The sequence below is a fragment of the Danio aesculapii genome, chromosome 2 (assembly GCF_903798145.1).
Source record: "Danio aesculapii chromosome 2, fDanAes4.1, whole genome shotgun sequence".
NCBI lineage: Eukaryota > Metazoa > Chordata > Actinopteri > Cypriniformes > Danionidae > Danio > Danio aesculapii.
In genome coordinates, this window is record NC_079436.1 from 35,201,308 (window position 1) to 35,273,396 (window position 72,089).

At 34.6% G+C, this 72,089-nt stretch overlaps 5 protein-coding genes across 7 annotated transcripts in view; 3 read left to right on the forward strand and 2 right to left on the reverse strand.

Annotated features, from left to right (window-relative positions):
* Positions 1-7,820, reverse strand: part of tnn (tenascin N) — a 58,174-nt gene extending 50,354 nt beyond the window's left edge. The window contains exon 1 of one of the 2 annotated variants that reach the window (XM_056478032.1): positions 7,660-7,820. The gene's annotated coding sequence lies outside the window, so the exon portion shown is untranslated. The remainder of the gene's footprint in view (positions 1-7,659) is intronic. The other variant, XM_056478037.1, reaches the window with a different exon arrangement.
* A 26,268-nt stretch (positions 7,821-34,088) lies between these two features.
* mrps14 (mitochondrial ribosomal protein S14) lies at positions 34,089-36,216 on the forward strand. The gene is made up of 3 exons (XM_056467248.1): positions 34,089-34,176; positions 35,398-35,562; positions 35,755-36,216. Exons 1-3 carry the CDS (start codon positions 34,108-34,110, stop codon positions 35,935-35,937), a joined length of 417 nt encoding a protein of 138 aa, XP_056323223.1. The 5' UTR covers positions 34,089-34,107; the 3' UTR covers positions 35,938-36,216.
* A 1,497-nt stretch (positions 36,217-37,713) lies between these two features.
* On the forward strand, positions 37,714-44,411 carry cacybp (calcyclin binding protein). Its single transcript, XM_056467259.1, has 6 exons — positions 37,714-37,857; positions 39,468-39,681; positions 41,314-41,410; positions 41,664-41,763; positions 41,872-41,966; positions 43,992-44,411. Exons 1-6 carry the CDS (start codon positions 37,840-37,842, stop codon positions 44,149-44,151), a joined length of 684 nt encoding a protein of 227 aa, XP_056323234.1. The 5' UTR covers positions 37,714-37,839; the 3' UTR covers positions 44,152-44,411.
* Positions 44,412-46,017: 1,606 nt separating this feature from the next.
* plk3 (polo-like kinase 3 (Drosophila)) lies at positions 46,018-54,289 on the forward strand. The gene is made up of 15 exons (XM_056478056.1): positions 46,018-46,298; positions 47,589-47,696; positions 47,781-47,897; positions 47,977-48,106; positions 48,202-48,289; positions 48,379-48,474; positions 49,392-49,590; positions 49,731-49,857; positions 50,500-50,612; positions 51,005-51,122; positions 51,583-51,666; positions 51,772-51,934; positions 52,097-52,226; positions 52,676-52,789; positions 52,894-54,289. Exons 1-15 carry the CDS (start codon positions 46,098-46,100, stop codon positions 53,089-53,091), a joined length of 1,986 nt encoding a protein of 661 aa, XP_056334031.1. The 5' UTR covers positions 46,018-46,097; the 3' UTR covers positions 53,092-54,289.
* Positions 54,290-55,784: 1,495 nt separating this feature from the next.
* Positions 55,785-58,839, reverse strand: LOC130236542 (dynein light chain Tctex-type 5). Of its 2 annotated transcripts, XM_056467278.1 has the most exons (2): positions 58,732-58,839; positions 55,785-56,510 (listed from the first exon to the last, which is right to left on the reverse strand). In XM_056467278.1, the coding sequence occupies exon 2, from the start codon at positions 56,497-56,499 to the stop codon at positions 55,807-55,809; it is 693 nt and encodes a 230-aa protein (XP_056323253.1). In that variant the 5' UTR covers positions 56,500-56,510; positions 58,732-58,839; the 3' UTR covers positions 55,785-55,806. The 2 variants fall into 2 exon arrangements, with proteins under 2 accessions (XP_056323253.1, XP_056323245.1); XM_056467270.1 differs by lacking the exon at positions 58,732-58,839 and having other exon boundaries at positions 55,785-56,526.
* Positions 58,840-72,089: the final 13,250 nt, after the last annotated feature.

Sequence of the window (72,089 nt, forward strand, 5' to 3'; positions counted from 1 at the left end):
CAAAAAAGTGAATGATATTCTTTAATGTTCCTTAGTTCTAAGAAGAGACTAACAATTGGGAACATGCCTATGGATGAATAAAGCTTCATTAAGTATTTACTGCTCGCCAAAAAAAGTTCAAACATATTTGCATAGACACCTGACAAATAGTGAAAACGTACAGTAAATTGCTTCTCTAGCTGCTATTGGATTTGTATAATGTGTTTAATTTATTTACTTTCACAATGACAGGACAGTTTACATTAATCAACAATCCTGAAGAATGTCAATGTACCCAAATTAGCCCAAAGGCTAGTTTTCATTGGTAGTCCCTTTGCCAGATATTATAAACTTATAAACCAACAAAAATACAGTTTTAAATTATAAGCAAGACTCAAATAGAGGGCTCTATTTTAACAGTCTAGGTGCTAAATCTAAAGCAAATGGCGCAAAAGTATTAAGGGTGTGTCCGAATCCACTATTGCTAATTGAAAATTATGATTCGCGCCTAGCGCATGGTCTAACAGGGTTTTGCTTATTCTCTTAATGAGTTATGGGCATGTTTTGAAAATAACGCGCATTAAACCAGAGACTCATCTCCCATTCTCTTTAAGGGTCAGTTGCGTCACACCATGGCACATTTGCTATTAACATGGCGGACTTTGTAAAAGGAAAAACTGAATGCTTCACGTCATACGCCTTATTGCGCCCGGGTGTATGATAGGGCCCATAGTGTTGTACTTGTGATGCAACTTGTTTTGAGTCCGGTGAAGCACGGTTCCACAAAAGAGATTAAAGCAATGTAAAATCAAGGTAAAACTATGTGACTACATGCATTTTTCTCTTACATTTGCTTTTAAAAACACTATTGGTTGGGTTTATGGAAGAGTTTAGGTCAGTGGTTTGTCTACGAGATCTGAATAACATGCTCCGCCTACTCAAGGCTGTGTATCTGAAACAAAACATAGCTGCATATCAGATTCGCAGAACTGCAGACAGCGCCCTCTAGTGGATTTGTCATCTGAAACTTGCAAAGAAATGTGCCGGGAACAACATATTATACATTTAGCAAAAATAGAGGCTGAGGCTCATATTTCCAAAAAATTACAAAATGATAACCGAAAGCTGTACAGTGTGGCATTTTTGCTTTCTTGAGTTTTATTACGGTAAAAATCTGAAACAGTCAGCACCGGTAGATAACAGAGTACAACCATTGATATCTTGCACTGTGCAACTAAAATAATGGCACCCCATAGTCCAAAATTAATGTTGATGTAAATTTTATGTTTTTTTATGGATACTACATATTACAGCTGCACGATTAATCAAAAAAGACAATCTTAATCCAGCATTTCTACAATTCTGCCAATCATATTTTTAAGTTCAGGAGAGAAGCAAAGGCTCAGCAGTGTTGACACCTCCAAATGGTGTTGAAAGAGTCACATGCTGTATTTATAAGGTATAATTTACCCAAAAAATATCATTTCTGACTTCATGTAATGATGTATTCACGGCCGCGAAATCACACGTGACGTGAGCTGACCGTGAGCTGTTACCACAGAGAGGGCGGGCGCGTGCCTGTGAATGATGTCTACTTTAGTGAACAGAACTTGCATAGGCTGTCAATAACAGGTAATAAAGTTATAAATAACATTCAGTTTGCAGCACAGAGCGATCGTTTAGGAGCCGCGCGGGAAGTATGAACAGCACTGAGCAGTGAAAGTGAAACCGAACGCGCCAACATCATTTAAATAATCATATCGCATTTTAGAGTTATGATTGCGGCAAGCATTTAATGTTTTTCTTTCATAGCGAACACAGGGTGTTGTGCATGAGAACAAATGTTTAACAGTGTCAGTATATAAGCCTATATAATGTTGAATATTATGCAAGAGGGAATCTGATAATGACAAATGTCTGATTTTACCAGTAGAAAAAAATGGTCTAATAATGTTGTCAATGACAGATTGCAAGCATATGTCTCAAACACAATAATTCAACATTAGAATTATGAATCGCTGTATTCTGATGTCATCACTTTACTGTGCATTAATGACAAGGACAAATTTAAAGTCTGTTCAAGTCCACCATTCAAAGTCTATACAAAATTGAGCATTTTAACCAACAGTAGAGCTACACATAATATTATTATTGTTCTTTTACCATATGTTTGAGATATAACAATAATAATAGCCTACTCATATTAACCTTTATTTTACATCTATAGAATCGTGAGAAAATCGTGATCTTGATTTTAAGCAAAAAAATCGCGATTCTCATTTTAGCCAGAATCATGCAGCCCTACTTCATATTTCAGTAAAATATATCTACATAACATATCTAAAACATATCTAGCATACATTGAAACACACAAGTGTTAATAGCAGGGGTTCCTTTAGAACAATCAAGAACTTTCTCAATGACCTCACAGGCTCCCTAATGCTAATTAGACTGGATGGTGTAGTATTGAGGCATTGAGTGGTGAGGTCCACCGACCGTCCTGCTGTAGCCCACATCACAGACCCAGACACCACACACATGCTGGAGCTGCAAGGCCCTTTGAGGGTCTCGTTTATTGCTTTCTGTCAGAGGCTTTTATTTCATGTTCACCTTTCCTTTTTGCTTTTTTATTTATCTTGGAGAAGGCGCTGGAGAAACCTGCCAACTTTCTTTTTCTACCACTACTGAGGTGTTGTTTGAACCTGATTGGACAAATATATTGTACATGCAACAAAGCAGATGCTCTTTTTCGATTATAGCAATAATAATAGTGGAAATTTTTAAAATCCACAAAGTAAGGCTTAACCACATTTGGTATGTACGCGTCAAAAGCATGACATCAATAACAAGAATTGCTTGTGAAAGATATTGCAACTTAAATTATCCTGTTTTAGTCTCATGATTCTTACCAAATTGAATACAATATAAAAAGCATCATAAATGTAAAATATATATAAAAAAATTGTTTTACAGTAACTAAAGCTCATTTTATAAAAACGTTTTAATCTTTTTTTCCCTGAAAATGTCTTCAAAATTGAACAACTTCATGAATGATTTACAGGCCTGTGTATGTTGTAGGTTCAGTTCCAATATGTACTGCAATATTGTTTACAGTTGTGCACAGCTCTACCCAAAGGAAGTTTATGTTTGTTGTAAATAAGGGTGTATTTATTCTTGTGCACAATGCTGTGAATAAATTAGAATTGCAAAGAGCATATTCAGTAAAAATGTGAAGCATACATATTCAGTGTCTTGTACTCAGATACCTCACTGAATGCAGTGATGTCTATAGTTTACTATAGTTTTCAAATGGCTGTGCAAATAGTATGTAGTGCCGTCTTGAGTTTTTTTATGAAGTGCCACCCTAATCTGACTTTTTTGCATGGGAAAACTATTAAACTGTCATAATGAAAACATGACAAAGCCATTTGACTGTCTTGTTCATAAACAACGGGGTCAGGACTTTTCATCTTGATGACACTGACACTTTCATTGGCATGAATACTTGCTTTTGATGAATGAGCTATCCATTTTGAGCAAGTGACAGGCTTTTGCAGGTTATCAACTAGGTTTTGCAGTTTGTACTAATTGTAATTAGGCAAGTTATTGTATAACAATGGTTTGTTCTGTAGACTATTAAAAATATATAGCTTGAAGGGGCTAATAATTTTGACCTTAAATGGTTTTTGAAAAATTTAAAACCGCTTTAATTCTAGCCAAAATAAAACAAATAAGACTTTCTCTAGAAGAAAAAAATATTATCAGACATACTGTGAAAATTTACTTGCTCTGTTAAACATCATTTGGGAAATATTTAAAAATTTTAAAAATAAAATAAAAGAGGAGCTAATAATTCTGACTTCAACTGTATATTTACAGGCTAATATATCGGTTATTGGCCTCCAAATCTAAAGAGTTATCGGTATCGGCCCAAAATCGGTGCATCCCTAATAAAAAGCACTGTACTTGTTCACTTTTCTGAATAATATTATAATTATTAATCTTTGCAAAATATCCTCAAATAAATGACTAAAATCAAAATATTAATATAAAAATAGACCAGAGATTGTTGTTTTCTAAAATGATAAATTTGAATCAATGTAAGTAGTTTTTTCCCAGTGATGGGTTGCAGATGGAAGGGCATCCACTGTGTAAAACATATGCTGGATAATTTGGTGGTTCATTCCGCTGTGGCGACCCCAGATTAATAAAGGGACTAAGCCAAAAAGAAAATTAATAAATGAATGTAAGTAGTTTGTTTATTTATTAAAAAAATATATAATTTTAGCTATGACTATCAAACATTTAGCACTCATAAAAGTGCTAAAAAGATTTTCAAAGATAACATAAAAGATTTTAAAAATCCAAATAATTAGATTGCACAAACCTAGTACAGACGGACAGACGGATGGATGGATGGATGGATGGATGGATGGATGGATAGATAAATTAGTTTTTTAACTCAAATGGTTTGTAGCAATCTGTTTCCTCAAACGGTTTGAGTTGCTTTAACTTATTGGGTTTTACAGTGCTCAGTTGGTTTGAGTTCTCTTCATTTATTGGATTTTACTGTGCTCAAATTGCTTCGTTTACTCAAGTGAAGTAAGTTCACAGTACTCATTAGGATTAGTTTTTGAACTGAAATAGTTTGCTGCAATCGGTTTTCTCAAATGCTTTGAGTTACCTTAACTTTTTGGGTTTTACAGTGTAGATGGATGGATGGATGGATGGATGGATGAGCGGGTGGATTGACGGATGGATGGATCACATTTTTATAATATATTTTTAGAATTTATTAAATTTATTTTTATGTCAACTTTAAATTGTGTTTGTCAACATTTCAATATTTTAACAAATTTAAAAATATATTTATTTAATAATAATGTTTTATATGTACTTTTATCTTATGTTATTTTTTATTTTTTTGAATGGTAGACCATCTAAGAATACCTTATAGTTTTACAAGATGACTGCAATTTTGATATAGTGATGTTTGAAAATGTCTCCTCCACACCCAGTTAGCGTTTGATTTCACCAAGCCGTGCCTATAGAAATCCCTGCAGCATGAAGTATTAGAAAGGATAGAGAGGGTATGAGAGAGAAAATGCAGGCTGCTAAGTGGCTAACTTTTTTTTTTGTTTTATTTTTTTGGATCTCAAAACACAAGCTTTCAGCACTGTGACTGGGACTCATTCATGGCTTTTAGGAACTACAAGGGCAAAGACCTACAAGCAATAAGGCTTACAAACAGACTGTGAACAGTATAAATCACATTCTGAGAGGGGAATAAATTGAGTGAGGTTGAAAACAGAAAGCTAGTCTGTGCCTTCACCTCTCCTGAGACACATTAAAAAGAAGACAAAGACAGTCTGTTCCTCCGCATCTGAAGCGGAGCCCTGGCTGCACCATTAGGAAGGGGATTCTGGGTTTACGGATGCACGTAGAGAAGAGGAACAGAGGTGAGGAGTGCAGTCTGTGAGCCGCAAACATGCAGGACTAGTGATTTTTCCCCTCCGCTCTTCAGCTGATGAGAGCTGAAAGCAATTAAGCTTAAGTCTAGGTAGAGACTCATTTCCTCTTCACGATATGTACCACTGGGGAAAGAAACCACAGCAGCCTTAGAGGATCTTTCAGATGCCGAAAATCAACTCTGTTAGTAATGTGCAGTGTGCAGGCAGCATATAGTAAACCTCCAGTGGGCTGAATGCAACATCTGCTGTTCATCTGATCTGGGCTTCTGATAGTACCTGAAGCCAAAACAGTAGCCTTTGCTGCTAATCTGACAGGCGACGAGGATGAAGCTTAGATCTTATATGAAAGCGGGGTCCGAGCAGGTTAAGTAGTATGCATATGGCTTGGGGAAAAATGCATGGAGAAGGAATGAGTAAGAAATAGAGAGACAGAGACTTGACAAGCTCATTTTCCACTCATATTACATATTATAAACAGCAGATTTACTATTTTTAGATGTTTTTAGACTAGATTTACTAATATATTCTGTATGTACTATGGTATATACAGTGCTCAGCATAATTGAGTACACCCCGTTTTGAAAATTAATATTTGTATCCATTTCTCATTGATTATGGACAATGTATTTTGGTGCATTTAAACAAAACAGATTTATTAAACAGATATATTTATTAACATAATATTTTAGTCACCAAATATATTTAGAAATTAAAAGATAATACAGTTAAATTCAAGCAAAATTTTGAAAAAAAATGTTCAAGCTATAAAATTTCAATTGGTTTTGCTTCTCTTGATTTTTTTCTCTTTTTAAAATTAGTATTTAATATTTTTCTATAATGTATAAGTTTGGCTGTACAAGTTTTTGGACCGTTATCGTAAGTTATTTTGTTAGATAAGCTCCAGATTTGGCTTCAGTACTGACTAATCTAATGTATATGCACAAATAAAATATTGTATAGCTTCCTATTAAAAATTTGAAATTAAAAGATAGATTTGTGAGGGGTGTACTTGTATATGCTGAGCATTGTATACTGTGTGTGTGTGTGTGTGTGTGTGTGTATATATATATATATATATATAATAATATCTTAATATGCTAATTTGCTAGAAGAAATCCATAAGCATACATAAAGTATTACAAAATTATTATTTTGTTCATTAACATACAGTGTACTTTTTATATATTTATTTATTTACTTTTTAATCAATAATATTAAACCACCATGAACAAAAATTTTTTTTTTTAATTTTTAAATCATGCTGCCCACAATAATGCATTGTCCATGCCTTTAACTACACCACCAAGAGAAAAACAATTGGATTGCATTTCTTAACTCCTAATGTCCCATAATTTCTAAAATATCAACCTCTACCAAATGGTTGATATATTGGTTGATGGTAAAAGTACCGGAATTAATACAAGACCTATTTATTTAAAAACATAATCAAAATAAAATATTTTTGGATAGTAAATCATCTTTATTTTTTGAAGTATGCCATAAAATATTTCAGATTTTCATTTAACATGTTTTCTTGTTTTTATTTTACAATAAAACTAAAATCAAGTGGATTAGTGCTTTAAAACATCCTTTAAATGACTTTAACAGTCATTATTTAAAACAGTAAAAACATGGACAACCATTTGGTGGAGCGGGCAGTCAAAGGGATATTGTCAAGCTTGGGACACCCATTGGTGTGCAAAATATATAAATCATAAGTAATTTTAATATATTCACTGAACAGTATTAACTAACATGAAGTCGATTGTCCTTTCAAATCAGAGAATACACCAAATAACACATCTAATTCACTCTCAATGCTTCTTAAACTTTTAAACTTTGATTCAAACAAGAATAAACTTTGATTTGCAGCATATTAGTGCACAATATTTTCCTAATCTGCCTTTTAATAACAAATTACGTTAAATTGATTAAAACATTAAATAATTTTTTTTACTTAAATAAATCTTCTTCACTCACAAAAGGTGTTTGACATTGCCTTTTATAGCAAATTAAAAATGCATAGTTAGCAAGAGTTGGCAAAGTATAGGAAAAACAACACACCAATTAATTATTCATAAAATAAAAGTTTTTACTTTATCTTTACAAACATTATAATGTGACTCAAACTGATTTAAACAACTTGTTTAAGGCTGTAAAAAGTGAAAAGGCTCATGCACAGGCTATAATGAATCTGCAGATGCCTTACCCCAGAATATTCCCAGCCACAGTAATTTTCCTGCTCACTGCCTGACGTCTATTACTGCAAGCACCTGTTTACAAGCTCAGACTGGGCATTCAGGGCCCTCCTGACCAGCAATGTCCCGAGTCCTCCAGCTCTCTGCCTTCAAACACTTTAAATGTCCTCATTGCAGCCCTGAGCCAATGGCCAGCCTGGGTGTGGCTTCAGAGACTCCCAAAAAACGACTGAGGGAGGTAATGAGACACTTCTCTGCTGGACATTGTCTGGAACTTATTTCATTAAACACAAACTTAATAAGACTAGACTGTGCTTATAACTGCCAGCTCTCACAGGTAGATTTTAATGAACATGCCATTTTTATTTCAGAGCTTTTCTTACAGCAGCACTGCAAATCAATGTTTTCCAGGAATTGTGATATATAGCTACTGACAGGCTTGTAGAGCCAAAGTCAACATAGTCCAGAACTTAAAGCGTCGAACTACATGGTCGTAGGAGTGATGTTTTTATGTGTCCTTTTCATAAATTTCCATCTTGATTTGAAAAGTGGAATAAGTGTACAAATGGAAATTAATGCATTATTTATTTTACACCTTTTTGGCTTCGTGCTGCTTAAAATGATGTTGTGCTGAACTTGCAGTTGAACATTAGGAAAATATATGAAAATGCAGGCATATGGTCAAATGAATAAAATGTAAGCATATCAGAAATACACTTTTTTCCACATTTTTTTGTTACAGCCTTTTTCCAAAATGGATTAAATTAATTTATTTCCTCAAGATTCTACACACAATACCCCATAATGACAATGTGAAAAAAGATTTCTTGAAATTGTTATAAATTTTATTAAAAATGGAAAAACCTGAAAAATCACATGTACAGAAGTATTCACAGCCTTTGCCATGAAGCTCTAAATTGAGCTCAGGTACATTCTGTTTCCACTGATCATTCTTGAGATGTTTCAGCAGCTTAATTGGAGTTCACCTGTGGTAAATTCAGTTGATTGGACATGATTTGCAAAGGCTTACACCTGTCTATATAAGGTCCCAGGGTTGATAGTGCATGTCAAAGCACAAACCAAGCATGAAGACAAAGGAATAGTCTGTAGACCTCCGAGACAGGATTGTCTCGAGGCACAAGGCTGGAGAAGGTTACAGAAAACTTTCTGCTGCATTGAAAGTTCCAATGAGCACAGTGGCCTCCATCATCTGTAAGTGGAAGATGTTTGGAACCACCAGGACTCTTCCTAGAGCTGACCGGCCATCTAAGCTGAGTGATCGGGGGAGAAGGGCCTTAGTCAGGGAGGTGATCAATAACCCGAGGGTCACTCTGTCTGAGCTCCAGCGTTCTTCTGTGGAGAGAGGAGAACCTTACAGAAGGACAACCATCTGTGCAGCAATGCACCAATCAGGCCTGTATGGTAGAGTGGCCAGACGGAAGCCACTCCCCACCTGGAATTTGCCAAAAGGCATCTGAAGGACTCTCAGACCATAAGAAACGAACTTCTCTGGTCTGATGAGACTAAAATTGTACTTATGTGAGTGAATGCCAGGTGTTACGTTTGGAAAAAACCAGGCACCGCTCATCACCCGGCTAATACCATCCCTACAGTGAGTCATGGTGGTGGCAGCATCATGCTGTGGGGATGTTTTTCAGCAGCAGAAACTGGAAGACTAGTCAGGAAAGAGGGAAAGATGAATGCAGCAATGTACAGAGATATCCTGAATGAAAACCTGCTTCAGAGTGCTCTTGACATCAGACTGGGGCGACGGTTCATCTTCCAGCAGGACAATGACCCAAAGCACGCCACCAAAATATCAATGGAATGACTTCACAACAACTAGGTGAATGTCCTTGAGTGGTCCAACCAGAGCCCAGACCTAAATCCTATTGAACATCTCTGGAAAGATCTGAAAATGGCTGTCCACTGTAGCTTCCCATCCAACCTGATAGAGCTTGAGAGGTACTGCAAAGAGGAATGGGCAAAGATTCCCAAAGACAGGTGTGCCAAGCTTGTGGCATCATATTAAAATAGACTTGAGTCTGTATTTGCTGCCAAAGGTGCATCAACAAAGTATTGAGCAAAGGCTGTAAATACTTCTGTAAATGTGATTTTTCAGGTTTTTTATTTGTGATAAATTTGCAACAATTTCAAAAAAATCTTTTTTCACATTGTCATTATGGGGTATTGTGTGTAGAATTTTGAGGAAATAAATGAATTTAATCCATTTTGGAAAAAAGCTGTAACATAAAAAAATGTGGAAAAAGTGAAGCGCTATAAAATCTTTCTGGATGCACTGTATATTAGGCAATATAAACATCTGTATTCTTTTTCCAAAACATTTTTAAAAACGTATTCTAATTTCCTGTTTTAAATTGTAATCCTGACACATAATCAAATTAATAATAATTTATTACTATGGCTTTATTAAATTAGGATGACTTTTTTCTTAAATTTCAAGCATTTTTTTTTTACTAAAATTAAAATATGGAGGAAAAACTGTGGCATTTATTTTTAATAATCATATTTAATTATTATTTATTTGATTATGATTATTTAATTACTTACTAATTTAATCTATTTAATTAGTTCAGGGTATCCGTGGGGTCTTAAAACGTCTTAAAATCATGTTTGTATCTATCTAACTGGTCTTAATTTTTCTTTGTTCATGTATACCTACTCAATCTGGGAATTAACACCCATACAATCACCAACAATCCGTCTCAATAAAACTTTAAACTTTTTATTTAAAAATAGCATTTAATTACTTTCCTTACAGTAACATTTGCTTTAAAGTTCTCCATTTATTTACTGCTGAAGATACTGACCTATATTTTTTTATTATTAAGCTATTATTATTATTGTAGACTGAAGTAATTGACCACTATGTTTTGTTCTATTCTTGGTAAGGGCTATATGGTTTGTGAATGAATATAATTAATTTAAAAAAATGTAATAAAAAAAAAATAAAACAATTATTATTATTGCATTATTAAATGTATCAATTAATTTTTATCATTTTTCATAGGGCAAGTAAAAATCTTTTCTAACTGAAATATTAGAAAACAAAAATCATTTAGCCTTGTATTAGTCTAAAATATCCTTTATAATGGTCTTAAAAATGTCTTAAATTAAACTTGGTGAAACCTGCAGAAACCCAAAGTGACTTGCTCACAACTTAATAATTTATATTATGATTATTTTAATATTAACAGTTTTTTCATATATATTATATTTCATTCATTCATTCATTTTCTTTTTGGCTTAGTCCCTTAATTAATCTGGGGTCGCCACAGCGAAAACTTATCCAGCATATGTTTTACGCAGCGGATGCCCTTTCAGCCACAAACCATCACTGGGAAACGTCCATTACCCAATTCATCTCACCACATATCTTTGGACTTGTGCGGGAAACTGGAGCACCCAGAGGAAACCCACATGAACACGGGGAGAAGATGCAAACTCCACACAGAAATGCCAACTGACCCAGCCGAGGCTCGAACCAGTGTCATTCTTGCTGTGAGGCGAACGTGCTACCCACTGCGCCACCGCGTCGCGTTTATACGATATGTAATATATAATAATAATTAACAACAGTAAAATTGAGATATTCAAACCATTTCAAATAAGTTTTAAATTTTATTATAACCATAAATTAAATGTAAATTATTAATATTTGTTTATCATTTATATTTGTATATTTATTTCATTTTATTATTTATGATATTTGATATTTACTAAAGTAATTTATTTCACTTACATTCAGCATTTTAAAGAATAAATAAATAAATAGATGGAAAGATAATACAATTAAATTCATGCAAAATATTGCAAAAAAAATCACAAACTACAACATTTCAACAAATGTTTTGAGTGGGCAAGTTAAAATCTTTTCTAACTGGGATATTTGAAAAAAAAAATCCTTAGCATTTAGCCCTGTATAAGTCTAAATTTTCATTCATAATGGTCTTAAAAAGTCTTTAATTTAACTTGGTGACACCTGCAAAAACCCAGTTAGTTAGTTAGTTAGTTAGTTAGTTAGTTAGTTAGTTAGTTAGTTAGTTAGTTAGTCTACAGAAATGTAAGGCAGAAAACTTTACTATTCTTACTAACTGTGAATACATGACATGACACATTTTTCTCAAATAAAAGAGCAGTATTGAAGTTTGTGTGTTGATGTCCTGTGACAATAGGTGCTGAAAAAGTTTACAAAAACAAACCATGGCATCAATTCAACTCCACATACAACACTTGCAGAATTTAAATAATCTTTTTTGCTGTTTAATATTGATAGACTCTTCTCTACATCACAATTCGATTATACGACACTACATTTGATTTATTCATCAAAATGTTTCAGTTTCAGCATTGTAATCCATTTTTAATGTCGGATTCTGCAGCTCCATCCGCGATCATGGAAATCACAGGGTCCAAACGTATCTATCATTCATAAATATTACAAATTACACAACAATGCATAGTAAAAGAAAACAGATTTGGACCAAATTATTTGTTTCCACACCAACTCCACATATATTTCTGTCAGCCTATAATCAAAATCGTACGTGCAACAGAAGACCAATTATCAAAGTCATCACTGAGCTTGTTTGGCTATAATTTCCCAGGCATCTGTTGGGTGTTGTGTTACACAGAGGTGAAATACTTGGACTGAAACTGGAGAGCAGGCCAGGTGTAATGTTTTTTAAAGGAAAGCAGGGGTCCAGCTTTATACATAATGTGACCATATATTCTTTCTCGAACAGATAGAAACGGCAGCAGCTTCCTCTTGGAGCACTTTCAAAGAATGTCGTCACTGAGCAAAATCACAATTACAGGCCTCAACCATCCCTTCAGTCCCACAGCAGCTCTGACATACTCAATGTTTCATTTGTTATGGGCTAAAAGTAGACCCTGAACACTATAAAAAAAAGTCTTTGGCACACCTGATCGTCTCCATAAATATTTGGATACTTTTACATGTGGTTGGAATATGTAGGGAATAAGAACAGGGAGAAACTGTTCTGCAGTCAGCAAATGTCAAGCTATATGAAACAAAGGCATGCTAGTTTACAGTAGCTCTCGTTCTGCAGGGATTTTCTGGGTAAGTGATTGCGTGTGGGTCTGTGTCTTTAATTATAATTTATAGCAGAGCAAGCGCTGTCACTACCGGTTTTAATTACATGCCGCTTTGCTTTTTAACTGCAACACTATGGTTTGAACACTGAAGGAACTGACAGGCTAAAAGAAGGTACGGTTTAAATCTGAATTTAGAAAAGGCATGAAGTCTAGTGCATATCAGCTGTGAATGCTCCGTAATATACACAAAACATTTTGAGACTAATAATATTAACAATAAAATCAATTTTATCATTATTTGAGGGTGTGATTGGGAAATAAAGTTGACATTATAAAATGTTGAGAATAAATATGTAGATCTGTTTCCAAATGGGAAGATATTTTTGGGGAATTTCTGCTAATGGCATTGGAAAATGTCTTTCAAAGTTCTGTGCTTTTGTTCTGTAAAACATTAAGAGTACCTCTGTGTTGCTTTAACTGTAAAAATGAATGGTGACCAGAGACTGACACGCTCCATAAAGAACAAAAGGCACACTAAAGCATAAATATTATTTGCTGTATTCCAAGCCTTCTGAAACTCAAATTACAACTGTGTGGGAGGCCAATGAAGTAGGGTTAGGGTTAAATTTAGGGTTAGGGTTTGAGAATGGTCACTATTCACTTTCATTAAAAGAGCAGCTTTTTTTAAACATTCAGTTTAAAATAATTAAGTCATGCAAGTCATTGTTATTATTATTATTATTATTATTATTATTATTATTATTATTATTATTATTATTATCATCATCATTATTATTGTTATTATTATTATTATAGATTTATTTAAGAAAGTCTGTTATTAGTCTATTATGACAAATTAAACATTTACTTAGTCAAAAATGCAACATTAACAACAGTAATATTGAGATTGCACAGTAATATTGTAAAATTTGAGAAATTTACTAAATTATGAATATTTTGTGCATCTTTTATATTTTCATATATATTTCATTTTATTATTTCTGATAATCTTTAAATGATTTACTAAAGTAACATTTCACTGACAGTCATGATTATATATATATATATATATATATGTGTATGTGTATGTGTGTGTGTGTGTGTGTGTGTGTGTGTGTGTGTGTGTGTGTGTGTGTGTGTGTGTGTGTACAGTTGAAGTCAGAATTATTAGCCCCCCTTTTTTCTATTTTCAATATTTCCCAAATGATGTTAAACAGAGCCAGGAAATTTTCACAGTACACAGAAAAAATGTATGTCTGCAAAACCGTTGCAAACAATTAGTTTGTGTTGAATTTAAACAAACAAATTAAATGTAATAATATGTAAAAAAAATTTTGTTTAAATTCAACCCAAATTAATTGTTTACAACCACTTAACATAAAAAAAATTGTATCCAAGGAATCATCTTTGAATAATCTTTTTCAGTGTATGTCTGATAATGTTTTTACTTCAGGAGAAAGTCTTATTTGTTTTATTTCGGCTAGAATAAAAGCAGTTTAACATTTTTTTTTTTTAAACATTTTAAGGTCAAAATTATTAGCCCCTTTAAGCTATACATTTTTCGATAGTCTACATAACAAACCGTCGTTATACAATAACTTGCCTAGTTACCCTAACCTGCCTAGTTAACATAATATATATAGTGCTCAGCATAAATGAGTACACCCCATTTTGAAAATGAATATTTTTATACATTTCTCAGTGAATATGTATGGATGTATGTATGTATGTGTATGTATGTATGTATGTATGTATGTATGTATGTATGTATGTATGTATGTATGTATGTATGTATGTATGTATGTATATATATATAATATATATATATATATATATATATATATATATATATATATATATATATATATATATATATATATATATATATTAGTTGAAGTCTGAATTATTAGCCCCCCGGTTAATTTTTTTTCCCCAATTTTTGTTTATTAGAGAGAAGATTTTTAACAATGGTTTGTTCTGTAAACTATCGGAAAAAATATAGCTTAAAGGGGTTAATAATTTTGACCTAAAATGGTTATTAAAGAAATTTCAAACTGTTTTATTCTAGCTGAAATAAAACAAATAAGACTTTTAATATTTTAAAAAAATATTATCAGACATACTATGAAAATTTCCTGAATCTGTTAATCATTGTGGAAATATAAAAAAAAAAATAAAAAAATTCAAGAGGGGGCTAATATTTCTGACTTTAACTGTGTGTGTGTGTGTGTGTGTGTGTGTGCGTGCGTGCGTGCGTGCGTGCGTGCGTGCGTGCGTGCGTGCGTGCGTGCGTGCGTGCGTGCATGTGATTTTCCCCTGAAAATCTTACTGACCCCAAACATTTGATTAAAAATGTAATGTGGCCTTATTAATTAAATACCCCCATTCCCGTGAACTGCATTAGAATGAAATACTCGTTTTGAAGTCAAGATCTGGATGCCGCATGTTTTCGATTTTCCAGAAAGCTTTAAATCATTTACTCTTTGAGAGGTACACATGTTGGAGGTCCCGCCTGACACATCCTCAAATATATCAAACCCGTTTCCCTTTTGAATTATTGAATTGTTTTGCAGTTTTTCAACTCTCCTATTGAGACGATACCCGCAAAAGAAATACGACTTTCATCCGTCACTCTTTTTTGCCCCAACAACCCTTTCTCTGTCTCTCTCTCCGTTTATTTGAAAAGAGGATCTGTGTACACTGATTAATGTGTTTGGCCGCCAGTGTTTGTGTACAAGAATGCAGCAGAAATGTGGCATAGCGTGAAGCAGACTTATGGCTTTCACCATGATTTTTATGAGGCGGTGTCTCAGCAAGAGTTTGTGTATTAAGGAAACAGGGATATATTTCAGCAAAGACTACGTGAGAGGTCTGGAGGATAAAAAAAAATCGAAGGGATAAGGAGAAGGAAAAAATGCTCATTGCTACGCTGGAGGTTTATGATGATCACAATTACTTAGTAATAAGCTGTAGCTATAAAAACATAAATGCCATTTATAAGCAGACCTCGTGTTTACACTCTGAGGTGTAATATAGCTGCATGGCCCATCTTTCTTCTGCTGGAAGTTAAACTTATTAGAGCGTGTTTGTTTTAAAGTCTACCAGGAGCGCAGAGACCTAAGGCTACAAAGACAAGCCGCAAGGAAATCTATCAAAGAAAATTAAATCTCTGCACTTTAACATATTTAGATGGAATGCTTCTGGGGTTTATTAGGCTGGTTTTGAAGGTCAACCCCACCATAACAGAACCGAGAAGGAAAACGAAATTTAAATCGAAGCCATAAGGTCTCGAGCTCTGCAAATAAACCTTCGACAAAATCACACACGTGTGAGACACACATCCCATATTCTAGATCACACTGTCAACAGCAGGTTTCGAGATATGTTATCCATTCATCTATCTGTCGATCTCCATTGCAGGGATCATAATACACATTTTCCAAAGCATTGGTGGAGAAACCGAATGGGATGTCCTCCAACATTGTCATGCAATCCTCTATTCATTGAACCAAGACATATTTAGCATTAACGATCTGAGAAAATGCGATCCTACTATTAACAATTTGCTCTTCGTTAAGCTGACTGATGGCCTTAATTGAACAAACAGATTTAAGTAAAATTGCTGTTGTAACTCAGCGCAGGAATATGTATGGCAATAAACATGCCAGCATGCAGGTGACCTTTAAGTTCAGCACAAAAAGCTTTCTTCACATCTGTGCCATCTCATTGAATCAGACTTCTGTGAAGCTGATGTCTTTTAAATCCATTGCAGGACTCTTTCAAACAGCATGCTGTAAACCTGAAAAAAAGTCATTGATATTTCTTTATCAAGGCTGTCATCAGTCTTTCTCTTTGTGAAACTAATACAGAAGTTAAATGGACAGTTCACCCAAATCTGAAAATTCTGTCATTGTTTACTCATCATTCAGTTGTCACAAACATTCCCTGATCTGATGAGGAAACATAAGTAATTTATATATTGTCCGAAAAGTAACAAATTTGTATGAATTCTATGATTTCATTTGTATGAAAACATACGGTTTTAATTGGAGATGTACCCCCAATCCCCTCCTTTAAACCAGCCCCTCATTGGGAGATGAGCAAATTGTACTAAAATATAAGAGTGAGATTATTCAAATTATGAATTAGCCGCTGTTACCGCTCACTGGCGTTTTCGATTTTCACCCAAAATTTTCTATTTACTCACTTTTTACGCACCCTCAAATGGTTCCAAACTTTGCTTTTTGCACAAAATAAGTTATTTAAATTAACATTTCTGTGAATCATATTATAACGCTATGGGGCAGTATGATGCCGTTCTTTTTCGCGCTTACTAGCTGACCGCTTACCTCTGTGTGGACAGCTTTCCTGCTGTTGCCAGTTTGTCCAGTTGCATCGGTGGACTTGAGATGCAGAGACGACCCTGATGACAGGATTCGAGTGCGGCGAGAAATGGTTCCAGAAAGCAGAAAAAAAACAAAAACAGAAGCCGAAAAATAAAATAAACAAGTAAAAAGGTGAGAATGTGGCAAAATCTGAAAATGTGGTAAAAATCAGGCGAGGGCTTTTCTTTTTCTGGATTGCTTTTTAAAACACTACGGTTGGGTTTTGGGAAGGGGGGAGGGGTTAATCGGTGCTTTTAAAAACACTATTGGTTGGGTTTAGGGAAGGAGGAGGGTGAGTCAGTCGATCCATCATTCAGTCAGTCAGTCAGTCGACAGCGGCCGCTGGTGGATTTACTTGAGAACAGCAGGCATGGGTGGCACTCGCAGGAGAAATTTGAGATCTCGAAAACTGTACACAGCAGCCTCTGGTGGAGTCACGAAAACAAAAACTGCAAAAAACTTCCCTCCTGAGATGCATTTGGCGCTCTCCAGAAATGTTTATAGCGGTACATTTTCAGAATAAGGCTGGGTTGTGTTTTTAACACTTTTTAAAAGGACTTCTTTTGTGTTTGGGACAACTTTTAGGTTGAGTAAATAGTGATGTTCTATGCATAAACAGACATCTACTTCCAAAGATGGTGTACTTGCAAAAAATAAATAAATCTAATTATGTGAAACAAAATATAAATAAATATTTCTACATGGATGTAATTTTTTAAAGTAACCAACAATGGTTTCGAAACAGTTTCTTGTGTTAATGCAATTGAGCTTAGAGCCTCTAAACGTATTGAAGACGTATTGAACGTATTGATTGCATTTCCACTGTAGGATAAGGTAAGATGAGCTCAGAGAGGCTAAACCAATAAAAGTAAAAGTTTTAATTGGTTAGGGGAAAATGAAACTTCATTTCAAGCTTATAAGATCCTGGGGCTCCCTCCCTTTTGCAGGACAAGAGGGAAGTTTGAGCTTAGGTAGATCTCGAGAACTCTACTGCTGTTTATAGCTAATGACCAAATAAGGAATTGGTATGAAGTGATATACTGCTGACTAGGAGCAGATCTATGGTGCCAATTTGGATTAGTCAATTCATTTTTGTCACATGTCTTTGGATGTTGGGGGGAACCCAGGGGAAACCGTGAGCACATAGAGAACATGTAAACTTCACACAGAAACTTCGACTGACCGGGTAAGGACTTGAACCAGGGACATTCTTTCTGTGAGGCCACAGTGCTAACCACTGGGCCGCCGTGCCATCCCATTTAGGAAAAGGGGGAGGAGTAGGGGTGGAAGGGGGTATTCTTCAAAAGAAAGAAAACTGGTATGGTCATTTATGGTGAATTAGGAATCATTTGATTGGTAAATCATAAAGCTTATACGGGACTAGCTGTGGTCAATCATAAGCACGTTATCCTCTTGAAATTAGCTTATAAATAAACTTTACTTGAACACTGCTGACTCAAAGCAATATAAATCTCTTAGTTATGCAGGATCTGCACAGACTCTGGGTCTGCATGTAAAAAAATTGAATGGTGAATGAAATTCTAGGTGGGAAATTTGAACTGATTGTAAGTAATGAACTAATTTGATGTGCATAAATGTCTAAATGTTTCATGTCACATTAAAGTACAGGGATTACGGTACACAAATGAAGTAATATAATATAATATAATTACAAAACTGTTCATTTTTTCATTTGAACAGGAATAAAATAATTAATTATTATTAATTATAGTAATTATTATGTATTTTTACCCATTAAAATTGTGTCCAAAACACAGATGAAGAAAACAAAACAGCATAAGAATGCATACCAGAAAAATAGAAATGGGAGAAGAGGAGAAAGAAAAATAATACAGAATTCAAAATGTTTCATATGGCCCTAACCATCTTAATGGCAAAGGGCCTCAAAATGTCACGTAATAACCTGATAAAAGTATTTCTGCAGTACAAAAAGAGCTCACCTCCCTCCAAGAGTTCAACGCATGTCTTCTCTCACCTGTTTCTCGTTGGCCACTGTGTTTTTTTTTACCTTCTCAGATATAATGTGATCTGGACACTTGACTAGAAGCATGCTGTTTCTGCCGCACTGCATGCCGCAAAAAAATGCATTCTTTCTTTATAGCTATAGCAGAGGTCAAATCTCTGAAAAGAAGTGTCCCACATGGCCTAAGAAGCTGACAATCCAACAGCACTGGCTCTTTTCATCGTTTGTGAATCACTCAGATTTTCTTTGTTAGCATGTTCCTTTTCAGTGACTCTTGATGAAGGCCATACAATTACACCAGCATAAGTGTCTGATTGAAGCATTGAATTATTCACTGAATCAGTTTGTTCACGCATTCAATCCAAAACAAACAAATGTATTTGTGTAGAAGTTAGCTATTGAATTGTTCACTCAAATATGTAGTTCAAACTACTAATTGGTTCAAAAATCAAATCTCAGTCATTACCCGTTCAAAAATCATACAGATAAAATGACTTTTTAAAAATCAGCTTAAATAGGTTTGAATAAGAGTAAATAGTATTTTCCAATTTATTACCATAGAAATGGAAAAATACACTTTATTTGGTACACCATACTAGTACTGTATTGGACCCGCTTTTTCCTTCAGAACTACTTTAATTCTTCGTGGCATAGGTTCAACAAGGTACTGGAAATAGATTTTTTTGAACAGAGATTTTTATTTATATTGACTTGGTCCAGATTTGACGGCTGCACATCCATGATGCGAATCTCCCATTCCACCACATGCCAAAGGTGCTCTATTGGATTGAGATCTGGTGACTGTGGAGGACATTTAAATAAAGTGAACTCATTGTCATATTTAAGAAACCAGCCTGAGATGATTCACTTTTTATGACATGGTGCATTATCCAGCTGGAAGTAACCATCAGAAGATGGGTACACTGTTCATAAAGGGATGGATATGGTCAGCAATAATACAGCAACATTTTTCCAATCTTCCATTGTCCAATTCTGGTTAGCCTGTGCGAATTGTAGCCTCAGTTTCCTGTTTTTAGATGACAGGAGTGATATCCGGTGTGGTCTTCTGCTGCTGTAGCCCATCCGCCTCAAGGTCTGACGTGTTGTGTGTTCAGAGATGCTCTTCTGCATGCCTCAGTTGTAACGAGTGGTTATTTGAGTTACTGTTGCCTTTTTTTTCAGCTCAAGTCAGTCTGGCCATTCTCCTCTGACCTCTGGCATCAACAATGCATTTGCGTCCACAGAACTGCAGCTCACTGGATATTTTCTCTTATTCTGACCATTCTCTGTAAACCCTAGAGATGGTTTTGCATGAAAATCCTAGTAGATCAGCAGTTTCTGAAATACTCAGACCAGCCCGCCTGGCACCAACTACCATGCCACGTTCAAAGTCACTTAAATCACCTTTCTTCCCCAATCTGATGCTTGGTCTGAACTGCAGCAGATTGTCTTGACCATGTCTACATGCCTAAATGCATTGAGTAGGAGGTGTACCTAATAAAGTGGCCGATTAGCGTATCTTACAATATTACTTGTTTTTCTTTTTTGTATGTTTGATCAAATAAAATAGATAGTGAGTATATGGGCGTCATTTAAAACATTGAATAATGTAAATGAACTTGATTTATTCGTTTATTTAATTATTTATTCATTCATGCAATCATTTATTTATTTATTATTTGAATAAATAAAATATATAAATACTGTATAAATATAAATACATTTTAGAATAAATTTTACGAAATGGTTAGGATTGTCCATATTTAACTCAGATTAATTTCAAGTGCAAGTAGGCCTATATGAACAGTTTAAATGTTTCTTGTTTTTACATAATAAAATGCCTCATACTGCAACTAAAAGTGCATTTAAAAACATTGTATCCAGAAGACAGATCATGCAAGATCATGTGTGAAATGTTTCCAGTAGTCTTATCAAATGAACTAAAGTACTTCACCATTCGCATTCTCCATGTTAAATCAGATATCCCCACACCAATGCACTCAGGTGGGTGCAGAAATACAAAACTTAAGCTGTCCACAACTCCATACAGCCACAAAATATAGATGTACTGTTGAAAAATAATGCACCGCAGCATGAAGAAATCAGTCAAGCAATCTGGCCCAATGGCAGCTCCCCCAAAACATCTACAGATTAAATTTGCCAACCAAGTTAAATGGTTAAAACAGGTCAGAAACACACGCCGACCTGCAGATTTTTTCTTTCTTTCTGCAGACTATTCTCAATTACCAGAGTCAATAAAAGAAGATTTTGTGAGGTTTACTCCACAGTATTGTGTTGGGTTTCTCTGCTCCACTGAGGTTTCCTGAGAACACGCTTCCTGTTAACCTTGGTGGTCCCTTTGAACGAATTCACAGATGGTCATACAAAAAAAAAAACACTAAAGAGGCCTAATGTCCCAGTTATCATTTTATATTTCATTTTGGATTCTACTCATCATAAAAGTCCTTGTGCTGTGATTGATGGGATTAACAGTTAGGTTTGGAAAGCGGGATCGCTCTGATTGTGATGGTTGGCCGTGCAAGGTTCATTCCCTCTGATGTCTCTATTTCTTAATCTAATGCCATAAGCAGACATTCGTCGGGGACAAAACATTAATCAAATACTTGTCGTGCTTCTTTGCGGAGATTGGAGGTTGAACGTTAATAACTCATTCTAAGGAGCCCTTGTTTGTTTACTGAAGTAGACACTCTACTTAAATGTGACTTCGGGATGGATGTTCTCACTTTTTTTTTCTATTCATCAGCTACAGCATCTGTTGAACAGAAGGACCGGAGTGCAAAACACAGATAAAAACATGCACTGACCCATGGAGACGCAGAGGAACGGTGGCTTCCGTCGAAATATGGACTCGTTCAGCGAGGGGTAGGCATCAGTCCCCTGCTACTTGATTGACACCATCCTGAGGGAGCAATGCAGCACATTCCAGCATTGAGGAAAACCTTGACCTCGAGTCCAAAAGGGGCTTCACCTCATAGCTGGAGGGCTGAATGAAACAAAAGTAAGTGCGGTGGAAAGTTAGCAAAGCTACGTTGATCAAAAAAGTCAATAATGAGTTTGTCAAAAATGCTGGTCGCCGTAACACAATTCCGACAGCCAACTTTAGGAAGTAATTTGATAACGTACATACTGTATCAATCATTTCTCTTTACTAGTGGTCTGTCTTCTTTATGTTAATAGTCCTTTAACAGACAAGTAATAATACAGGAAATACAAATAATTCAATAAGTGATCACAAGGCTTATAGTCTTTGTGAAAGAAAACAATGTTAATAATTATCGATTGATAATTATTCTGTGCATATTAATCCACCAAAAAAAGGTTTGATGACCAAGTCTGACCGATTGAATCTTGAGGCTTTAAACTTTCTTTAATAAAAATATCTTTAATAAAGTAGTGTGATCATTAAAAACAACGTGCATATTTTCTTTAATTGTTAAAAAAGGATATGTTGTCCTCTATTGTTGGTCTATTTGTATAAAAAGGAGAAAGACCTCATTGCAAAGTTTACAATGTAAGTGTCTTAAACCGTTTTAGATATTTATGTTTTTTTAGAAAACTGCACTTTATATTTTGATATTTTTTACAAAAACAGCTCATGCACTACTTTGTTGAATGCATTAAAATCATCGTTATGGTTTGTTTTCATGAACCTGTTTCTTTTTTACACTATAGTGTCACTAATGTAAATAGAATACATTTTGGAAACATCCTGTTCATTTTTAGTCAAACTATACTTGGGTTTATGTTATAATCTCAGTCAGCACAGTCCACTCAATCATTTTGGAGAGTTGGAAGAGGTATATAGAACTGGTTTATTTACTGATGTCTTTGAATTATAGACTCTTGTCAAGAAACCTTAAACAAATGAAAATTATAACTGCAAAATTGCATAATAATAAATGTAATGTTTGGTTTGCAGTGCGATGATGCGCAGAAATTTGCTGTCTGCCAGAGGGACGATCATGAGAACTTCAGCATTGTATTGGAGGATGAGCAAGTCATGGCTGGCTTGGAAAATCTGGTTAGTACGTGCACATTTTTTCTTGGATTCACGAATGCTCTAAACCTCACCAATACCCAAAACAACAAAGACACACCTTTGAGGCCTTAGCAGCTCTTATTTGAACTGGATGTAAACTTACCACAACTAATTTTCCACAAATTAAAATCACTTAAAAACAAACGAATGTTGAGTTTCCAACCTGATCTCACGAGGAAACATAACTATTTTACGTTTTGTCAATTTAGTGGCTAATTCGTACGAATGAGTTCAGTTGTATGAAAATGTTTGATTTTAAAAAGGAGGCGTGGCACCCATTCCCCCTCCTAAACCCAACTGTCATTGGGGGATAAGCAAATCATACTAAATTGTACGAATGAGATTATACGAATTCATACAAATTAGCCACTAAATAAAAAAGTTACGAATTGCCGTGAGATCGTGTTGGAGTTTCATATAAAAATCCATTGCTACAATGTTTTGATGAAAATGCACTACATTTATTGATTTATTGATTGATTGATTGATTGATTGATTGATTGATTGATTGATTGTGGTTGTTGATATTTTGAGATACAATTTCAATCGATTTACTAGTTTAATGTCACGCAATATACAAGTCAGATTTTGTCTAAAATGTGACTATACCCTCAAAACAAAGTTTGTGTATGAACAGAGTTAAAAATGACATGGATAAAGCAGTGTTTTACATAACTTTTTCAGAGCTTAAAACAGCTTTTGATTTGATTGACAATCAAAATGGATTGTGTATTAGTTTCATTATTAAATATATTTTTATAAAAAAATTTATATATTTTATAAATAAGTCATTTATGCTAGGAAATATAAATAAATTGTGGTTTGATCTATGACCTTAAAATAAGCAGCACGGTGGGACTGTGGGTAGAGCTGTTGCCTCACAGCAAGAAGGTCGCTGGTTCGAGCCTCGGCTGGGTCAGTTGGCATTTCTGTGTGGAGTTTGCATGATCTCCCCGTGTATGTGTGGGTTTCTTCCGGGTTCTCCGGTTTCCCCCACAGTCCAAAGACATGCGCTATAGGTGAATTGAATAAGCTAAATTGGCCGTAGTGTATGTGTGAGTGTGAATGCAAGAGTGTAGGGGTGTTTCCCCATGCTGGGAGGACATCCATTATGTAAACAATATGCTGGAGAAGTTGGCAGTTCATTCCGCTGTGGCGACCCCTGATTAATAAAGGGACTAAGCCGAAAAGAAAATGAATGAATGAATGACATTAAAATAATGTACAGTAGTTATGTTGACGTTATTTATTCAAGTAGTTTTTGCTACTTAAAGTCAAATCTTTACAGCGCACACCTCTGTACAAGTTCCAGTTCACACTGACATTAATATTGTAAAAAGCAATTAGTTGATTTTGACCATTGATTTTAAAAAATGAGTGGACTTTAATTTAATAGTTTTAAGGCAACAGGTTTTCTTGCTGTTTTAAGTAAATGATCCATGTGCATTTTCTAAGTCAATGGTCACTTTTTACAGTGTACCAAATATAGTTTTTTATTATATGTAAAAAAAAAAATCATGTGCCAGACCTTTCTGAATCCAATGTGCTTGTTGTGAAAAAAAGCAAGAAAAGAAGTCACTTAGTACTCAGTGCTCTTTAGGGTTTTAAGTACCTTAGGATAAAGTATGTAGTAAAAACCATTAGATATTTGTCATTATTGTGGGACAATTAGCAAAAGAAACCTCATGTAGCATGCAATACATCTTTTAGCCCTCTTATATAAAAAAAAACATGAAATCATGTCAAAATAAAAAAAGAAATTATAAAAAAAGTTAATGAACATGGTGAACAAACGGGAACAAGTCTGTGCGGTGTGTGTTCTTTTTAAACTGATGTCAGCATGAAAAGATGTACAGTATTTAAGTTTAATCAAGGAAAGAAAGAAAGAAAGAAAGAAAGAAAGAAAGAAAGAAAGAAAGAAAGAAAGAAAGAAAGAAAGAAAGAAAGAAAGAAAGAAAGAAAGAAAGAAAGAAAGAAAGAAAAGAAAGAAAGAAAGAGAAAAAGAAAGAAAGACAAACAAAAGTATTTCTTCAAATGACTTTAGTTGCTTGTTGATTGAATATTTTAGTGTTTCAAATGACAATTTATTGCACTAAAAATTATGTTTAATGTTAGCTTACTTGTTTAACAACTTATTTAACAACTTAATGTTAACAACTTATTTAAAATGAGTTGAAACAACACAATTCTTGAGGTTTTTAACATATTTTTTTGTTCAATCCACTTACATTTGTAAAAACTAACAAGTTAATTTAATTTCTTCAGTATTTTTTACATTGTGTGTTTTATTTTATATTTCTTGCACCACTAATTAGTGATTTGCAACGAAACACAATTTCTTGTATTTATGCAAGTCTCTGATTTCACTATGAATATCTTTACAAGTACATCCATTTTTTCTACTCCCCCTAACATATAGTCGAGTAATGCTGTGAATAGTTTTTTAAATTGCTCTAAGTTATAGTCAACATACTTTCTAAAGGGAACCATCAAAATAAAGTTTTTGCACAAAAGAGCTATAGAGCAGATATGAATGACTTCTCTGTTGTTAAGAATCAAAACAAACGTTAAAAGCCACTGGTCCAGAAAGCTAGACTGATGTGGAAAATAAACAATCTTGAGGTTACATATGCAAATCACCTGTTACGACATATGGTAAAGAGCTCAGAGCATGCATGTCCACATGTGTGCAGTGTCTGAATTTCTTTTAAGTGAAATTTGTGGGAACTTTCTGAAATATGCCTTCAAGTGCACCTGGGAAACTTGTGCTTTAAGACAGGCTTTTGTTATTGAGACATGTCACACATATGGACACTGCCTATAAGCAAACAAACAAAATTTTTTGCTGATCAATTAAAATACCAACATCTGATTTAAAAATGTAAAAATAACACAGAATTAAAGCGATGCAGCAATTGTTTCTTTCTTAATGTTTTTTGGATCGGCGACGCAGTGGCGCAGTAGGCAGTGCAGTCGCCTCACAGCAAGGAGGTCGCTGGTTTGAGCCTCGGCTGGGTCAGTTGGCCTTTCTGTGTGGAGTTTGCATGTTCTCCCTGCGTTCGCATGGGTTTCCTCCGTGTGCTCCGGTTTCCCCCACAGTCCAAAGACCTGTGGTACAGGTGAATTGGGTAGGCTAAATTGTTCGTAGTGTATGTGTGTGTGAATAAGTGTGTATGTGTTTCCCAGTGATGGGTTGCAGCTGGAAGGGCATCCGCTGCATAAAACAAAGGCTGTATAAGTTGGCGGTTCATTTCGCTGTGGCGACCCCGGATTAATAAAGGGACTAAGCTGAAAAAAAAATGAATGAATGAATGAATCAAACTAAATTTAGAAGAAAATGACTTAAACGTTAACTCTTACGTTAAACGTTAACGTAAGCTTAGTTTTTCCAAGTATCATAACAGGTTGCAAGACAGGCTCGTTGTGAATACGTACCCCCGTATACATTTCTGGAGAGCACGAATTATGTAGCCAAAGGTATGTACAGGTATGGCTGCATTTTTTCTTTCATCCAAACGCTACGATGCATTATGATGCCGCGGATGGCTTCTGTTTCTTTTCGCGCTACCAGCCAACCACTTACCTCCGTGGTGACGGCTTTTTCACTGTTGCCAGTTTGTCAAGTGGCTCGCCAAGTACGTCGGCAGACTTGAGACACAGAGCGGAGTTAACCACAATGATAGGGTTCGAATCTAGCAAAGAATGGTTCCAAAAAGCAGGTAAGACAAAAACAAAAGGAAAAAAATTTAAATAAACAAGTAACTAACAGGGTGAGAGCGTGGTAATATCTGAAAACATGGTAAAAATCATATGGCTATTTTTTTCTTGATTGCTTTTTAAAAACACTATCAGTTGGGTTTAGAGAAGGGGGTGGGTGGGGGTGATCTGTCAGATTGGTCAGTCAGTCAGTCGACAGCGGCCTCTGGTGGATTTCCGTGAGAAGAGCAGATGTACCTCTTAAAATGTATAAGGGCTGTGATTCGTCCGTATATATGCGGATTTCCGTGATTTCCTAGCTCAGTGAAGTGACCCCTTTAATTTGTGTAAATCCAAAGGTTTTTTTTGAAGGTGGGGGGTGTCTCATTGAGGTTTATTGTCATCAAAGCTGACAATCTGATGCTTTGCACCTTCACTATTCATCATTGTGCCGAGAAAGGAGCAGTAACTGCTTTGTTTACGTCATTCAGCGATGTAACTGTAGACCTACTGTGTATATAACATAATGATATTGTGTAGTCCTTTAATGTGCGTGTATGATGAAGCCGCTGACCTTATTCAAGCTTGTAAAATAGTTTTGAATGTGTGCGCGGCTGTGCACTTTTTCCACTCTTACATTTGTATGTCATGACCTTGTGCGTTCTATGCACATTATAGATAAATCCATATTTTTACAGTTCGAATTGTTGACTGACTAGTAGTTTATTTATCACGTAGAATAAAGAGTACTAAATTACAGTAAAGTTTATATTCTGTGGACACAAGAGAACTAACCGAGTTAGTGGCGTCATCTAGTGGCAGTGTGTGGATCTGTCCCGACATTGAGGTACAAAGTAGGCCTATTACATATTACTTGGGTGTTTATTAAACTGATAAACATCTAACAAAAAATAAACTTAATTGTGTGGCTAATATCACACATTTACATAAAGAATATTCTTTATTATTATTTTTAGAATTATTATTTCTATGATTAGTTATTATTTAAAAACACACAGAAATATACATATTTGCGTGGGTTTCCTCCAGATGTTCTGGTTTCCCCCACAAGTTGGCGGTTCATTCCACTGTGGCAACCCCAGATTAATAAAGGGACTAAGCCGAAAAGAAAAATGAATGAATGAATGAATGAATATATGTATTGTGTGTTCCTTCTTTTTTGTCTTTGGCTGATCACATGCCTGATGTATTTCGCATTCTCCAGAAATGTATAAAGGGGTACGTATCAATAATGAACCTGGGTTGCTTATTACATATTATAAAAATGTTTCAAAAAATTAAATGACTGTTTTTGCTTTAAACAAGAAAACAATATCTGCCAATGGACATAAATTGATATGATGGAAAACAAGATTATTCAAAAGCATATCTTGACATCTTGCATGACATTTATCAGATATGAAAGTTATTTGCCCAGAAAAACAAGACAAAGAAAGAAAGAAAGAAAGAAAGAAAGAAAGAAAGAAAGAAAGAAAGAAAGAAAGAAAGAAAGAAAGAAAGAAAGAAAGAAAGAAAGAAAGAAAGAAAGAAAGAAAAAGAAAAGATTTAGCTTACAAAATGTTGATCTCAAACTCATGGGTTTCACAGTCACATCAAGGTTCAGTTTTGTTTCTGATTTTCACACTCCAGTGGGGATCAGCATGGAATGTCTGAATATGAATTCAGTGGAAGTCAAGCCCTTCACACCGATGTATTTAATTTTTTATTTGTTAAAGAACAAAGCCCTGACTGGGTCTGCTTTGTTTTTGGAAAGCATTGATCTCATTTAAAAGCAACTAGGATTTCAAGTGGCCTGTGAACAGCAGGAAATGTGCTAAATATTTTTTGAAGCCTTTGCTTTAGAAGTATTCAGATGACAGAGTTGCAGATATTGAATTTAGAAAAGCAGCACATGTAGTACACAGACATTTTGCTTTTGCTTTTGTTGTGTGAAAAAGATATCTAATAGGCATCCAAACATAGACATCTTGGCTAAAACAAAGATGTTTGGGTTGTCAGTAAAAATCTCATAGACATCTAACAATAATTTAAAAATAGACAGGAATGAAAAGTCAGTCTGGTTGCATGGTGGCTCAGTGGTTAGCACTGTTGCCTTTAAGGTACAATTCTCGCTATTAACAAACCATTGACTGGGATATTTATCTCCATAAACTACTAATTTGCCGCATATAAATAGTTAGTAATAGTTGATATAGTTGGTTAGTTTAGGTATTGGGTAGTATTAGGGATGTAGTATAAAATCCTACTTTATAAGTTCTAATAAACATTATGATTATTTAATTCTAATAATATCTGGCATCGTGGTGGCGCAGTGGGTAGCATGATCGCCCTAAGCTAGAAGGTTGCTGGATTGAGCCTCGGCTAGGTCAGTTGGCATTTCCGTGTGAAGTTCTCCTTGTGTTTGCGTGGGTTTCCTCCGGGTGCTCCGGTTTCCCCCACAGTCCAAAGACATGCAGTATAGGTGAATTGGGCAAGCTAAAATTGTCCATATGTGTATGTGTGTTAATGAGTGTGTGTGGATGTTTCCCAGTGATGGGTTGTGTGTAAAACATATGTGTAAAACATATGCTGGATAAGTTGGCGGTTCATTCAGCTGTGGCGACCCCAGATTAATAAAGCGACTAAGCTGAAAAGAAAATGAATGAATGAATAATAATAACTTAATATTACACTTTAAAACCCAACAGTCAACTTTATCAAATGAAACGAGTGTATTTAACTCAAAACTTACTGAAAGTACTCAATTGAAAAGAGTTTTGAACTCAGTGTTGAAGGTAACGAGTTGATTAAATACCTCACTGCTTCAACTTAAATGGAGTAAGTTCACAGGACTCATATAGATTAGTTTTTTTTAACTCAGATTGTTTGTAGCAATCGGTTTCCTCATACGGTTTGAGTTGCCTTAACTTATTGGGTTTTACAGTACTCAGTTGGTTTGAGTCCTCTTCATTTATTGGGTTTTACTGTGCTCAAAATGCGTTGTTTACTCAAATGGATTAAGATCACAGTACTCATTAGGATTAAATAAAATTTCTTAACTTTTAATTTTTTTAAATGGTTTGTTGCAATCAGTTTACTCAAATGGTTTGAGTTACCATAACATATTGGGTTTTACAGTGTAGGCAGCTAATAAGTAGCCAGTAGCTAATAGTGAGAATGGTTACTTAAAGTGTTACCAAACTTTTAAAGAAAGATACAGATTAGCATTGTTCCTCACTATCATCTCTATTGGTGAGTAAATATCCAAAAATGGCTCATGAATTATCACCATAAATCATCATTTAGACACAACTTAAAGAAAGTTGTAAAAAGCTCTTTGCAATGTCGTCTACTTGTACAGAAGGTGTATCTGAAATAGAAAAACAGCCTTCAGCAACTGTGCCTGCAGGCGTAAAGGTTTTTCTTTCTTTCTTTTTCTTCTGTTGTACACAAAAGACAAATTTATAAACAGATAGCCATTGACACCCACAGAAGAAAATACCACCAAGTCAATGGTTACCGCTTTCCAGCATTCTTCAAAATATCTTCTTTTGTGATCAACAGAAGGAAGAAACTCAGACATGTTTGGAACCAGTGGAGGTGAGTTTCTGATGACAGAACTCTTTCATTCATTCATTCATTCATTCATTCATTCATTTTCCTTAGGCTTAGTCCCTTTATTCATCAGGGGTCGCCATAGCGGAATAAACCGGATACCCTTCCAGCTGCAACCCAGTACTGGGACACACCCATACACTCTCACATGCACACTCATACACTACGGCCAATTTAGTTTATTCAATTCACTTGTATAACATGTCTTTGGACTGTGGGGGAAACTAGAGCACCCGGAGTAAACCCACGTGATCACGGGGAGAACATGCCAACTTCACACAGAAATGCCAACGGGTCCAGCTGGGACTCGTACCAGCAACCTTCTTGCTGTGAGGCGACACAGCTAACCACCGTGTCGCCACTGATGACGAAACTATTCCTATACATTTCCTGTTCCTATTAATCAACCTAATATCACAATAATTGGTTTATAGCAGCATAAACTGGTGTCTAGACTGCGACTCGATCGGTTTTAATACACATAATGGATCTTCTTTGTAAAATCGGGCAATTTGACACATGTTAGTATTTTACTCAGAACACATCTCCTAGTATCTTTTAACAAAGGCTGATTGCTTGGGAAATTCTACAGGAATTTACTAGGACAGTTTTTTATGAATGCCTTGAGGTTGAACTTTAACCAATGTCATGCTGAGAAGCACACAAGGGGCTATTTGTCGGTTGTTTTTTCATTGTTGTCTGCTTTTGTTTTGTTTTTTCTTCTTATTTTACCATTGTTTTATGTGGGTATTTATTCTGTGGTAATGACAGAATGGTAGACGGGCATAAAAAAAAGCCATGAAATCTGGTAAACAGACACAAAATGAGCAAACTTACCTCTGACATCAAGCTGTGAGGAACGAATATTAAAACAGACCTTCACTCTCTCTCCCTTGTTTATCCTTATAGTTTGTAGGCCTGTAATATGCTCAGCAAATTTGCTGTCTAACATGATTTCTTGTGTGTGCAGCCAGTCTGCATTACAATCAGAAAATTGTCTGTAGGGCTGCTTGTTTCTCTTGTATTGAACTGCTATGAACACAGTGCAGGTGCAGGATACAGACAACCTGGTAATGTTGCAGATCATTTTCCAAAATTTCCAGATGATGAAAACTAAAACAGTTGCGTTAACTGACATTAACAAGTTTACATCATGTATATTAACCCTAAAACCCATCACATAAGTGGAAATAATAGACATGCATTTTTATTAAAGTAAAGAAAGAGAGGGTGTTTTGGAGGTAGAGGGGGTATTTTGACTTTCTCAGCAACTTTAATTACAAAGCTATTTTTTAAATCAAACATTTTATTCATATAAGGTTAATAACAGACAAAAAAATGAAATAAAATAGTGCAAGGCTGGTATAACCACACTCATGAAAATAACTTATTGGATGGACTCAATTTAATTAAAGACAGGATTTCCATCCAATAAATTAGTTTAGCACCAACTAAAAAACTATTTACACAATTAAATGCAATTGAGTTGGTCCAACATGATTTTATCAAATAACAGTTTAAATACATTTGTATATTTATTTAACTTAAACTCAGAGGTCTAATAATATCATGTATGTCTATTTTGTGTCGTACATTTCATGTCTCTTGTTTTTATTTGAAGTTATCCTAAATGAACTAAAAGACATTTTAGGGATATTTTATGAGTTATACAGTCGATTGAGACTGACCTCAGAACTAATGTTAGGATAGTTATTTCTCACTGAGCACAGCAACAACCTCCATTTTTGCTAATGAAGCTGCCAACACACAAAGCATGAGTGCTTCTGCAAGGTGGTAATCTCAAAACTCAAAGCATTACATAAAAATTTTCAAAATAAGGTGAAGATTGAACTCCAACAAGTATTTCTATTAACTTGAAACACTCAAGATTATTTTTATTGTCAAACTTTTCCTCTCTTAATTCAATCCCACGCAAAGCATGCTGGGAACTACAAATCCCCTAACCAGGTTGGACCAATGTAACCGGTTCTCCATTGTGTTTTCTTTTAATGTGGGAGTAACCAGATGGATATCAGCAGTTGTGACGGCTCTTTAATCACTCCGGATGTAAACAAAAGCACAGATTTTACAGTGTGTCTTTGCCCTTAAATCTCCTCTGTTTAAAGGGAAAGCGCAATGGATTTAGCCTTCACATGCTTCAGTGACAAAATTAAATCCAAATCTCGATTAAAGTGAAAACACAAAAAAATTTAACAAATGTGAAAAATAAAGGTATAATTATTATTCAAACATAAAAACTAGCTTCAAACTTGTTTTTAAAAAGTGAAGTTAACCTTTCTTAGAAATTTAAAGGAGAAGACACACACAATGGAAAACACCTCAGGTATACTTAATAAACACTTTAGGTACACATTTTGTGTACTTTTATTAATAAAGTAAACAATAATTTCCATACCTGTTACACCAACACGATTCCTTCATGTTTTCCCAACACAAAACACTTATGTTAACTTAATGGTTGACAAATTTAAATGAACTGAACATAAAACAAAGAAATTAGCCAAAGAAATTACAATTGTGTTGTTTCAGCTCATTTTAAACAGGTAGTTTGAAAAGGCAGTAGTAATCATGTTTTGAGTGCATTGGAGGAAGCTTGTGGCATACATTTTATTGGTGATTCTCTGCAAAAGACCTGCTATTTTTATTTTATTTTATTTTTTTATATATTTTTTTAAGCCCTCAGGGTGGCTTAAAGTTTTTTTTTATTAGATAAAAGATAGATAAAAGAATATCGAATGTTATTTTGCATTGTATTATTATTGTTTTACTCTGGGGGAAAAAGTGTATTTACAACCTGCAGGTATGGCTATAGTCACATTTAAAAAAGTAAAAAAGTTTGTTTAGTTTTAAAGTTAGTTTTGCCTAGCTCTTATTAAAATGTTCATAAAAGTGGCATCTTACCCATAGTTATAACCCATTATAGTCCACTGCAATTGGCGTGTAAAAATAAAAGTAATTTCAGGATCAATTTTTTATTCATTGAAGTATAGTTGAGTAAAGGTAAATTCTGCCATCGTGTGGTTGTGTACTGCAACTACATACAATTTTTAACTTATTAACTTTTAAAATCATTACCTTTCTTAATTTTCATGCTCTCTGAATTGTTTACGAATATTTTTTCTTGTGAATCTGTTTTTGTTCAATGCTATGTTTATGGTTGGTCTAGAACAAGGATATCCAAACTCAGTTCTGAAGGGCCAGTGTCCTACTGAGTTTAGCTCCAACTTGCCTCAACACACCTGCAAGGGTGTTTCTGGAATGCTTAGTAAGAGCTCGATTAGTTAGCCTAAACTAGTCAGAACTAAACTTTGCAGGACCTTCCAGGAGCCAGGACTTATTTTGGGCGCACCTGGTCCAGAGGATTCCAGATGCAGAGCTACAGTTTCCTGGACTTTACAAAATATTATCGCAGCTTAAATATAATTCGTCATGACAAAAAAAATGTGATCGACATTATTATGACATATCGACAAAGTCTCAAAATTTTCAAATAGTTTAGCACTGTTTAACATCGTTGACAATGCTGAAATGCTTGGATTAACATTAAAACAACCAGCAGATGGCAGTAATGAAAAACTCCATTCAATTCTCACCCTGCAAACTGCCAGTGCAGATCAACATGGCGGCGTGGAAGCTCCTCAGCACGGGCATGGGCTTTCTGCACTCGTCCTTGTCGTTCAGCAGACAAGTAAGTTGTCTTTGAACATGTACTTTTGTACATTTAAACACGTGATATTTGTGTTTTAATTATGTTGTGATTTAGAAAGCGACATGGTTCGGAGGTATAAATGTCTAACCGAGACATTCTGATGACATTTGTAGGCTGTCATGTAATTTGTTGTTTTAATTTTTGTTGTCGTTTTGTAAGGGCTACCCATAAATACTTGTAATGTGCAAACAACTATAACATTTCAGTACATGAAAGTAAAAGCATATATAAACTCTTGTTAGATATTGATAGCAGTTTAATGGATGAATTTTATATATAACCAATACAAATATGTAACTGACTCTGTAATAAATACTGTAATATACATTTATTTTTATTATGGTGAACTGTGGTATTGTAGTATGATATACCTAGTTGTAGAAAATGTAATACAGTTCTTTTATCTTGTATTAGTTGTATTACCACAGCATCTATAGAATTACCACAATGCATTAATACACGTACTTTACTATAGTAGGGTTTAAAACAAAATTACTATAACATTTGTATTTATATAGAGTATAAGTAAAGAAAAAAAAAGAATATATTGTAGAGCTGCACGATATTGGAAAAAGCGATCATTGCGATATTTTGATATTCTGCAAAATATATCGTGACTCTATTTCAACAGATGACTTGAATTTCTTTATTTGGAAAGGATTGATCATTTTAGATTGGTTGAGATGAGAAGTGCATCTGACTAAAATATAATTAACCACCTACAAGCATAGATCAGTGCAATTAAAAAATACAAGATACAATTGAAATTAACAATGTTTTATCATTTTCCGAATCCAACAGTCTTCAGGTACTGTATAGTCAATTAATAATAATAATAATAATTCAATATAATTAATCATTATTAAAGTTACAAACAGTAGAGTTTCTTAGCCGTGAATGCTTTTAAAATCATTATACATTCACGGGCCTCGATAACACATGAAAATTATAATATATAATATAATAATATATAGACTCACTCAACATTGCATATCTTGCGATGTGACTATTGGGAATTATCACATTTACTATGGGGATTTGTATACATGTTATAAACATTTATTTTTTATCTACCTAGTGAAGTTATGCATGTGAACATTAAATATACCACCTTAAGTATTATGTACAGTAATAATAATCTTGTGACAAGTTGTATTGCAAAAATCTATCTATAAATAGAAAATATCTGATGTCCTTCAGGCCTGCAGAAGTCCAGTTGGATTGATGGAGCAAGTCAGGAGCTACTATGTCGACTGGAGGATGTTGAGGGATGTGAAACGCCGTCAGATGGCATTTGAATATGCAGATACACGACTGCGCATCAATGCCATTAGGAAGAATACAATTTTGCCAAAAGAGCTACAGGTACAATTTAGAGTCTTGCCATTTCCATTCAGTCAGAGTTTATACTTCAGAAAAAAAGCACCTTTCATTTTGCAGTAATTAATATTACAGTAACCCATTTATAGAGTCATTATCGTTAACATAACAATGTGAATTGTGTCATTAACATAATAATAATAATGCTGTCCATGTTTGTCATGTTTTTGTTATTAGGAAATAGCAGATAAAGAAATCGCCGCTCTGCCTCGAGACAGTTGTCCCGTGCGCATTCGCAACAGGTGTGTGCTGACCTCACGTCCACGTGCAGTGAAGCGCAGATGGCGTCTTAGCCGAATAGTTTTTCGTGATTTAGCAGACCACAGCCAGATGTCTGGAGTACAGAGATCAATGTGGTGATCAGCCATGACACTGCTTTTGTTCTACGTCATTGTCATTCAGTGTGTGTGAGCGTTTCAACCTATGAATGAACTTGAGCTCGGTATGCTTTTGAAAGAGAAGATATTCATATTACAAGAAAAGACGGAGCAGGAAATTCATCAAGCAACTACTCGAATGTTTTTCTGCTAAATTGATTTGGAATTTATATTGTTGAATTTTTTTGTTTTTTGTCTTCGAGACCGATGGCAAATTTTATATGTTATGTTATTGTAGATACAATAAAAAAGGTGTAATGTGTTTTATGTTTTGTGAGTTTATTTAAAGTTTAAGAGTATTGGCTTCTATTTTTAATGCTTCTGTATTAGTGTTATACAAAAATAACTTGGTACTAATTTGCCATAATAAAATGAAAAATACAAAAAGTATAAAAGTTAAATTTCAGCCATATAAAGTGCTTCAAATCATTTATTGATTTAAAAAAAAAAAAAATTCAATCCATAATTATTGCACTTACAGAATAATAAGAAAGATCAATTAATCAAAAGGATGCCTGGAAATGGAATTTCAAATGAAAATATGGTTAAAGTAAATAGTTGCCGGCAGCTAGCTCTCTGCAATTCACACATGGTCACCCACTGAAGCTAAGCAGGGCTGCGCCCGGTCAGTAACTGGATGGGAGACCACATGGGAAAGCTGGGTTGCAGCCGGAAGTGATGTTAGTGAGGCCAGCAGGGGGTGCTCAACCTGCGGTCTGGGTGGGTTCTAACGCCCCAGTATAGTGAAGTGAGCTCAGTGAGCGCCATCGTTCATTAAACTGAGGTCCTGACTCTCTGTGGTTGTTAACAATCCCAGTATGCCCTTCGAAAAGAGTAGGGGGCCAAATTTGCCCAATGACCTCCGAACTATCCCTATATCATAATTGGCTTCATCACTCTCTCCACCAATCAGCTGGTGTGTGGTCTGGTGCAATATGGCTGCCATCACGTCATCCAGGTGGATGCTGCACACTGGTGATGGATGAGGAGATTCCCTCCAATGTGTAAAGCACCCAGAAAAGTGCTATATAAATGTAAGGAATTATTATTATTATTAGTTAAAGTTTAATTAAGATAGCACATTTATATGAACCCATAACACCAACAAGTAAACATTTTTATTCAAATATTGGAATAACTATGAATATATTATATAAAAATATTATTTAATAAAGTTTAAAATGTATGAATAATCCAAATAAATAAATTTGGAATTTAAATTACAGAATTGAGTACAATATTGAATAGGACATATGTAATGTAATCTGATTTAATATATATGATTTAAGTAGATCATTTTGCAAATGCTATTACGGGTTATTTACTGTATATTTTAGTTAATTAGTTTTTGTATACAATAAATTAATTGTCCTTTTTAAGGATGATAGTGGATAAAAACCTTCTATAAAGTTGTCCTAAAACTATTTAACAACACCCATTCTTATTTGTTTAAACTTTTTTGATCCACTTTAAATATTGACTGCTGTAATCCTTTCAACATTATTATGCTAAGAATTATGTTATCTGATACAGTAGGTGTGATACTTTTGTAGTACTGTAATTCATAAACGGTTGTCATTATCAAATAGATTTTATTACCTTTTTATTATTATTTATTTGTTTATTTATTTATTTTACTGTTATTATTGTAAACATATATTTATTGTAAAATATATTTTGTTGTGCGCCGGTAATCATCTATCTATCACAATCCACTAAAATCAGGACTTTTATTTTGTCATGATGCGGAAGTAGGAATTCTTCTAGAAACAGCGCTTCACGCATATCAGCGGTGTCGCTGCGCCGGTTGAAAGCAAAGTTCATTTTCATCACTTCAGTAAAACTGTTCAGGATTATTAGTTTCAGAGATTTTTCCAAGACAACAATGGACATCAATGAACTGGTAAACTATTGCTTTTCTGTATTTTACGCATTTTAGTAGAGGAGAGCAGGTTCCTGACAGGTTTACTGTGTACTGTACCGAATCTCATACAGTGGCATTAAGAAGCTTATAAATGTGAATAAACTGATGTTTTACCGTGATGATGATTTATGGGATACTGTGTGAATGAATGATCAGTATGCTGTGAGATGCAAGATATGGAATGCAGCTGTTACTTAAATCATCGTTTTCACGGTATCAGTTAAATTTTCACTTGTTTAAATGCTAATTCTTCATATTAGGAATTAGATTACTACTAATAACAATTGCATTTTTAATATGAGCAATTGCATTTCCACTAAAATATGAATTCTTCATGGCAACAATGACGTCATCTCTCGTAGACGTCTTATTCTTGATTTTAGGAATTAAGTTGTTTCATTCGTGCATTCTATGAAATAACCAATAAGTGTTGCATTAAAAACAAAAGTATATATAAAAAAGACTGGTTTGACCAGGGAATTATTTTTGTTTCAGATTTACTAAATAGCAGTGGTGAGATTTATACTTATCAGGAAATTCTTTCTTCTTCAGGGATTTTTTTTTTTTTTGGCATAATGATTATAATTCGATTGTTAAAAGCATTGCTAATAAACTGCTTTGCCTAATGAAAATTCATCTTGCTTATAACTCAGTCTTAAAGCAAATTCCAAAAACTGTACTTGGTGGTATCAGTAAAATATTACACAGGTACTATCCCTGCAATATATTTATTAATACATTTTTAAAAAGACATTTTACCACAATGTTCTTTTTGTAACACTGAGCCTGAAAGTCTTTTACATCTATTTTGTACTTGTACATTTTCCGAGGATTTTTGTGAAACTTTTACAAAATAATTAACTCTGACGAGTGCATGATTCTTTTTTTGAATAGTAAAACTGGCTATGATGCACTCAATAATGCTTCTTGGGATAATTTTTCTTGGGAAGTTGCACATACACAATAAGGTCTATTAATCCCTCCTTTACTTTTTTCTGTAAAGATTTAAAAATATTTTATAATTCTTTGACCTCAATTACAAGAAACAAGAAGGCTATAAAAACCTCTCTAATAATGAAAAATATAATCTGTACAATCTAATCATTTAAATATGATAGACCCCCCCCCCCCCATATATGTCATGTAGTATTTTTTATTTAATGGATGTTCTGCATCACTGACTAAGTTTTGTATGACTGTTACATATGTTATCATATAATCCTGTATGCTTGTCAGTTATATGCTTCAATTAAAAAAAAATTTACAATTAAAAAAGGAATTAAGTTTCAATATTTACAGTATTTTCACTAGTTAGATGTCGTCATTTAGGCTGCCGTTCAAATTCAAATGTTGAAATGAAGAATTGAATAAAATACAATGCTTTAAAATATTTTTTACTATTGGAAATAATATAAATCTAAACAATATAATATAAAATGCCAATATAAAACTAAATTGTCATTGTTACTAGTTCCTGTGTGTTTATATCTGTGGAATGAACAAAACAAAAAAGTTTGCTATAGACCACTGACTCTTGAGCTCGCCTGTGCTGAAATGAAGCTGATGTCAGATTTGTCTTGTGTCTGCAGATTGCAGGTCTCGAGAGTGATCTTAAGGAGATCACGAATCTGCAAGAGAAGTGTGAACGACAGCGCGTGCGGGACATATTAACACAAGAGCAGAAGAAGATCGAGAAAGAGCTGGCACAGAAACGGCAGCAGAAACAGCAGCAAGAAAAGAAAGAGTCGGGAGACAAAACTGAAACAACAGTCAAAGGATACACAGTCAAAATTAATAATTATGGTATGTTAGTATTATATATTGTGATCACAGACATCTGTTGTTTTGACTATGATATGCATTGGTCTTGCACATGGGGCATTTCTAACCACCAGAGGGGGGTCCGCTTTTCAGAAGTGGATTACTCGGTTAGCTAAGAGTAAAAATCAGAATTAAAAAAATAATAATTTACAACAGTTACACAATAAGTATCTTACCACTCCAGATCGTACATTTTTAAGGGGTCCAAAGAGGACATTTTTGTACTTTTTTATGACTAATATGTACACTTTAGGTAAGATAAAAATATGCATCTTTTAGATACAAACCTTGAGAGATACATATTTGAAAATTGAGTACAATTTCTGAGAGTGTATTATATTACACATGGCCAAAATTCACATTTTTTATGTGAAAGACTGATTATATAATGTGCAGGAGTCCTATGCATGCAACAATGACAGCTAATATGGGAGTGATTTAATGCATCACAGGAGATGCAGACCATTTATCAAATATCAAAATGCTTTTTTTTTATTCTAAATGAATTGAAATTGCCAGTTATTTCCTGAGATTAAGATATATGAATACTGAATACAGAAGATCTGCTCTAAATACGCATGTACTAATAGCCTACAACAAATGTGGAAAGTCATTACATATCCTTTAACAAACCGTTTCATTTACTACCGATTTAGTCTTTTTTTCTAATGATGATGATGTCATTAAAACACATTGTACTGAACTGTCCTGCTTTTACCGCAGAAATCTTTTTTTAATTAAATGAACTCACTTGAGGACATTTTTTGCAAATCTTTAAATTTTTTTATCATGAATTAACGCAAAAAATCGTATTTAAATATGCATTTGTTTGTTGTTTTGAATTGTATATTTATTAGTGAAACATTCTTGCCATAAAAATAGCCTTTGTTGCTGACATGGCATTAAATAAAAAAAATCATCACATTACAGATGTACACATCACATCACAGTACTTTGATCTTCTATGTGAAGCTGCTTTGACACAATCTACATTATAAAAGCGCTATACAAATAAAGGTGAATGTCATTACGTGCTGTCTTGAAGCCAGCCAATCACTGCATTGATCGTTAGTTTGAGGATTGATAGATATGTCCTTCACAACAAACAAGAGCACATGCAGTAACCTCAGATCAGTTCATCCAGATATTTTACTCTGATTCACAAACGTGTGTGAAGGACCAAATTAGCCAGAGATCAGTTATCATGGTTAAAATATTAGGATCTGCCGAATCATCTTGTATCGTTTAAGCGGAGGGACGGAGAATGGACTACTGGGGGCTGTAAAAATTACAAAAAAAAGTTACAGATTTTTAATTAATGAAAGAGAAATCTAAATAAGAACATTTGATTTAAGATAAATAACTAATTAGTATAAAAGAAACAAAATAATAATTAAAATAATGAATAATTGTTTGTGGAAAAACTAAATCAATACTTGGATTGAATGAATAACTGATTAAATAAATAATACTTGATTAAATAAAAATAGACAAACATTAATTGATAAAATGAATGATAAAAATAGGATTAAAATGAATAAATGGTTGTGTTAAAAAGGTATTGAAAAAAGGTTAAAACTCCATGGTAATACACGTATTGTTTCTGTCTTTTAGGATGGGACCAGTCTGACAAATTCGTCAAAATCTACATCACACTAAAAGGAGTGCATACTATTCCAGCTGAAAATGTAGAGACCAGCTTTACAGAGAGGTGTGCTTTCAGATTGAATATTGCTTAACTTTGGTTTATTTTATAATTAATTTTATTGTGGTAAACATTATATTTGTATAATTTCTATACATTAAGAAAGATTATTCTGACATCTAATATATAAATTAGACATCATGATACCTCCTGCAAGCTTTGTAAACATATGGTCAAGTTCCAAAAGATTTCCACAGCTAACTAGGTTAAAGGGCAAAACATGTCAATGAGTGTAAACACTACTTTCGTGTTTTCACAGAGGCTATAATGTTCTAGTCAAAGATTTGGATGGGAAGAACCATCAAATGACAATCAACAACCTTTTATTCCCCATTATTGCAGCAGAGAGTAGTAAAAAGGTTTGTCACTCTTTTTTATTTATTTATCTTTTTTAAGTGGTTTCGTTTTGACTGATAGATAAGTCAAATAGATAAAAAGAGACCATTGTGAAATTGGTTTGTTTACAGATAAAAACAGACATGGTACTTCTCATGTGCAAGAAGAAGTCAGCAAAGAAGTGGGACTGCTTGACACAAGTTGAAAAACAGTCCAAAGAGAAAGAGTAAGTAAAATCCACACACTTTCATTTTCGCTTTGGGTTCGTTTTTACATTTGTATGCAAAAGCAAGACTTTGAATTGTGTAGATTTATTCCATAAAATTAAAATATAACAAAGAAATGTATATTTAAACATTGCTACATTGTTATTTTAGTATAAAATGTTTTTTTAAAGTTTAAAAAAAATATATAAATATGTACATATTTTAAAGAGTGTAATACACTCGGGACAGTAGACAGGATCGTTACTAGTCTGGGGTGCGTTTCCCAAACAATGACGTAACCCGCAGCTGAACTATCATAGTGTGATGCATAGTTTCGCAAATGAATGAATGATGTAGTAACAAGTAGTTTCTCTATCGCAGATCCATCGTTTGAACCGCGTTAACGTAAAACGGCCATAATGATGCTCTAAACGGGGTGGAGTAGCATCTTCTTTAGAGAAGAACCCCATAGTTTCTTTGTGCAAATGTTGTTTTACACGCACACACATTTTAAAACAAAATCAAATGTTAGTTTTGGTAAAAACATGCACTCGTTTTCTATAATAATTGAAATATATGTAAATGGCACATATAGGGCCTGTGTTTCCTTTACAAATAATATTGAGAATATTCCATAGTCTATTCTAAATTAACATAAAATCGCTTACAAAAGCTAACATGTATACTAATATCATATATAAATAAATAATGAGGCTATTTATTAAGAAGTGAAATTTTATATTTATTATTTATTAGGAAATTAATTAATTAATTTTATTATTAAGTAGGATATTTTTTATTTTATTTTTTTGAAAAGTCTACTTTTACAATTTGAGACATGCAAATCACTGCAGAAATGTTTTAACTGACAGGCCCATGTCATATACAGTTCAGATACTTAATAAATAGCCTACTCTAAATTAAAAGCATTAACGTATGCTATGTTTTTTGTTTTCACAAGCTTTGGAGACGTAACATAAATTCCGCCTTTAAATAACAGGTCACCTATAGCTTTCATCATGAGCCACGGCTGCATTCAAAATGACATCAATGTTTTCAAAGTGCACTGCGAAGGCAGCGCAATAGTAAACATGAAGATCGCTAAAACTGAGCTGTAAAAATACTTTGAAAGCAAATTACACCTAAGAGAGAGGACTTTAATGATTTTTTATATATATAATTTCAAGTGCAAATGATAGAATGTTCTAAATGAATAAGGCATGTGGGGGAGGTTGGGGTAACTGGGAATAAAACACAACCAGGAACTGTGTTTCTAACTACAGTTCCAGAGGTGTAGTTGCAAGCATGCAAGTTTGTGAAGCAGTTTGTGATGCCAAATCAGCGAACTATGTTTATAATTACGCAACTTGCGCCTTTAGTTGGCTAACCATGGTTTTCGAAAACGCACCCCTGGTTGGATGTTGTGAGCACGTTATTTTTTCCATAAACAGGTAACAACCAGTACAGCAATGAGACGGCAACATCAAATCATGAAGCTAAAAAAAATGTCTGTTTCTAACATCATGGTAGCAGACATTTATGTATGTACAACACAACGAAAAAAAAGATGTTATATTTTGTATAGTTTCCCGTCAGTTTGGCAAGTCAGCCACCTTTTGTTTTGCAATAAAATACCTGCACATTTTCCATACTGCTATTTTTGTTTGCATGACACTTTTTTGCTCATTATACTTTTAAAAACATTTTTTAAATATTTACATTCTGGATTCACAGACGTTATTTTTGACACATTATTTAAGATATGTGGCTAAAAAATAGCTATTAACTTTTTTTTTTTGGTAGGGCCAGTGAAACTTTGGCAGGACAAGTAAAAATCTGAACTACTGACCCAATCTAGCCAGTAGAATTAATCCGTAGTGTTGAACCCTTATATATTTAAAATAGTATTTTGTGCTTATTTGAATTTAAACATTAGAAGAAAAAACAAATTTGTCTGCAGAATGCATTATTATCAGGATAACATCAGCCTTATACTACATTTGGCTCATATAAAAGATAACTTCATGGTAACCGTTATCTTTCAGCAAACCCAGCATGGGTGAGAACGCTGATCCGAGCGAGGGTCTGATGAGTGTGCTAAAGAAAATCTACACAGATGGAGACGACGAGATGAAACGCACCATCAACAAGGCCTGGGTTGAGTCTCAAGAGAAGAAGGCCAAACCGGATGATTTTGACTTGTAAGCCAGATTAATGACCCGCTTTCACAGTGAAGCACCCAAATTCAGCTGCTCTGCTCTACACGCCATTCCACTTCATAGCAATGATTTTACAGATTTGTTTTACTGTCAAATATGGCTGTTAATGAAATGTTTGTGTAAAAAGTGCTTTAAAGTGGTTATGTCCCCACTGTAATTTTATGTTGTGTCACAGGTATTCATATTCAGTGCGTTGTCATAGTTATTTTTGCACTTAGGAAAACAAAATAAAAGACCTGTAAATTATTTTATCTCGTCTTGTGTTTTTTTTAAAGATGCATAAATAGACATATAAAAAACAAGTAAATGACAGGCCATTTTAGTGTGTCCAACTCCAATATCTGATTTCAAGCTGCTTTTTTCAGATACTAGTGTATTTTCCATTAAGTACTAGTTTTTTGTCAGCTACTAGTGCTTCTTTATTTATTAGTATTGTTTAGATACTACTGTCTTTGTAAGCCTGATAGTACTTATTAAAGTCACTAAGGTTAATTAAACTTCTTTAGAAACAAATACAATTTCTGACTTCTTAGTTACTCAGTAGTTTTTAGATGCGCGTTTCTCCTCTATTTTGTTGCATCTGGTTGAGTATAGCACATCACAGCGTTTTCCAGTGTCTGGGTGCGACTGGAAGGGCATCCGCCGTGTAAAACAAATTCTGGATAGGTTGGCGGTTGATTCAGCTGTGGTGTCCACTGATTAATAAAGGGACTAAGCCGAAAAGAAAATAAATGGTTGTGTATGAGCCAACAATATGGGAGAAATTGTAGAGGAAATGGAAGAAGGAGACTGAATGGATAAGATGAGAAGGCAGGAGAATGAAAGGTGCAGGATAATAAAGGCAAGTGTAAATCAACAAATTGGAAGATGTGCGTTTGTCCATAATGTAAACACTCGTTTTGTAAATTAATCAGTACTGGTGTCAAATAAGTTTTAGTATATTCTAGTATCTAATAAGCACCAGATATAATGAATACCTGTATAAAATTAGTTCTAGTTTCCAATTAAAACAATGTATATAATTAAAAGGTGTATCTAATAAGAAGTAATATTTATTTAACAAGTACTAGTAACTAATAAATATGGTTTGCCACATTATTTTTTTCGATTTCTTATATACATTTTTCGCATCATGAAACTATATAGATACTTTTTACATTTTAGGGTTGGAAAATGTATTTCGTATCAGTGACAAAAATAAAAAGAAACAGAACATGATGTGCTTTTGTTAATATCTTGTTTGTTTGTCATACACAAGGGGGCGCATGAATCCACGAGTTTCTCAGTTGCGTTCCGTACAGATGCATGTTTGTAATGACGTAATTTGGCTTCGTCCTCATGATGTAAATACAGTATGTGTAGGTGTAATTCTTGTTTATTTGTTCAAATATGTCTGACTTTATCTCCGGAATGTTATATGAGGTTACATTAGCAAATGTTATAGATATGTCATACACATTTTGTCATTAATATTGTCTATTTAATGAAACTTTGAATTTTGTGAAGTTAATTAGACTTTTGTCATGGTAAACAAATTATCACGTGGGAAAAACAAAACAAAAAAACGTAACATCCATGTCCGAAAGTTAAAACCGAAGAATACAGAAGCACTGTTTGTGTCACCCGGAGGTCCATAATCGCGTCAGCCGTGATAGGATGATGTGCTCTCGGCTTTTCATTCACTTTCTTCTGCACTTTCTTATGCGTCTCTCTGATCTTTGATTGAATCTCCAGTAGCCAATGACGTTGATTTATTCCAGACATCCCCCTTCTGGCGCCCCGCCTCTGCCTGTGACGTCACGGACAGTTTATATACTGCAGGGCTCCGGTGCCTGGGCATGTTTGACTCGCACAGGACTAGAGAACTTTGTCAGGCTTCAGGACTTCGCGCAAAGGAGTTTATTTTCTAAGACGAAGGATCTTTCTTGATGAATGGATCCTTCTTGTTTCTCCACAGCTCAGCGTCTTTCGTGTAAAATGATGAATCCGGATATGTTCAAAGCGTCTCCAACGGCTCCACCGCCCGCCAAGCCGAGTCGGAGTAAATCAGAACACGTTAAGCCGGAGCTCGCGCAGGTGGTGGTGGACGCGAAGACCGGGAGGTCGTACTGTAAAGGAAAGCTTTTGGGAAAGGTACGGTGTTTTGTATTTACGGATTAAATTGGAGCGCTTTGATCACTGTGTGTCTTGTCGCGTTGCTCAAACGTGTCTCGTGCTCGTCTCGTGTTTGGTGAGGTGTTCATCATGGGTGCACCAGAACCACTAGACCGCAATCCGCCCTGTCCGGGTTTTTATACAATCTACCTGATGGTCATTGCAGCAATGCATGCAGCATTTCTTTCAAACACCAAGACCTTGCATTTGATTTGTGTTTGGGATTTAGAACTGGCTTTGTAATTTGATTTGATGTCTTGAAAGGATGAATGAATGAATCAATGCATCAATGAAATGATGCTGCATTGCTTTACGATCACTGAAGCCAGTGACCACCGTCTCAGTGTTATTGGGTTGTTTCCAAAACAAGGCTCTTATAAGAATTAAGTGATCGATTATTGGAGGTCTCGTCAATCCTGGGCTTTAAAGTGCCGCATCATTGTGCGATGCTGTAAGGAGGGCTTGGTCGACTGGGAAAAGAATACGTCATTCCTTTGTACATGTTTTGGGTCCAGGTTCTGATATTAACCAAGGATCGATGCAAAAAATGCCTGCGATGTTTGGTTTCTGGAGATGAAGAATTTGATTAAAGATGCATGTTAAATTGGTTGAAAGACCGGTGGCAGGAAAAAAGCAGGTGTTCTCTGCAGATTTCTGATGCATCGCATGTGAAGGATAATTTGTCAACTATATATTTGCTTAACTGGAATTGATTGATTTAATGTTTTTAATATTTTATGTAATATATGTGTATATCATCACATACAATATTGGAGTCATTGGAGGACAGGTCTCACAGAGTCGGCCACAAGGGACTGCCTGAGTGAATGAATAGAAAATGTATTAAAAATCTAAAGGATTCTATGCATTTTAGAATGATGAATAACAAGTTAGTGAAATGGAAAATATGAAGGTCAACACACTAAATAGAAGAAATATAATTACAAGTTTAAACCACTACATAAGATGTAAATGAATTATTCAAATATGATATGAGTAAAAAAAAAAAAAAAAAAAGTCCTAAACTTGCTGCCTGACCACATTCTTGAATCATGCTGAAAATATGAATAAAATGTTCAAGAACACCCATAATCTTCAAATATGTTGCTTCTGCAGACAGGAAACCGTTGTTTCACTGTGTCATTGAGTTTGCACACTCACCTGCTGCCTAGCATTGAAGTTAATCATCACCTTGCATTTGAAATCCCCTGCAATGTTTCCTGTTGATGCTTTCTGAGTGATTTATATATCATGCCTTTTGATTTTTAGGGTGGTTTTGCACGGTGCTATGAGATGACTGATCTTGCAAACAACAAGATGTATGCGGTGAAGGTTATTCCTCAAAGCAGAGTCTCAAAGCCACACCAGAGAGAGAAGGTAAATTAACAAACTAGCACAAAATGGAATTGTCATTTTTTTTCCAGCCACCTCTCTAATGCTTATTCATAATTTTTATTGTAGATCATTAATGAAATCGAGCTCCACAGAAGCCTCCAACACAAGCACGTAGTGAAGTTTTCTCATCATTTTGAGGACCAAGACAATATTTACATCTTCCTTGAGCTCTGCAGCAGAAAGGTGAGTTGTTTCAACCAAGAACAGGTTTTATTTGGGGACTGAAGCTACATGATCTAATCTTACTCTTCGATATTTGCAGTCTCTGGCACACATTTGGAAAGCAAGACACACGTTGACAGATCCAGAAGTACGTTACTACCTCAGACAGATCATTTCTTCACTCAAATACCTCCACAACAAAGGCATCCTCCACAGAGACCTCAAACTAGGTAGTGTTTTTGATCCCTCGGCCTACTGTTTACTTCCTAGTGTGATGGCCGTCAAATGTAATCCATTTTAATATGCTGCTTTTGTTTTTTTGCAGGAAATTTTTTTGTGAATGAAAACATGGAGTTGAGATTGGGTGATTTTGGCCTGGCGGCAAAGCTGGAGACAGTTGAGCAAAGGAAGAAGTGAGTTTGCTTGCCTTCAGTATTCATAAATTCAATAGAAATGCATTGGAGCAGTGTGTTGATGTGAAATTTGTTTCTTTTTTTTGCAGGACCATCTGTGGGACGCCAAACTACCTTGCACCAGAGGTCTTAAACAGACAAGGCCATGGGACCGAGTCAGATGTTTGGTCGCTGGGTTGTGTAATGTAAGTCTTATCAACACTACAGTAGGGTTATTGGGGTTATTATTTTGTAAACTGTGCTTTACGAATGCATCGATTAATTTAATAATTAAATATGGTAAAGTAGGATGGAATGTTTTATGTATAAAGGAAAGGAAATATATTAAATATAATAAATATTTTGTTGACCGTTAATTGGTGTTGAGTAACATTCAGTTACTATTGTAGCCTTGATAAAATATTTCTAAATGGATATTGCATCGTGTAATTTAATTAGTATTTTTATTTGTGTATATATATTTATATAGTACTTTTAAACTAAATGAAACTTGGCACCTTGTTGAAAAAACAGGTTTTGTTTCACTTTATTTCCATTAACATTATTATTATTACTACCACTGCTACTACTACTACTACAACAACAACTACACAATTAGTTCCAAACCTGTGAGTTTCTTTTTTCCATTGAAAGCAAAAGAAGATCTTTTGAACCATGTTAGAAACTGGTAACCTTTGACATCCATTGTAGGAAAAGCCAAATAATATGGAAGTTGTCAGTTGTGACTGGTTTCCAACATTCTACAAAATATCTTCTTTTGCAATCAACAGTAAAAATAAACTCAAACAGGTTTTGGAACAAGTAAAGGGGCGAGTAAATGAGTATTATTTATTTTATTTTTATTTTTTTTTTGGGTGAACTATACCTTTAACTTCTATTGAAACCATTAAAAGTTAGTTAACAAACAAAAAATAAGTTAATTTTAAAATTATGAGTGCCCTTTAAGTATACATTGCAAGCTAGATTGGTTGACAAAACAAGTTTGGGAGTCCCTGGTGTCAACAAATGCTATTTATATCATGGAAAGTCCATAAGAAATACTTGAATTATGATGCATCAGATGTGACAGCCATGATGACGAGCTCTTTTTATTTTCATTTAGGTACACTCTTCTATGTGGGAATCCACCTTTTGAAACCTTAGACTTGAAAGAGACCTACAAGTGTATTAAGGAAGTGAAATACAGCCTTCCTTCATCCCTCACTCCATCTGCACAGAAGCTGATCTCCTCTATCCTTCAGAAAAACCCCTGCGACCGCCTTACGCTGGATCAGATACTGGCCCACGACTACTTCACAAAGGTTAGCATACGGAGTAATCATTTATCACCGTCCAAAGCGCAATTAAACCTTTTTCATTTTAACTAATTACAAAGGCATTTACTTGATGTGTAGTAATTTGTTATAAATTCTCAAATTGATATTTGTTTTTCTTCCCTCAGGGTTTCACCCCAGAAAAACTCCCTCCCAGCAGCTGTGTGATGGTGCCTGAGCTTAATCCACCCAGTCCTGCCAAGAAGTTCTTCACCAAGATGGCTAAAAGTCTATTTGGCAAGAAGAAATCGAAAAGTATGTGGATACTGACACCACACTTTTATTTGACATTTATTTATTCATTGCCTTTTTTTTTTTTTTTTTTTTTTTGTAGATTTGGATTACAAAATGTCTAAAATATTGTAATATTATTATAGTGTTGTGTTTTGTTTTTTTTTTTTACATATTTTTTTTAATAGTGTATTTTTTTGTATTTAAGATGATTGGAACAATACACACACATTAGGATTTTACTTTCTATTTCAGTTATCTTTTAATTTCAGTTAGTTTATCCATTTTAGTTTCTTTTAACTGGTAAACAAATGAAGAGTTCAGATGCAAAAACCTCTAAATGCTGTTTGAATTTCTCCTAAAATGGACTTTTTTTTTTTTTTTTTTTTTTTTTTTTTTTTTTTCTCTTCCCTCAAGCTCCTGTATGTATGTTCAGTAAATACACTTATGGCAAATAATGTGTTCTTTGCATTGCCTTTTAAAGTGAAATAACTGAACACAAACAGAATTCTGAGAAAAATTCTCATTTTAGAAGAGAATTTCAGATGGCACTTTAGAGGTTTTTGCATCTGAACTCTTCAAATGTTAAGCTAGTTTTAGTTAATAGTTTTGTTTGGAATCCAACATTATTGTCTGTTATTAACATGTAAAATATTATTATTCCAGCTGTTGAGAAGACCACTTCTGAGGAGAAGGATGACATTTCTAAACTGGTGTCAGGCATGGTGAAACACTCCATCGGTCGGCAAATGAGCTACAAGACAATGGGAGTGAATGAGGTAATAATGCATTTTCTAACTATGTGCATTGGTGTATTAATAGCTTTGCTGCTCTAATCATATACTGACTCATGACTGTCGTAGAAAGCGGTGTCTGTGCGTTATGCTGTTTTCGGCATAGCTAAAGTAAGCTCAGTGGGGACCCATTTTGAAAGCCGCCATAGATGAATAATAGTGCAGTCGTTTTTTGCTGAACGTCTCAGAATACTAACCAAACCCTAAATGACAAATAGCAAACCCTCACAGACGCTGAGTTATTACATGACAAATTGATCTTTTAAGCTTGAGACACAACAATGGAAAACCACTGTAAACTGTGCATGATTAACTAAGCATAAGGAAGTACTTCTGACTTTAATAACAATGCAACTTCCTATTTTCCCTTCCCTCAGGCCACTTCTCCAACGGTTCAGCTGGTGAGCTCTGGGCCTCTGGACACTCCAGCTGAGGAAGAGTCCAGAAAGTCTGCATCTCGATCCTTCAAAGGCACTGTGGCCAGCAGCACTGATGGTAAGCTGATTTTATTTATTTATTTTTTGCTCTGTACAGCAACAAATAGCTTGGCTTGTGTATGTGTGGCCTACATTATTGGCCCCCCTTCAGTCTTGCAGTGACCGCTTTTTAAGAACAACTTTGTCTCAATGCATCCTGGCCTAATTTATGTTTTATTTATTTATTTTATACCCTTTTATAATAATATTGCTTTCAATTGCAGTCCAAAAATAAATTGACTTTAACCCAGTATTATTTTAGCATCCACTAACTTTTGTAGTTTATTTGTAGCTTAAAATTTGAAATAAAAAAAAAATTATTTAAAAATAAAGTTATTTAGAGATTTTTCTGTGTTTTATTAAACCTTTGTCATTTTTATGTCTTTTTAGATGGATAAAGTAACAACAGATATTAAAGTAACAACAGATATTTGTGTGGATAGTTAAATTAAAAATCCTACTTTTCTTTCTTTCCTCAGGTTGTGACGACATCCCTACCCCTTCTGCTGTTGCCGAATCTGCCATGAAAGTTCTTAACAGCTGCTTGTCTTCCATGCCAACAGGTTTGTTCCCACTCTTTGCTCTCACCGAGGTGCTTAAGCAATTTTCAAGGTTTACTCTTAAGCCATTGATCATGTACTCAAATATTGTCCTTTCCTCTTTGCCAGCTTCAAGAAACCCTCCCTGCCTTGTTAAAACCAAGCCTTTCATCTGGGTAACCAAGTGGGTCGACTACTCCAACAAATACGGCTTCGGTTACCAGCTTTCCAATCAAAACGTCGGCGTACTTTTCAACGAAGGCACTCATCTGAGCCTCTGTGACCAGCGGAGGTACGGCTTTCTGTGCTCCTTTTCTAATTTTGGCTTTTGAACTGAGCTCTTATTGACCCATATAGAGGGCTTTAGCCTTTATAAAGTCTTCGCTTTCAAATTAATTGTTTTAAGTAGCTTTACTTGAAGTTCTAAGTCTCCTTTGTTTATATTCTTTCACAGGACTGTACATTACTGTCTAACAAACAACAAACACTTCAGCTTTCCTGCTAATGCGCTACCAGAGAAGCTTCAGAGTCAGAAACACATTGTGGATTTGATGGCTAACTACATGGAGCAGAACCTAATGGAGGTAAGTTCAGGGGGAAAAAGCCCCCTGTTGTTGTTGTTGGTTTTATTATTGTTTTGATTACATTATATATTTTAAATATTATATACATATGCATTTTTGTGGTAAACTGTAGATCAGCAAGTTATGCAAACAAATAAAATGGAATTAATTAATGGACTAAATACTTAACAATTCCAAGTTTATATATTTTTCCCCATCCTCAGTTGTGTTTCTCACATGTGGACAAAGTCCGATTTGCAAGCTTGATAAAATCAATCTTTACTTGCAGTAGCATACTGTTTATTTCTGTATTAACTTTTTTTTGTAATTTTAAAAACTCTTGCAATATTTTTATAGATTTAAACTTGCTATTGCAGGATTTTTTTTTTTATTAAACTGAATAATGTAGTATTAAAAATAGTAAAATGGTATTCTTCTGTATCTTAAACATTTAGTGTTTGTTTTTGCAGGGTGGAGATATCAACTGTGAGGACCAATCTTCTTCAAGCTCTTCTCCGCTGCTTCTGCAGTGGATCAAGACTGATCATGCCTTAGTCATGCTCTTTGACAACCGAACCCTACAGGTTAGTCTCAAATCAGACAAAAAGCACTGCTGAAAAGACTGTTTTTCAATCTAATGGTTTCCTAAACCTTAATTTAAAACATTCCCATTCCCTTCACTCTCCAGGTCAACTTTTACACAGACCACACAAAAATCATCCTGTGCAAGCCCTCGGACGCCTCATACCTGGTGACGTTCATCAGCAAGGAGCGTGTCTCTTATTCCTACCCTCTGAACATGCTTTCTGAACTGGGCTGCTCTCCAGAGCTCCGGCAGCGGCTTCATTACGTGGTTCAGCTTCTTCAGCACTACACCAACGCATAATGAAGATGGCCAAACTGCTTCATATTACCATTTGCTGCTTATTGCTTACTTTCGAGAAGCAAAAAATGACTGACAAAGACTAAAAAAAAAAAAAATCAGGAGAAGCTTCCATGTTGCCACGAAGATCTCCTGTCCTTGGTCATCGGCTGGCCTCTTTGAACTATGGTGCACTATTTTTTTTTTCCTTTTCGTTTTTTTTGCAACTGAGCCTACAGTCTACACCAACAGTATCACACTACCAGCTTGACTCACAGTGTGCACAACCAAAATTTGAGCCTGTTCTTTTATTATTATTATTATTATTTTTAAATTTTGGTTTAGTTTGTTTTAAAGCTGGACTAAAGTGCAAATGACGTAAAAGGAGAAAAAAAACCTCACAGGGTTCTTAAGCGTCTTGCTTATGTGTCCCAAACACTGCGCAAGATGTGCTTGGCTTTTTATGCTCGATCACTTGGCTTTTTTTTTTTTTTTTAAAAGACATTTTATTTCACTAAGTAGTACACAAACGAGAAGAGCTACGAACACCAAATGGTTCAACTTTTAATGAGATTAGTTTTAAAGAAGGCAGAGGTGAACGGCTGAGGTGGAATTGTAATTCATGGAGGAGCAGTTTGAAGTGGAAGTGACTGAAAAAAGTGCCTTTCTGATGGATTCCTCTGTGCAATAATTAATAATAATAAATAATAACAACAATGGCCCTGAATCTCAAGCTTAAGTCACAAAGGGAATGAGAGAGGGCCTTTACATAGTCTTCGGTTTTCCAAGCGAATTAGGCAGGAGTTGGGAAAGAAACACTACAAATACACACCTGATATAAGCTTTCTGCTCTTAAGTGATTATATCCTTAATGTCTGTACTTGAGGAGAAAAAAAATAGACTATGTATTCAGTGTGCCTCCAGCTTTGTTTACTTGACATGCTCCATTTATAATAGGTAATCATAATGTCCTCAAAACTGTGACCATGGCTGTAAGTGTTAAACAAGTGTTCTGAAAACCAACATTGTGAAAGCCATTACCCTCTCAGACAAATCCTAACTAGTATTATTAATTAATTGTGGCACGTGTTCTATTTATTTTTTTATTTATAGTTTTTTATTTATTGATGTAAGATAATTGTACGGTGTCAACACTGGGAAATGTTCAGTATGATCACTTTTTATGTATTGGGAGAGGGGGGAATAAAGTTTATTGAAAATACTCATTTTGTGTCGTGTTTTAATTAAATTTTTTTTGTTTTAAAGTCTGAAAAGAAAAAAAGTAATTGGTTTTGTTTATTCCACCAAATATGAAATGAGAATCCTAAACCTAACTTACTGATGTTTAGTTAATTATTATAAAAATGATTATAAATGTCTGAAAAAACAAAACTATTTATTTTGTAAACCAACTCGATGACTGTATTTTAAATCTGTAAGAAATGTCATCAGTAGTTTGGTACCTTAAAGGGCACCTATGATGAAAATCATCTTTTGCAAGCTGTTTGGACAGAACTGTGTAGATCTAGTGTGTTCAGTTAAAATAGGATCCAAATTTCTCTGATTTTTGAGGCCGACTGCAACTTGACGTAGTAGTGCGGTTTCCCACCCACAAAATTGATTGACCGCTGCATATTAACATTTCTCTGTAGTAACGTGTATAATCATATCCATAAGACAAGATGTGCGCAAAGCAACTGGGATTAAAAGATCTGTTCAGCTCTCTGTGATCATCATCAAATGTAATCAAGATAATATAAGTTTAAAACGTTTGTAAAACAGTCCATGTTTGTAATGAATTACATCTATTTTACAGTCTTTATCACCACAGCCGCATGTCAGTACAATTATAAGTCGATGCTTCAATACCAGTTTGTGGATGTTAAATCAGGTTTACTTTGTACATTAACATAGCAGGTATATATACAGCAGTCAATATTAAGGTGTATCCTGTCACATTTGCCGTGCAAAAGCAGAACAAAGTTAAACGTGCACTGTGTGTATGTGTGCGTGCGTGAACTTTGTAACGACATTGTGTGACTCATCATTGCAGAAAGGCTTGAATTAACTACATAACAAATGCATCTAATAATCATTGGTAAAGTTCTTACTGTTGTATTTCTCACAAACATTACGTGAGATCTGCCTCATGTCTGTCACTGTGCTGTTTATCTGACGCAGCAGAGATTGAGGAACACTCTGACAGGCATGTGGGCAAGCAGAACTAGCATTAAAGGCACAGGCAACCAAAACAGAGTTCAGCGCAGAAAATTCCAATATTCTGAAAGGTATAATGAATAATCTGACGGCTGTTTTGAGCTGTAACTCTACAAACACAATCTGGAGACACACTCATCTTAAATCTTGAAAAAGAGGTAAAATATGTGTTTTTAAGTTTACTCCAACTATGAATCTGTAAAAAGTGAGAATTTAAGAAAACTACATTGTGTTCATTATAATCAGAATGATATCACATATTGGAGTGAATGTTCATATTATAATTATTGATATAAATCGACCATAACAGGACCTTATATTTTATTTATTCCAAACTATTTTAATTATTAGTGTATGTTAAATATATTTTGAGATTTGAAAGCAAAACAGAATTTCACAAATTCGTGTGAATAAGAATATTTACTAAGTATTGTTAGAAATATATTTACTTTATAGCCTAGATTTAAGATTTAAAACAATTTATTTTTAAATAAGTAGCCTAAATTTAGGAGGATTAGGCCTTCACTCAAAGTACACACCGTGCACCACAGCCACAGCGAACAGTGAGTGGTTTTGGAAAACGGCGGATGTGTAGTTGTCAGTGTTGGGATTGATCAGGCTCTGACTGGCCACCCTTACACCATGATCACCGCTCTGCCCGACAACGACCTGGCACACGAGTTTATACCGTGGCGGATTGACATCTTTCAGCTTACTGAGCACCAGATCCGCCAACATCTGACACAGCTGGCTGCAACTGTCAGCACTGTAACAAACACCTTCCAAATACGCATCCAGAGTGGCCTGTAAGATCTGCTGGGTCCTTCTGGCGCTGAAGCGACAGCTAGGTTCGGGCCCTGTTCTGTAGGTGTTCTCCACATACACTTCCTGGATAGGCTGCTGAAGGTACAGTCCGGAAAAACTCACCCTTCCGCCCTGATGCCAACCCGCGAAGGAGAAGCGTTTGCCCATGGACATATGAGAGGTGCTCACGCTTGGGCTCATGAACGAGGACTCGGAGGAAGGACCCGTCATGGCCCGGAGGAACAGTGGTCTAGGGTGCGGGTGGTCTTTAGAATGGTCTTTTGAGCTTCGCCGAGTGGAAATGGAGGCCAGACGTCGCCTCGGAGGTCCTGGGGGTCCTGGTTCTGTGGACTGGGAGCGATTGAATTGGGCTAAGGTCTCCTGAGAGAGTGGTAGAGGCTGGTTGGACATGGTGAAGCAATCTGTGAGGAGACACATCAGTAAGTCTTGTTCAAAAAGTAATGTTTAAGTAAAAGTTTAATGATAGTGGAGTAGTATGGTGGTGGTATTTTAATGACAGGTATTTTATTTAGTGAACAAGAACATAAATTTTCCTTATCATTTGTTTCCAGCTATTTAATAAATACTAATATATATTATATATTAATATTAATATAAAGAAAAGGGCAAAAGCAGGTTTAGAGTGCATTGAAGTCTGTTTTCAGCAGTGTTTGTTCTGGAAATATACCATACCAAAGATTAAAAACATCTGAGGTGAACACAACATTACAATCTTTCATTTTAAGCAAAGTATTTGGAATCAGACAATGTAAGACTGTAACAGTTTCAATGAGGCAAAGAATCAATCCCAAAGAAGCAATATCCCATTGTAGCATTGCAAATAAAAAACAATGGTGAAATTCAAACTATTAAAAGTTGTATCTAGTTCATCTATGCATATCTTCATAAATATAAAAATGTATTTTGAGAATGTCTCAAATACCTTCATTATTCACACTGCTTTAAAGGAATGGGTGTGGTGCTAAATATATCTTTTGCTGTGCTTTGCTCACTGTGCCTCCCTGATAGGTGGAATTTTCTGTACATCGTCATGGGCAATGTAGCTTTTCTGCACAAAATCCACTATTAATCACAACTGTTTTAAAAATATTAGCAGTGTCAAAATTAATAGCTTCTTTGATGCACCACGATGCAGACACAGACAATTTGGTATTGGTTCAGTATTGGTTCAGCCAAAAGATTCAAATGGCTGCGCCTGCTCATACGCAAAGAATAAGGTGAATATTGCGGTAGTTTACTATGGCAAGGGAGACAACCGCGAGTAGTTAAAACACTACTTAAAAACACAAAAACTCACTGCTCATGTTGTTCTGTGCATGAGTACTTAAAGGTACAGTTCATATATCTGACTATTTGTATTAAAGGACAAAATTATATTACAATTAGTATATAAATATAAATATTTTATAAATTTATAAATATTATATTATAAATATATTATATAAAAATATTATATTATAAATATTTATACATTTTAATACAAGAATTGTTGTGCTGTGAAGTAAAATATAATTGTTTATGGAAAGCATCGTCGATGCACCGAAATATCGAATTGAGCTGAATCGATGGCATGATAATCGTAACCTAACTGAACCGTGAGACCAGTGTAGGTTCACACCTCTAAAAAATATGTTTAGCCAATGTGAATAGAAGTGATCAATAATAGGCTATACAATTAATAACCAACCTCTGAGTGCAAAACAGGTCTATATATACAAGTTATTGTTAAATATTAGGGTTTCTCATTGGCTTGTTCTTAAGCTACTATCCCAATCCCCAAAAGTATCAATCCCCCAATCCACTGTGCAAGTAGCAATAGTTATTTGTCATTACTAATCCTGAAGCACCATTCTGTGTGCCGCTCTCTTATATTCTAAATGTTAAAAAATTATTTACTTTCAGCATTCGTGTTATTTTTTCTTACCACCACAGTAATTATAAAATATGATAAGAAAAGTTAAGAATCCTATTTGTGAAATCTGCAGTAAGTCATCAGGGCTCAAAAGTCATAATTTACTGAGAATTACCCACATGACTCTGTAAATGAGGTCACATGAGTTCAAGAGTTTAAGTCATAGATATAATTAGGATGTAGGGCCTCAGTATGCAATAAATAAATATTTTTTCAATGTTAGATGTCTGTTAAACAGATTCATTTCATGACTGAAAAAAGGCACTTGAGATTTTATTCAAATAAATAAATAAATAGTGAAGAAAAATATACCATTAAACTTCTGTTTGAAGCTGACATGTCCATTAAAATGACTAATTTCTTGTCTAAAAATGCCCTTGAGACATTATTTGGCAAAAAAAAATAGCTTTTATGAATCTCTTTTGCTGAGCTTTTATTCTCATGATAACATTTCATAACCAGGAGAATATAAATTTCAGTTTGAACGGTTTATTCGCCCACGCTCAAAGGAATGGTTTTCCAGACGCAGCTTGACTCCAAACCCAGATTAAATTGCATTTGATAGCAATTCAGAAGCATTCAAATTGATTTGAGCCGGGGCACCTGGTTTCATCTGTTTCTTGGAAGCTGCCCCAAAGAGCTTCTTAAAGAGAATGAGGTGCTTTAATGTATACATGTTTCTTGATCAAAACAGTCAGGGAAGTTCCCACCTGTCTTTACCGTGAGATGTTGTTCAGGTCTTCTGACTTAGTCAATAGTGTATCACACCTCAGCCTCACTTCCCGCTTTTTTCTTCCACTCAAATACAGAGTCTTTGCCACAACAACACTGTGGAGACATAATAAAACATTTATATACAACCACAATTACCATTGTGCACACAGAGGAGTCACAACGATTGATGAGCGTGCTTGAAACACATGAAAATACAGGTAGTGTATGGGTAGAACCGAGAGTAAGAATGAGACGTTCATGATTGAGTCACTAGAAAATAAACACAAGCTGTTGTACAACGTTAGTCCAAGAAACCCATTTAATGAGCACATCTTTACCGTCACATTCACGTAATGAGCAATAACAATAAACACACTATTCTGGCACTTCAGCCAGACGTTTATAACAGGCTTTTCCAAAAACCACACTCAGTGTTCTGATAGCTTAAAAATGCATTTTATATTTTTAAGTGTTTTTAAGTATCAGATTTTATATTTCGGGCAATACGGTGGCTCAGTGGTTAGCACTGTCACCTTACAGCAAGAAGGTTGCTGGTTCGAGTTCTGGCTGGGTCAGTTATGTGTGGAGTTTGCATGTTCACCCCATGTTGTTGTGGGTTTCCTCCGGGTGCTCCAGTTTGCCCCACAGTCCAAAGACATGCGCTATAGGTGAATTAAATAAACTAAATTGGCCGTAGTGTATGGGTGTTTCCCAGTACTGGGTTGCAGCTGGAATGGCATCTGCTGTGTAAAACATATGCTGGCGGTTCGTTCCGCTGTGGTGACCTCTGATGAATAAAAGGACTAAGCTAAAAAAAAAAAAATGAATGAATGAATGAGATTTCATATTTCCTAAAGGTGCCATAGAATGAAAATATGGATATACATAGGCATAGCTGAATAGTAAGAGTCCAGTACAAGGAAATTACATACTGTGAGTCTGAAACACCAATTTTACTTGTTCTCATGTAAATCCTGAGTGTAAAATCCTGGTAAAAAAGTATAAAATATTCAGACTCTGACGATCCACACAGGATTATTAATATGCACATCCCAGGCACCGTTTTATTGGCCACAATATTTCCTGATGATTTTACAACATTATTTCCTAATTATATTACAACATATTTTTTTGACCTTGAATAGGCAAATATTCTGTTTAAATGTATCTTTTGTTAGTTTAACATGTGAAATTTGCCACGTATGTTTGTAATGAGGCAACAGACTCATGTACCCATTTGTCAGCCAACAAAAACATGTAAACAGCTGAGTATAAGTGTTTAATGTGTGTTTTCGTGTCATATCACTTAACTCTTAGTCTTAAGTGATTTTCTTGGGTGAAAGGACGGCAGTAAACTTTACGAAATTAATCTCTTTATGCAAATGTTGATATTATTTCCTGTCTATGTATTCATATACTTTCAAACAGCAATATACAACTCTTAGTACATCTCTTTGTACAATTAAAGAGAGAGTGCAGGCACTGACATAAGCTGCAAAGCGTCAGACCAAAGCACATTAATATTCACAACCATTCCAAATATGGTCAAACTTATATTTTTTTTATTCTTAGGGTAAGTCTTGTGCTGATAAATAAAGCAAAAAAATAAATAAATCAGATTTTCTTTAGCTGACCTAAGCCACATTCTGTATCAGAGAACAACTTGTTGAATCAATGTAATCTATGGCTCTTTTAACTTCTACAAATTTTGTCAGAAAGAAATATACATTGTAAATAACAGAAATCCTTGAAATAAATATACAAATGAATGCAATATTATTTTTTGTAAAGGTTTGTAAGCAGTAAATATGGTAAGTGGATTCAACATATTCCATTAAAAATCATTTAAAGAGAAAATCAATAGGTAAATTTCCTCTATAAATTTCCAATAGGTAAAATTAAAGTCTATGAAAACAGAACAGAAGCATTAATTTGATTGCCAAAATCATTGCAAAAAACTACCAAGTTGTTTCTTTAATATGTAGAATTAACTAACCCCAATAATGTTACCCTAAATGTCCTTACCCGTTCAGCAACTGCAGTAAAATGAATATTGTAGTATTCCAATGAGCAATTCTCTTCTCAACTAATGTTGTCACTTTGTGGTTCATGTTCACTGTTGCGAGTGCATCTCTAAGCAAAGGCCGTAAATTATTGTCAAAATGGGCTACATGGGCAGGCGTGCTGAACATGCCAGGCAATCATTCACACACAGCATTGAACAACCTGGATTTCTGCCACGAACTTACTTGTAGTCATGGAAAGCCTTTTATTTTAACCTTCCACAGTGGTCTGATTGGCTTATCAACTTAACAACTGTGGCTGATGTCCAGTGCATTTTTTTTACCTGTAACAAATACTACCAGTCAAAAGTTTTGGATTAGTAAGTTTGATTTTTTTTTTTTCTCTGTTCCTTTTCTGTTCACCAATGCTGCATTTATCTGGTTCCCCAAATTTGTAATATATATATATATATATATATATATATATATATATATATATATATATATATATATATATATTTCTTTTTTTTTTTTTAATGGATTAACTGTAAAATTGTGAAATGTTATTACAATTCATAATAAAAAAAATCTTATTGAGTTTAGTTTACAGTTTTTTTTTATTCCTGTTATTAAAGTCTAATTTTTTTTTTTTTTTTGTATTATTAGTCTTTAAATCTTTAGTCTCGCATGAACCATCAGCATTCATTCTATAATCTGCTGCTCATTAAACATTTATTATTATTTCACTGTTGAAAACTTTTGGGCTGCTTTAAAGTTTTGTGTTATATGGCATTCCAAATAATTAATTATATACAACTGTATTTAATTCACTCATCTAGACATTAAATTGTTGTTGTAAAGATATTTTTTTCACTTTGTACAATTTCTGTAATGTAAAAATTAATTCATATAGTTTTGAACTTTTTCAAATCAAGACTCATTCTTAATGACTGAGAAACAATAATAATTTTGTCAGAGAACAACAAATCTTCATTCATTCATTCATTCATTCATTTTGTTTTCAGCTTAGTCCCTTTATTAATCTGGAGTTGTCACAGTGGAATGAACCGGCAACTTATCCAGCATATGCTTTACGCAGTAGATGCCCTTCCAGCTGCAACCCTTCACTGGGAAACATTCACACACACTCATTCACACACATACACTACGGACAATTTAGCCAACCCAATTCACCTAAACCACATGTCTTTGGACTTGTGGGGGAAACCAGAGCACCCGGAGGAAACCCACGCGGTCACGGGGAGAACATGCAAACTCCACACAGAAACGCCAAAAGACCCAGCTGAGGCTCGAACAAGCGACCTTCTTGCTGTGAGGCGAATGTGCTACCCACTGCACCACCATGCAACCCCACAAATCTTCATAATAATAGATTTTAGAAGGATTATGTCACACCAAAGACTGGAGTAAATTCAGCTTTGATTCAATTCATTAGATTACACTACAAATAAAAATTAGAAGCATTTATTTTAAATGCAGAGAATATTTGATAATATTTCTCTTTACACAACCTAACAAAAGTCTTGTTGTCAATCCCAGCTGTAAGAGCAACAGATAATAACTTGACTTCTAGTTGATCATTTGGAAAAGTGGCAGAAGGTCGATTTCTCATCTGTTGACCTGCATCCCAATCATCACAAATACTGCAAAACACCTACTGGAACCCGCATGGACCCAAGATTCCCACAGAAATCAGTGAAGTTTGGTGAAGAAAAAATCAAGGTTTGGGCTTACATTCAGTATTGGTGTGTGTGAAAGATCTGCAGAGTAGATGGCAACATCAACAGCCTGAGGTATCAAGACATTTGTCCTGCCCATTACATTACAAACCACAGAAGAGGCAAACTCTTCAGCAGGATAGCACTCCTTCTCATACTCAGCCTCCACATCAAAGTTCCTGAAACCAAATAAGGTCAAGGTGCCCCAGGATTGGCCAGCCCAGTCACTAGAGACAAACATTATTGAGCATGTCTGGGGTAAGAAGAATAAGGAGGCATTGAAGATAAATACAAAGAATCTTGATGAACTCTGGGAGTCCTGCAAGAACGCTTTCTTTGCTGTTCCAAATGACTTTATTAATGAGTTATTTGAGTCATTGCAGAGATGGATGCAGTCCTCCAAGCTCATGGGAGTCATACACAATATGAATTCCTTTTCCACTGGACCACAACTTTCTATTCTATACTGTACATTATTTCTGTTAATTGACTAAGCAAAGTCAGACCTTACTATCCTAATGAAATAATTAAAAATCAAGGCATGATCATATTTTGTTTTGGTCAAATAAGCTTAATCTAGAGGCCTTTCATATAAGCCTTTCATATAAGCCACTTCTGATACCAAATGATGAACTAGAAGTCAAGTTATTATCTGCTGTTCTTAACACTTGGGCAGGCAACAAGACTTTCGTCAGGTAATGTATGTGTTTTTTTATCAAACAAATGCAGCCTTTCACTGAAAAAGATTAATTGAATTTGCTTGTTTTTTTAAGGTAAGTGTTTTTAAATAATTTATTTAGGCTAAATTTAAACAGACAAATTAAATTGAACATTACTAAATATAATTTGCTTGTTTAAATTCAGCCCAATAAATTGTCTGCTACCACTTACGTAAAAAAATTGAGTAAATCCAATGAATCCTTTTTTTCAGTGTGGTGGAAGAGACTTCTTGAAAGCAATACAAAATTTCCTTCTTTGGAAAATGTTTTGCAATATGGTTATCTCCCTGTTTCCAATAGTGCAATGGAACTGCATCACAAAGGGATTTAATGTGTCCCACTGATCTCTTGTCTCATAGAGAGGAAAAGGTGCTGATCTCTGGTTGCCAGTGGGTGGTATCAGGCAGAGCCATCTGTTTCCATCTGTTTCCACTGCAATCGAGAGGAAAAGAGGCCTGCAGTCATGTTCAAACACAAGCCGCTCATGAAACGCATCTCTGACTCATGAAACCATGACTAGCTATGTCTTTTTTAAAAAAAAAAATATCTTTACGTTCCATGTGAGAATCATCTGAAACAATCTCACAACGTATCTGATGGACATTTTGCTGTTGTCGCAATAAGTACAAATCTTTCCACATGCTAAACGCCATTGTTCTTAGTCAAGCGAAACACAAGGACAATTGTGAGGAAGTTGCAAATAAACGACAGATGTACTTATGCATGTCTGGACATGTTTCGAATGAGGCATGTCAGAAAACTAGTGGAGTTTCAAAAGTGCTGTCAAGCAAAAAAAATCTCACATGATGGAGGCAGTTGAAAAGGCAAGACCTTTGAGAGCTAGGGGGCAAGCATAAATAAACAGTGCTTAAAGAGGAAGAACTTGCTTTTCTGGGAATCTATAAGCAGATAGTCATAGTACAGAACTACTTCTGAAGAAAAAGGAGTGTTTGTCATCAAATGGTTTCCAAAGATTTAAGAATACGATATAATTGAAGCGTTATTCTGAACATGATCAAGTCAATATGACGTTACTTTCGAGCGAATTTTACAGAAAAGAAATATTTGTTTCTGCTGGTAAACACTTTCAAACTGCCGCTGGTCCATGGTGATTACGTAATATGTGGGTGTGGCTCTGTTTCTCCACCATCTTTGAAACAAATCCCTTTTTTTGTGTAAAACATAAACACTGACCCAGCTAACAGAGAACATTTAGAAAACATTCAGTAACGTTGCTTAAAGGTTGTGTAAATGTTAGCATCCAAAGATATTAAAATACAGTTTCTGGAACATTCTTTTTATGTTGATAGAAAAAAATTAATTAAAATGTTGTGAATGGAATGTTCTTTTAGCTATTTAAAGAACACTGATAACATTAATATAACATTATATATATTAACATGATCTTTTGAATAAAATTATTAAAACGACAAAAAAATACATTGTCAAAATCTGGAGGATTTGAATGTTTGATTTTAAGAATGATTTCAGAATTTACAGAGAACATTAGGGAAATGTTCTCAGAACATTAATCTAGTGTTTTATTTAGGTCGTTAGATATAACTAGAATTGGATATAAGAGCATTAATATAACATAAGACTAAAATGTTTTTATAACTGAAAAAACACAATAATATATCATCTTAAATTCTGGAGGATGAAAGAGCATTAAAAAACTATTGGTATTTAATTTAATGTTAACATTAAGGAAAAATAATTTGAACCTAATATTGTTTCCTGGGAAAGAGCTTGTTTACAGAATAGCTAAAATGTGCTTCTAATTGAAAGCTCTGACACATTTTTCATGTTTAAAAGCAGTCCATAACGTGCTATATAAATAAAAAGGTGCATCCCAAATTGTATACTTATGAATATTTTGTGATATAAATAGTGTCAATTTATGCTGAAAATTCTAAGAAAAATGAGTGCACTTTAAATATCCAGATAATGTACTCATTCTACCGAAAAACAGAACTGAATGTTGATTAGTCGTAGCAGCTTTGTTTTCATAGCAAAAGGGGAGGAGCTAACGTTGGATTTCTTTATTTTGGATTTTGCTAGCAAAACTTTTTTTAATGATGCTGTTAGTGTGTCATTTGGGACAACACTCAACTCAGTTGAGTGTATAAAGGTATAGTCTGGGTGTCCGTGGGGTCTTAAAGTATTAAAAGTTGTTAAATTAATATAGAGAAATTTAAGGCTCTTAAAAAGTCTAAAAATGCTATTTTCAAGGTATTCAATTTTATATAATTTTTGATTATGCATTGCATGGTTGTATGCTAATGTTTGCCTGAATTAAATCAGTAAATATTGGGATGCTGTGTAGTTTATGAAATCAATGAAATCCTACTAGATTTGACATCATGCTGCTTTGTTTACTGCGGTAACCAAGGCAACATCAGTATTTCTGCAGTTCTATAGGCGCCAACCTGCTGAATTAGCTAGATTTAATAGATCTTTATTCAGAATATGAATAATGTTTTAGTTTTGGATTAGTATCTTACTTTAATATTTAGTAAATATACTGTAAGTTAAAATCTCACCAGTTGAAACCTAAAGTGGTTTTAAGGTCTTAAAATGTATGGAAAGAGTCTTAAAAAGGTCTTAAAAGGTAATGAATTTCACTCTCTGATTCCTGTTTATACTCTGATAGTATATAGTCAAATTGCGGAGCTTTTGCAAAGATATAAAAATGATGTGGTATTGCTTTTGGGCTAAAAGGGAAAAAGGTCAAAAGTATGATGTAATCTGAAATGTTTGTCAAACAATCTACTCAGATTGTTGAGAAGATCTCACTACAATAATACAAGCATAATTGTTTCAAGAAGCGACTAAATAATACTGAAAGTAATCATACTTCGACATGTAAGGGAGACATTTTATTTAATTTTTGGAGACATTTATATTTTTAGCTTCAGAAAACATTTATAAACAATTGAGAATCGTATATATTTATTTAGAGTGTGTTCTTTATTTTAAATAAGGGCAAACACAATGTAACTAGACATGCAAATCTTGAGATAATCCTACATTGCTAAAGCTACAATACATATAGGATATGATCACTTCATGATAATGATAATGTTGTTGATGATGAAAATGATGATGATGTCATTGAAAACATTAGTACATTAATCCAATAGAAACTCCACCTCAGGTGGGTGGAGACGGTGAGTAATAACCCATTAGGAACTGTTTTATAGCAGGAACACGCTTGTATTGGATTAATCCCTCAGACTGACAGCTCTTGCATTTAGCGATCAACATGAAATACAAGAACACAACTGCATGATCGGCTCTCACCAAAGACATTTTATGCAAAAATAATTATTTCTGCAAGGTGACAAAAATATTGCCTAAATGTATGCATTTCAGTGCATTTCCCACAACAAATAACTATTTGGCTCATCTGATTAGTTGGACCAGCAGTCATCTGAGTGGTTGAGTGACCTCTCTGTAGCCTCTCCACTGGTTAACGTAATCTAGTTCTACACGTGAATTAGATGCACGTGATTGATTGAGTTAATAGCACACAATGTGAAATTCAGCACCAAGTTTAACGTTTTTATCTGTATCCGACATCCTGAGAGCTCTAGTGTTACACAATTTAAATACTATGTAGTTCAGGTCTAATGATGTCACCCAGCTGAAAGATTTAAAGGAGTGCTGGATCAGCCTGTATTTAATCAGGAGCTGAAATAACAGAGACCTTTTCATTGTTGACCAAGAGAAAATCCTTTAATTGAGACCTTTAACTGTATAATTGAATAATTCTTCATTTATTCACTCTCTCCAATTTAAATGTCAAAACACAAAACTCGCATTCATGAACCATTTTTTTTGTTTTGAATAGTGAGTTTTTTTATGGAAACGACTGGCTTTTGCTGCATTTTTTAAGCTTAACCGCAAACTCAATGAATGAACATTTTTAATTATCATAAACATTGTTTTCCAGATGATACCCATTTATGTTTGGAATGACATGAACAACATAATTAAAAATTTAAATTAGGATCTAACTATATAAAAAGTTACACTACAAATATGTTCAAGTTACTTATTCTGAAGAAGTTGAAGTTGTATTTTCTTAGTCAAAATCTTCAGATTTTGGGGTAGAAAGATTACCATAACAATTTAATTATGTTCTCCCAAAATATTAGAAAATAATATTTGAAAAGTCACACTACAGATTTATTAAAGTAATTTATTCTAATGAAGTTGAAGTTGTATCTTTTTAGTCAAAATATGTTTCACCTCTGATGTTTGGGTGTAAGTTTATTGTAAAATTTAATTATGTTCTCCCAAAAATATAAGAAAATAATCTACAAAACAAGACATTCTTACTTTTAAGGACATTTAATACATGGTTAACAAAAAAAAAAGACAAATTAGCATTTTGATCCATTATCATATCAAAGTATTCTGTTTCTTTGCATTATTCAAGACTTACACTGATGCATTTTTCATTGACTTTAATCATGGTATCAGATTAACTCCTTTTCTTAATCACAATCAAATGCACAGGGTTTCATTTACAGAACATGTGGGTGTGCGTAGTATATTGCATGCATATATATATGTGTGTGTGTGTGTGTGTGTGTGTGTGTGTATATGTGTGTGTGTGTGTATATATATATACATATATATATATATATATATGGGGTGGTGAAAATATGGACCTTTTTGCAGTTAGTCGCCTTATTTTCTATTTAATTATGAGGTTTAAACACTTTTTAAGCACTATTTTTTGCTGGATTAGCTTGTCAGATGGTCATCAGACACACGTTTTGATGTACCAAAAATATTTCCTAAAGATTTGGAAGAAAAAAATATGAGAATAATACTTATTTTTCAAATACAAATTTATTGCGTCATATATCATTAGAAAAAAGGATGCTGAAAGTTTTAAATTAAAAACTAGCCTATTGTCATTTATTAGGCAAACATAAACTGGCCAGCACATTTAACTTTCCTTAGTCACTCTGAAGCAACAGCCAAAAGAGGATTCTGCTTAGTCTTAAAGCATTCGATGGTTATTTCACAATTTGTTATGCTAAAAAAGTCAAGATAGGACAAATGAGATCATGTATGGGATAAATCCTGGACCTTTGTCAGTGAGGGGTGGGTCTTTTGAACCACCCGAACCCCCGCAGCTACAAACCTGACTATAGTACATCACTTTCTTAACACTCAGGTAACTTTGTTCTTCAAAATGTACTTTGATGTGATTGGTTACGATTAATTATAGGACAGTATTTTTTTTTCTTTTTACTTCCATTGACTGTGTTTTTACATAAACTACTACTGTATTTTTATTTTTGTTTATACTATGGATGTCAATGGCTGTTTATTTTCCCACCATTCTTCAGAATATCTTGTTTTGTGCTCAAGATAAGAAACTTTAGAACCACTCGAGAGATGATTTTTATTTTTCATTTTTAAGGGAACTGTTTTAAGGAAAATCAAATATGGGACAAAAAAAAAAATTATAATGAATCGGAACACTAAAAATACAGCTGAAGTATGGGACTGTCCCAGGTAAAACTGGATTTTTGCTCCCCCTAATTAAGTAGAGCTTTGGGGAACCGAAGTGAAAAAGTAATACTGATTAAATCCAACCCAAAAGCTTGTAAACCATGACAGAAGTATGAATTGAAAGTCTCGCTTTTTAACTCACGCATCTGACTTGTTCTCATAAATATCCCACAGCTCTCATAACCTGACGGTGTGTTTGTTTGAAGTTTTGAGTAAGCCTGTGTGAGTAAAAAGTAACAGTAAAAGCAGGGGTGCGTTTCTCACTCTGACTGAGCAATCCACTGTCACCCACTTGCCAGTATTTCCATATTCAGTCGAAGAACCAGTGAATCACATTCGGATCGAACCACCAAAAAATGGAGGCAGATGGGAGTTTTTGTTTCCTTTTGACAGCTTCCTCCATTTCCTTGGCTGAGCCTCACAGTTTCCCTTCCCTGCCCCCTCTGACTGAGAGTCACTGCTGAGTAACACAAACTGTGACTCTGTGGCCCAGGTGATTTCACTCATATGATCCAGCATGTGTAAATAAACCGAGAAACCCTTCTATAAACACTGCATGTAAACGAAGAGCTAATAGCTCATAGCGTTTACTTGCATGAGAACTATTAAAGACACAGTACATCCCCAAATAATGACAATTCTGTCCTCAAGTTTTTTAAACTCGTGACTTTATTTCTTTTGCCAGGGACATTATTTCATACAGGGACAGTAAATGGGATTCAGTGTTGTTTGAACTCCTCACGGTGACTTCCATTCAGTGGTGGACTGTGATAATACAGTAAGAATTTGTACGTGACTACTGCACTTAAAAGTCCCATGAAAAAGTCCTATGTTTTTTAGATGTTAGTATCAGTATTATTCGTTTTTAGGATATCTAAAAGCTAGTGTGCCCCAAAACAGTGACAAAATTTGTGATATATAAGATATAAAACTGATATAAACATGTGAGGCTTTTAGTTTGTCACTTCCGCCCAAATGAACAGTTTTATTCACATCACCTCATAATACAGTTTGAGGTGAAATGCTCTCTAGTGTCTGACATGCCCCCCCCCCCCCCCCCTCCTCAAGATGCTTCTCATTTGCTTTTCATTTGATGTGCTTGAGCTCAACCACTCTCACTGGCAGAGCGGTGATAAAACAAAACGCTATTGGCTGTTTTTTTTTTAAGGGAGGAGCTACATTTTGTCCCACCCTCTCTTCATGTTTCTGTTGAGATTATGACAAACATTGAATAAAAATGCTCAATTTAAAGCACTTCACGGGAACTTTAAGTACATATTTTAAGTATCTGTACTTTATCGGGGGATTATTATTTTTCTGGAAACTTTTACTTCACTGCATTTCAAAACAAAATACTGTACTTTTTACTCCACTGCATTTCTTAAATGAATCTGAGTAAAAGGTTATATTGAAAATAAGAATCTGTCACCTTGCCAGACACAAGATGGCAGTTAACAAGCAGTTTACCTTTTAAATTTGTTCATAAATTGCACTCAACATTTAATTTGTGAACTTGACTGCCTCTGACTTAAGTTGACTCTGTTCATTAGAGTCAACAACTCATTCAAATGATACACACTAAAAAAAAAGAAAGACTTTTGCTGCTTGTTTAAACTACTTATTTAAAACAACACAATTATTAGGGTTTTTTGGGACAACTTAATCATTTTTACAAATTTAAGTGGATTGAACATAAAACGGTTAACTTAATTGGTTTGTGTTGGGACAAAATGAAGGAATTTGTCTGGAGATTCCCTCCAAAAATGTGAAAAGGGCTTTCAGTGTCCAGAAAGGCGCAATATAAATATAAGGAATAATAATAACAAATACTGCACTGGAATGTATAATACAGCGTATTTAGTCTTTTTTTGCGCATCCATGTCCATTAAGGATCATTTTGCTGTTTGCTGCCCTTTCACAAAACTTTTCAAAAATGCAAAGGAATTATTATTATTATTTAAAGTACATTTGTTTTGATTAAATGGCCCTGTCACCAGCCAATGGCCTGGCGTGCATAATACAACATTTTTAGCCATTTTTGTGCATCCATATGAAAGAGGATCCTTTTGACAATATTGCTGTCTGCATGCAAATCTTTTCTATTTTTAAGTATAATGTCTTTTAAATATAATGTGTTTTAAATGTCTCTTTTTTTTGCATTTTATTTAAGAGTGTTATTTCTCAGCTAAATAAATGTAAGTCATGTTTAGGCTCCCCTGCACTTTAAACTTATTGAGTGGTTGAGAACCATTAGCATGAGCTGAAAGACAAAGACTAGAAGTCCATTTAGATTTTTATGGTATTTTAAGGAAAACCTCATGGTAATCCACACAAAGGAAGTGGTCAAACTTAGTGAAAGAGCAATTGCTGATGTTTAGCGACTGGATTTAATTAGTAACTTCCTCTGTTCCACCACATGGCGGGACTCTGAAGACCAAACAGGGCCTTGTCTGCTGGCTTGTTCAGTGTTTCCTGACAAAAGCCTGGATTGTATGGGTGGTGGGAGAAGGGGGATGTTGTGGGCTTCCTCTGGACAGGGCAGGGCCAGATAAACAGTGCTTTGTATGTAAGACTGGAGAATTTTCATGGAAAGCCCCCATAGTTTGTCTCAGCAAAAAATATATAATAATAATAAGGGCGTATTTGTTTATGAAAAGGGGTCTGTCGTTAAACCAGTTTACAATCAGGTGTGAATGAACCGATTCATGTATAATTGGTTAAGTGTGGAGAAGCAACTTCCTTTTCAGTATGATTATTCTGTATTTCACAAGTGATGAAAGTCACACTGTGGTAAGTCAGACTGTTGTTTGACTTTTAACACTGTTTTCTTTGGATTTCGGTCAATGCTGTCGCTCTGAAGACTGATTTGTTTAGCTCTGCCTTGACTTTCAGGATCTGATGTGTCAGCAGCAGGGCCATTCGATCAAAACATTAACTAATGGGATCAATATTGCAGGAAAGACGTCTCTGTACAGCAGCCAAGGATGTGGACACCTCTTACTGCTTGCTGTTCATTGTTGCTAATGTTTTCTCTACGTTTTCAGATACACAAAAATGCATTAAAATAAAATGTAGTCAAAGCGACTATTTTTCAAATATGTTTTAGCCAATAAACACATAAAAAATGTCAAATATGTTTCTTAAAGGGGGTGAATTATTAAGGTTTGGTTGTGTTTTAAAGTTGCAAAGCAATGTGTGCTCATGCTTCATTTGTAAAAAAAAAAAAAAAAATCCCATTATTTTTTTCATATATTTTACTTTAATTATGTACAGCTACTCAGCTAAGATAAAAACGACTGCCATGTTTCCTTGTTCCACCGAAAGGCCCGCCCTCACAAGACTCTGATTGGTCAGCTAA

Excerpts from the sequence above, each read along its gene's own strand:
- cacybp (XM_056467259.1), top strand. Across the intron at positions 41,411-41,663 it reads GAGACCAGCTTTACAGAGAG|AGGCTATAATGTTCTAGTCA; the intron begins GTGTGCTTTCAG and ends GTGTTTTCACAG. Across the intron at positions 41,967-43,991 it reads AAACAGTCCAAAGAGAAAGA|CAAACCCAGCATGGGTGAGA; the intron begins GTAAGTAAAATC and ends GTTATCTTTCAG.
- mrps14 (XM_056467248.1), top strand. The coding sequence starts at position 34,108 with ATGGCGGCGTGGAAGCTCCTCAGCACGGGCATGGGCTTTCTGCACTCG. Across the intron at positions 34,177-35,397 it reads CCTTGTCGTTCAGCAGACAA|GCCTGCAGAAGTCCAGTTGG; the intron begins GTAAGTTGTCTT and ends GATGTCCTTCAG. Across the intron at positions 35,563-35,754 it reads TTTTGCCAAAAGAGCTACAG|GAAATAGCAGATAAAGAAAT; the intron begins GTACAATTTAGA and ends TTTTGTTATTAG.
- LOC130236542 (XM_056467270.1), bottom strand. The coding sequence starts at position 56,526 with ATGTGTCTCCTCACAGATTGCTTCACCATGTCCAACCAGCCTCTACCA.
- plk3 (XM_056478056.1), top strand. The coding sequence starts at position 46,098 with ATGGATCCTTCTTGTTTCTCCACAGCTCAGCGTCTTTCGTGTAAAATG. Across the intron at positions 46,299-47,588 it reads AAGGAAAGCTTTTGGGAAAG|GGTGGTTTTGCACGGTGCTA; the intron begins GTACGGTGTTTT and ends TTTGATTTTTAG. Across the intron at positions 49,591-49,730 it reads CCCACGACTACTTCACAAAG|GGTTTCACCCCAGAAAAACT; the intron begins GTTAGCATACGG and ends TTCTTCCCTCAG.